Raw genomic sequence first — 64,352 nt, forward strand, 5'->3', positions numbered from 1 at the left:
TTATCAAATATAAAGAAACAACATTGGTTTTATCAAGGTACAGTGGCCCGCTCATTTCTGATAACGTGCAGGCGGTTTAATGGTAATTCTATCCATTTTAGCTATAAAGAAATATAACATGACCAGTTGATTCGTGATGAACACCATGGAGAACAAGGAAGCGTATCACACGAAGAAGTGACATTCCAGGGGAACAAATCAATGCAACAAGTCTATACAAAAATAAAACTTTTCATCATTGTAATGACATACATATGGCTGTGATATCAATAGGATATCATTAAAAAAACTTCATCCGTTCTAGTGGCTGTGGCCGTAACATTCATGCGTTACACGTTTCGCGCGTGTTTGACCGTGGCCTTGAGCCAGGAAGGTCACCTTTACACTCTCAACGAATGCTCGAGTAGAGATGACGGTAAGCTGTCGATATACAAAGAATGTTCATACAATCGGTCGTTACTCCCTTGACTATACACAAACACTGAGCATCTATATTTAGTTTAGAATAGGTTCAATGTTGAAACAGATCGAGTATATCCGAGGTGGCGGATCGATATAAGTGAATACCGTTGGGTGTAACATCGCTTTGAAGAGTATTTCAGATATGTCACGGCGTGCCAGCTTAATTAGGGAGGAAAGCCTAGAGTGATCCAGGCTACAGACTCTGGTTTAAACACGGTTATGCTGACAAATTAACGATCATATTCGGGAATTCGAACAATCGGATCCTGACACATCTAAGGGACGTAACTTTGCACAGCGAAATGTCACGCTGACCAGTAACCCATTCACACTCTCTAAAATATTTCTACCTAAAATTATTGTGTCACTAGGAATAAGCCATTGTCTGGTGAAAACATGTCATTCAAATGAACAAGGTATAAACAATTTATATTCGAAAACATACAAAGGTAGGAACGCCTGTGGCTATTGACTAGTCATAGTCAAAGCAAACTTCAGAGTATTTCATTTTCATTATCTGCATGGACTGAACAGTGGAATGGGACGTTGAGCGGCAACACCCACTGGGGTCATTAGTTCCGAACTCAGCTTTAGGAACCGTATAGTTCCAATAGATTTCTCAATAATGTAATACGCTACAACAGAAATCTTGAAAGACGCATTTAGTATCACAAGACACAAATGTTTAACCAAAGTTTTCGTGATCTGAACTCACACAGGTTATATCATTTCAGTGACTCAACGATGGTTGTTTTCTATCTTAATCTGTGGTGATGTCTGGTGTTGTGAGGATTGGTATGCCTGGTGTTTCTGATAAGTTCTTCGGACGAATGTACGTCATCCACCATGGAACAAGGACGACACATACAGCCCGTCGGGAATAACATCCGAACTGGGCGGCTGACAAGTCTTCTGTTGGGTGTTGGGCATCGCAGTATCACGGGCCTGGCTACACGGCGTATCTCTTGGCAACAGCGGCATGACCTTTGCACTTCGCCAGGATTGGTAGGTGAAGGTTGAACAAATGACGTACACGTGCCGTTGCAAGCAAGTGCTGGGAACCTTTTCGGTTGACAATTTCGGTATCTGACACGGATGCCTATTGTGCGGACTACACACGTTTCCTCTGTAGATTGTCCGTAGTAGAAGAGTGATGTGACGACGACTGCGGTGACACACGAGTGATACAAGCGGGGGAGGTTGAACATGTTCATCATCAGTGTCTGCAAGCAGAGGATACATGAATCAGCATTTGACACAATAATAAACTGAAGAGCAAAACTAGAACTCTCAGTTGATTTTATCACGTGTTTGATTTTAAAAATATATTAGTAAGCGATACCCGTGAAGATCCGGGATAGAATAGGTCTTAAGCAACCAATACTTGCCGTAAGAGGCGACTATGCTTGTTGTAAGTGGCGACTCACGGGATCGGGTGATCAGAATCGCTGACTTGGTTGATGCTTGTCATCGTATCCCAATTGCGTGGGATATGATATGATTGATACCCCTACCAAATACATCACCGTCGAATAACTATTTCTTGTTTGTTTCATTTTTAGCCACCATCAAAAAAATTTCTTTTTCCCGGCATTTTACGAGTATCTCACTGTGTCGTTACATAAGCAATAAGCATGTACCTATCTACCTTAATCATCCATCAGTCCCATTAGAAATATTGAATATAGAAAAGTGTTCAGCTGCTTTTGGGACGCTATGGTAGGTCTAAATAATCGAGTCTGGTCCAGAAGATCCGGGGTAGAATAGGTCTTCAGCAACCCATGCTTGCCGTAAAAGGTGACTAAAGGGATCGGGGGGTCAGGCTCGCTGAATTGCGTGGATCGACACTCATGATGTCAATCACTGAATTGCCAGACTCGATCATTTACAAACCGCCGTCATACAGCTGGTACATTGCTGAATGCGGCGTTAAACAACAAACAAACCTAACAATCGAGCGGTCATTTCTCAAACAGCTTGAGTTACAAAAGCACAGGGCAGGATACATCTAAATTCAGTTGATTAATTTTGTGAGTAACCAACTACAACAGAAGCAGTAACGGCGAACAATCACTGCCGGGTCCCGTTTATGAAGACTGGAATTCATACAATACATATCTCGCAGCTGGGACACTGTGTTGTCAGCAATTTCCTTAGTGTAGAAAATTATTTATTTATTTATTTATTTGTTTATTGTTTAACGCCGCACTCAGCAATATTCCAGCTATATGACGGCGGTCTGTAAAATAATCGAGTCTGGACCAGACAATCCAGCGATTGACACCATGAGCATCGATCCACGCAATTGGGATGCGATGACATGTAACAACCAAGTCAGCGAGCCTGACCACCCGATCCCGTTAGTCGCCTTTTAGGACAAGCATAGTCGCCTTTTACGGTAGTGCAGAAAAGTCATCTATTAATTGGCTTCTACATGACTTTCCATTATAAACAAGACCTTGAATTCGTCTATAAAATACTTCTATTGAAAGGTTTCTCGGTCTGAGAGGGGTATCAGCGTCAAGTAATTTGAAATCACATGGTTTAGATTACCTGATGTATGGTACACCACAGTAATGGTAATTATCGACTCGGAATGGCTCCTTTCGTATAATGACATATGATGACAATGATATATTGATCTGAACTATAGGAACTAACGGTAAAGAAGCTCTTTGTATCTCAGTAGTTACTTCCATTGGCAATGTATGTGTGTGGCTTCACAATCACAGAGATATCTGAGAGTTCACGTGATAAGAAATGGTAGAACTGCTGATAAGTGAGTGAATATGGTTTTACGCCGCTATTAGTAATATTTCAGCAATATCACGGCTGGGAACACCAGGAATGGGCTTCACACGTTGTACCCATGTCGGGAATCGAACCCGGGTTTTCGGCGTGACGAGCGAATGCTTTAACCACAAGGCTACCCGACCGCCCCTGAACTGCTGATAAAACATCAAGCTACATCATCTTGTCTTGACAAGTTGACTCACTGTGTGAAGTAGTTACAAAGGTCCACTGCATAACTGACTCGATAAAATCGTAAAAAAATGTATTGACAAGAATTTTCAACAAGACGGTCGGGACAGTTCTATGGAAGTGAGTGAGTGAGTGAGTGAGTGAGTGAGTGAGTGAGTAAGTGAGTGAGTGAGTGAGTGAGTGAGTGAGTAAGTGAGTGAGTTAAGTTTTAAGTCACATCGGCAATATTTCAGCCACATCGTGACTATCAATGGTTAAATATAATACATATATAGAAACGTATATAAAAACCTGCCAACGAGGGACAGTAAAATAACTAGACTTATCACAGAAATAAAATTAAAACTAGTAAGTGATAATAAAATCAACAGCACTATACATAACAATACATTATAAAAACGGGCTATAGATCGCCAACAACTGAAGGTAGATCACCATGCTAGGGTCCATGGGGACTTACAGTACCTTTGCTACCTGCATGGACCCCAGCCGGATTTACATCATCCCTTCAGCTGTTGGCGATTATGACAAATTGAGCCAAAGGTAAACGAACATATATACTACTATTAAAAATGTGGCCAAAATAAATATACTTTGAAAGACGTGGTCTTACTCTATGGAAGTCATACTAGCCCAATTTTAAAGTCACTGGCATTAGGCAAGCATCACATTATGTGTTTTTGTTAGTTTGTTTGTTTGTTGTTTAACGCCGCACTCAGCAATATTCAAGCTATAATACGGCGGTCTGTAAAATAATCGAGTCTGGGCCAGACAATCCAGTGATTGACATCACGAGTATCGATCCACGCAATTGGGATCGATGACATGAATCAACCAAGTGAGCAAGCCTGACCACCCGATCCCGTTAGTCGCCTTTTACGTCAAGCATAGTCGCCTTTTACGGCAAGTATTGGTTGCTGAAGACCTATTCTAGCACGGATCTTCACGGGTCTCATATTATGTGTCGGCTGTTGACTTGGAAGATGCAATGTGTTATTCTCTCGCACTGAGACTTTGTATTTAATTAAAATGTACACCATTTGAAAAGTGTACAGAAGTGAACATTCGTATTCATCTATCTTTTCCGCCTATAATTGTTCCCCAGAAGTTATTTACCATGGAATACGATAAACGTTTGAAACATTGGTTAAATTCAACAAAGTCTAATAAATATGAAACGTCAACCGCTATTATCTTGTTTGTTTGTTTGTTTTTTAACGCCACACTCAGTGCTCAATATTCCAGCTATAAGACGGCAGTCTGTTAATAATCGAGTTTGGACCAGACAATCCAGTGGTTGACATCATGAGCATCGATCCACGCAATTGGGATCGATGACATGCATCAACCGAGTCAGCGAGCCTGATCACCCGATCCCGTTAGTCGCCTCTCACGACAAACATAGTCGCCTTTTACGGCAAGTATGGGTTGCTGAAGATCTATTCTACCCTGGAATCTTCATGGGTCTATAATCATAACAGATTAACATAACATATAAACATTGTTAATAAACTTTGCAGATAAGCATTGAACATGTTCTTTGTTGTTTAACGCCGCACTCAGCAGTATTCCAGCTATATAACGTCGATCTGTAAATAATCGAGAACAATCTTGTGATTGACATCATGAGCATCGACCCACGTAATTGGGAAACGGTGACATGTATCAACCAAGTCAGCGGGCCTTACCATCCGATCCCGTTAGTCGCCTCTTACGACAAGCGTGGGTTGCTGAAGACCCATTGTACATGTAACTTTCTCCGTAAGCTTCCGGGCAAGAATATTGGTCCAGCAACTCATGCCTGTCGTAAGAATCGATTAAATGGATCGGTGACTTGGCTCATTGCATGTCATAATATCCCAATTACCACGATCGATTCCCTTGATGTAAATCACTGGATTATCCAGATTCGAGTATCTTTGTTTGGTTTGTTTGTTGTTTAACGCCGCACTCAGCAATATTCCAGCTATATGACGGCGGTCTACAATCGAGTCTGGACCAGACAATCCAGTGATTGATATCATGCGCATCGATCCACGCAATTGGGAACGATGACATGCATCAACCAAATCAGCGAACCTGACCACCCGATCCCATTAGTCGCCTTTTACGACAAGCATAGTCGCCTTTTACGGCAAGCATGGGTTGCTGAAGACCGATTCTAACCCGGAATCTTCACGGGTCTCGAGTATCTACAGACTGCCGTCATGAAGCTGTGATATTGCTGAGTGCGGCGTTAATTGATAGACCAACATTACAAATGCACGTAAAGACACAAAGGGGTAAAAATTATATCCTTCGTCTGAGTCTTTGGTAGCTATGGTGCAGCAATAAACAGTAGGTTACCATTAACAAAACATTCAACCCACACAACTATTTAATGTCTATGCACTCTTGAGATCACTGTTAGTAGACAAAGGTGCAATCGCGTCAAACGTTTTCCGTTATTGCCGTTGAGGCTTTTCAAATATTTATTGTCAATTCAGCGGTATATTAGATGGATATGTCGTGCTGAACAAAACCAGCCCATACAAGACCGTGATCGTCCATCTCCGTTAGCTACTGCGCTGTATGGAAATCTGTTTTATTCACATGTCGCAATGTTTGCTCTGCGCTTATCTATACAACACAAATATGTCTCTATACAATATGATCCGCGTTTAAATCTATTTAATTCGTTAGCACTATTACTGTAAATGTTCCACTTACACGCTGGTCATCAAATATTAGACCAGGGGACATTAATCCTAAACTAATTATGACTGTTGGACTGGTTCCAGTTTTAGAGGTCTTCAGCAACCCATGCTTGCCGTAAAAGGTGACTATGCTTGTCGTAAAAGGCGACTAACGGGATCGGGTGGTTAGGCTCGCTGACTTGGTTGATGCATGTCATCGATCCAAATTGCGTGGATCCACGCTCATGATATCAATCACGGGATTGTCTGGTTCAGACTCGATTATTTACAGACCGCCGTCATATAGCTGGTATATTGCTGAGTCACCTTTTACGGCAAACATGGGTTAATGAAGACCTTTTCTACCCCGGAATCTTCACGGGTCGGAATATTTCTGAGTGCGGCGAAAACAACTAACTGAACGGAAAAATACACCTACAGCCAGCGCAAGGATACAAGTCCAAGGCCGTCATATAGCTGGGTTATTCCTGAGTGCGGCTTTAAACAACAAACAAACAAACAAACAAAGTCCAATCTAACCACAATGGGAGCGCCAAAGGTATATAACTGCTCCCCAAATTCACCGTCAGTGACAAACCACACTCCCATTTCAACGCTAAGACCTCATTAGGATAGAAACCCTTTTGACCCACAATTGTATCATTTAAGAATTGAACAAAACGTTTTATTTGACTTCTAACAACCAAAAATATAGAGGTAAGTTTACAATCTGTTAAAGACCCGTGAAGATCCGGGGTAGGATAGTTCTTCAGCAACCCATTCTTGCCGTAAAAGTTGATTAACGGGATCGGGTGGTCAGGATCGCTGACTTGGTTGAAGCATGTCATCGATCCCAATTGAGACCCGTGAAGATTCCGGGGTAGAATAGTTCTTCAGCAACCCATTCTTGTCGTAAAAGGCGACTAACGGCGACTAACGGGATCGGGTGATCAGGCGTTGACTTGGTTGATGCGTGGATCGATGCTCATGATATCAATCACTGGATTGTCTGGTCCAGACACGATTATTAACAGACCGCCGTCATATAGCTGGAATATTGCTGAGTGCGGCGTGAAACAACAAACCAACCAACCTACCAACAACAATCTGTTGAAATGGTTTGTTTGAAAGTTTTTTTTCCTTCGGAACATCTGATTGTCTCCCTATTCAACCATACGACTGTGTGACACGTGCCTTTTTTGTTTGTTGTTTAACGCCGCACTCAGCAATATTCAAGCTATGTGACGGCGGTCTGTAAATAATCGAGTCTGGAACAGATAACCCAGTGATTGACATCATGAGCATCGATCCACACAATTGGGATACGATGACATGCATCAACCAAGTCAGTGAGCCTGACCACCCGATCCCGTTAGTCGCTTCTTACGACAAGCATAGTCGCCTAGTGTACAGTACCATATGAGGTGAGGTGAGGTGAGGTGAAATGGGGTTTAACGTCGCGTCCAAGATTATTGCACTTATATAGCGACGTGCATGTACGTGTGTGTGTTTGTGTGGCTGCTTGTACTAGTCCGGACTGATGCCGATTTATAGTGCTAGCTCACTGAGATACCCCACTCAGACACAGTATACTGACTCCGAGCCGACCAGTCCTTGTTTTAGCCCCTTAATGCCGAGCGCCAGACAGGACCTTCCGCTCTCCGGGCGGACGCTCTACCACTTGACCACGGAGGCGGTCACAGTACCATGTAACAAGGGCAGTGCTTCAATGTGCAAAAGAGGATCAAATGCTACAGGTAACATAATTCTAACATCAATATTTCAAAGTTTTACAGTTTATACAATTGTGATGAATTATTTAGATTTCTGGTAAACAACTACACAAAAAGTATATTATAGCTGCAAAAAATCATAAAATAAAACCATATGATGCAAAGAAAAGATATCAATAATATTCAGCGATAAACACTGAATAATTAAGTATCTTCAGTTGCCTAGCAATACACACTTTGTACTTAAGTTAACCTATAGTTTCACACCTACTGGTCGCGTATCTAAGCACCCAAGGATATAGTCTATGCAGTTACCATGCAACACAAATGATCTGTTACCCAGATTCTAACACCTGGTTTGCGTACCGAAGCACCAAAGATGACACACATACACTGCCAACATACATTGTAGATATTTGGAAGACATTTCCAAATTTGATGCATCAGTGACAAAAATTGATGTCTGCAATTGCCGTAAAAGGCGACTAACGGGATCGGGTGGTCAGGCTCGCTGACTTGGTTGATACATGTCATCGTATCCAAATTGCGTGGATCGATGCTCATGATGTCAATCACTGGATTATATGGTCCAGAATCCATTATTTACAGACCGCCGTCATACAGCTGGAATATTGCATAGTTAGCGTTAAACATCAAACAAACAAATTAAAAATAATAATTTTACTAATAATAATCATAAAAATAATTTAATAATAATAACAAGCCTGACTGTGCAAGGATCACACAAACCCTCTTTGCTGCATTTGTTAAATTTAAATCTGTAAATAATAATTATGAATAATTATAATAACAATAACAATAACAATAATAATAATAATTGTGGTGCATTAGTTTGAAACGCTTTTATAAAGATCGTCTACGGTACCAAACAACATGCACCGGTCCAAATTATCCTCCATGAGCTTTGATGTACTTAAGATCCGTGAATATTCCGGGGTAGAATAGGTCTTCAGCAACCCATGCTTGCCGTCAAAGGTGACAATGCTTGTCGTAATCTTCACGGGTCCCACGGTATCGATGACATGTATCAACCAAGTCAGCGAGTCTGACCACCCGATCCCGTTAGTCGCCTTTTACGACAAGCATAGTCACATTCTACGGCAAGCATTGGTTGCTGAAGACCTATTCTACCCCGGATCTTTACGGGTCCCACGGGATCGATGACATGCATCAACCAAGTCAGCGAGCCTCACCACCCGATCCCGTTAGTCGCCTTTTACGACAAGCATGGGTTGGTGAAGACCTATTCTACCCCGGATCTTCACTGGTCGATGCTGGGTGGACAGACAGCAAAGTAGTTTACTATGTGCTCTGACATTCATACGTGTAAAAAATGTCGAACAGTCCCCTATTATATACCAGTATACACATTGAAGAAACAAAATACTTTAAACGTAAGTTTGATTTATTTTTGTGTGTAAAATGTACTGTCAACAGGCAGTAAACACTCACAAAGAATCATATGCAATCACAAACTGTAAATAAATATTTCTACAATACCTAAGATCGCTAACTGTATAATGTTACTTGAAAACGACACCCACTGAACTTGATCATTCTTCCCCTTGAGAATAACATCATACCAAATTGCAAAGTTCTATGAAATAACACGCAATTCTAGTTCAAACATTGTAAAGTACAACAAGTGACACGAGATTGCAAAGTTCCAAACAAGTAACAAAATAATTAAGGATAAGAATTTATGGATGAACAACTTCTTTATTACAATTAAGAGCGACGTTTCGGTGTAGGTTCTCACACCGTTATCAAGCAAGTGTGATAACGGTGTTAGAACCTACACCGAAACGTCGCTCTTAATTGTAATAAAGAAGTTGTTCATCCATAAATTCTTATCCTTACTTAGTACTCCAACTTCTAAATGCCTATCAAAGAAGTAACAAAATAACATGAATATTTTACACAGAAATGGATCAGTAAAAACTAAAGAATATATTGGCACCCATGAAATGACGATTTGGTACTAAGATGGAAGTGTGTTACCTGGAGGAGCTGGTATGACGCCACGGTTTTGAAGACTTCACTTAGAGGTGCATGAACTTATCGAAATATGTCCGCAGCTCTTAACGCCATTCTAGGTCTTTAAATAATGGTATATTGTAAAAGTGTCTCACAAAGTTTGAAAGAGTACGAGTGGCCAGTAAATATAGCACGGCTGACGTTGGTTTACCTATCTGCACTACGGCACCGCATTATGGCGTCAATAAACCGCCCACTAACATTTGTCTTCATTGCACTGGCCACTGCTGCCTTTTCACCCTGCAAGGTAGCAATAGTCATAATTGATTCTCGAATGAGAACATTGCTAGCGGACGTAAGGACACAACAGAAGCTCATGGTGAAATGTGACGTGCTATTGATCAGTCAAGTTTAGCTAGAGGCAAACTACACGTTTGATAATTTACACCTCAACTTGATACTCATGTCAGGTCGTGCTTTAAGGGTTTCTCTATTGTTGGAACATAGACATGGTCCAAACCAAGCTAATAGCATTGATCGAGGGCTGGAAAGTTAAAATGACCCGAAATTAGGTCCTAATGCGGAGCCTGTCAGAGAACTGGTTGGTTGGTTGGTTTGTTGTTTTACGCCGCACTCAGCAATATTCAAGCTATATGACAGTGGTCTGTAAATTGCGTGGATCGATGCTCATGATGTTAAAATCTGGGTTGTCTGGTCCAGACTCGATCATTTACAGACCGCAGCCATATAGCAGGAATATTGCTATATTCGTGCGCCATTAAACCAACCATGGAATTACTTTAAAGATGCATACATATTGTAAAAACAGTGTGGCTACATAATTGACTGATAAAACCCCTTTTGAAAAATATGATCAGTTCATTTAACTTGATTAGCAATGATTTAAACACATCTGTGATGCTGTATTTGTTAAACGATCCAAACCTACATGACCTTATGGTGTACGACGTATTCAACATAAAAAGACATGAGCATAACACCTTACGATGGACTAGCTTCTGGACTTAGCAGCCATATGAGTTATTTCCGTATTCATTCCCCTGAAGCACAGAACGATAATTGATATCCTCTGACGTCGATAAGGACTTAATCTGCTGCGCTTTTGCACTTATTGATATGCCAGTACATAATTCCTTGTATCATTTGCTAGAGTTTCATTTGCCTTATACCCTGTTAGTCGCCTTTTACGACAAGCATAGTCACCTTTTACGGCAAGCATGGGTTGCTGAAGACCTATTCTACCCCGGAATCTTCACGGGTCGCGACTAACGGGATCGGGTGGATGCATGTCATATGATATCAATAACTGGATTGCCTGGTTCAGACTCGATTATTTACAGACCGCCGTCATATTGCTGAGTGCGGCTGTAAACAACAAACAAACCAAACCATTTGCTTTATAACTTTATACGTTGGAATTATACTCATTTCTGATTATTTAATACATCGCGTGTTTCTTCGTGTGAAGGGTGGAAGGACGTAGAGAAATAAAAAAAAAGTGATGTACACTTTCCCACTGTACAGAAACTTTCTCGTATTTAGGATAAATGCCACTCCAATGTTTGAAAGGTGAATGCGAATTATTGTTGTCAGCACCATGATTCGCGACACCTGTGGGTACTTTGACATGGCAGAGAGCATATAAGTTTATTTGAAACATTCAGCTGCTAGGTCCCTTTCATTCAATTTTTGGACTAAAAGAGGAAGTTCATGTTTGTTGTACGATTCTTTGAGTATTTGTTGTTCAACGCCGCACTCAGCAAAATGTCATCTATAAGACGGCAGCATATAAATTCTACCCCGGAATCTTCACGGGTCTTAAGTACATCAAAGCTGTATTGACCTCATGGAGGATAATTTGGACCGGTGTATGTAGTTTTGGTCGACGATCTTTTTAAAAGCGTTTCAAACTAATGCACCACAATTATTATTATTATTATTATTATTTACAGATTACAATAATAAAATGCAGCAAAGAGGGTTTGTGTGATCCTTGCACAGCCAGGCTTGATATTATTATCAAATTATTTTTATGATTATTATTAATACTATCATTATTATTAATTTGTTTGTTTGATGTTTTACGCTGCACTAAGCAATATTCCAGCTGAATGACGGCGGTCTGTAAATTATTGATTCTGGACCAGATAATCCAGTGATTGACATCGTGAGCATCGATCCACGCAATTTGGATACGATGACATGCATCAACCAAGTCAGCGAGCTTGACCATCCGATCCCGTTAGTCGCCTTTTACGGCAATTGCAGACATCGTTTTTGTCACTGATGCATCAAATTTGGAAATGTCTTCCAAATATCTACAATGTATGTTGGCAATTTTAATGTATGTGTGTCATCTTTGCTGCTTCGATACGCACACCAGGTGTTAGAATGTAGGTAATAGATCATTTGTGTTGCATGGTTACTGCATAGACTATACCCTGGGGTGCTTAGATACGCGACCAGGAGGTGTGAAACTATAGGTAAATTTAATACAAAGTGTGTATTGCTAGGCAACTGAAGGTACTTAATTATTCAGTGTTTATCGCTGAATAAAATTGATATCTTTTCTTTGCATCTTATGATTTTTCGCAGCTATAATATACTTTTTATGTAGTTGTTAACCAGAAATCTAAATAATTCATCACAATTGTATAAACTCAAGTCTTTCACCCAGAAGTTTATAATACAGGTTTAAAGTTGAAATATAATAGCTGGTTATATACACATCAGGGGGCGGCTTTGATCTCATCTAAAACTTACAAAACTTTGAAATATTGATGTTAGAATTATGTTACCTGTAACATTTGTTCCTCTTTTGCACATTGAAGCACTGCTCTTGTTACATGATCCTATACACTAGGCGACTAACGGGATCGGGTGGTCAGGCTCGCTGACTTGGTTGATGCATGTTATGCTTGTAAGAACACTAGACCCGGGAAGATCCGGGGTAGAATAGGTCTTCAGCAACCCATGCTTGCCGTAAAAGGCGGCTGTGCTTGTCGTAAAAGGCGACTAACGGGATCGGGTGGTCAGACTTTGTTGATGCATGCCATCGATCCCAATTGCGTGGATCGATGCTCATGATATCAATCACTTCCAGACTCTATTATTTACATACCGCCGTCATATAGCTGGAATATTGCAGAGTGCGACGTTAAACAACAAACTAACCAACCAACCAGCACATTGAAACACTCTTGTTACATGATCACTTCTGTACACTAGGCGACTATACTTGTCGTATTCTACCCCGGAATCTTCACGGGTCGCAGTTCACAGACACCGCTATATTGTAGACATACATATGGGACTCAATCTTCTATTGACAGAACACAAGACACATTTTCCATTCAAGTTGTGGTTTTGTCGAAAGGAAACCTAATAGCATGACATTTCTGTTCAGTGTGAATTGTTCAACAATATTCCGAAGAATACGACCTCTTTAATATCACTACCCCCTTCGAGGTAAATATCAAGTCAAGTGAAACTCCAGCAAAGGAAACGAATTATGTACTGAAATAGCAATAGTGCAGCAGATTAGGTCCTTAACCACTTCTGGGGATATCAGTATCCGGTACACTTGTGTAAGACTTAAATATCTTGCTGTGCAACATGAGAAGGGATACGAATATCTCACTTTACTGTCAATCCCTGAGGCACAGCCCATCGGAAGATATTATATTCACCTTTAGTATTTAATACGCCGCATCTCTTGATGCCATGTGTCAATAATAGCGACCTTCCTGAAGACGGCGCTGTAGGCATTTGCAGCCCATGCCGCGTAGAACTAACCCAGAAGTCGAAAGATTTAATCATCATGTTATTGTAAGAATTTAAAATGTTGCATCGACTGTCAAGTGTTCAGATTCACCGTCAAGCATATATTGCTTGACTGTGTGGACTTTGCAATCGCAAGGGATTCACATTATCAAAGCGTAAATCTGAAAGATCTCTTTTCCCGTGTCAGCGGGCATCTTATCATCAGCTATTAGAAAAAGTGGTCTGTATAATAAATTTTAAATATAAATGTGAATAAATAAATGCTTGTTTTTATACTTGGTGTGATGCTCTTATCTACTGACTTTTTTGAAGGCTCTGTCCAGGATGTTAAAGTATCGTAAAATTATTGTCCCCGTGTGTGACACGTAATCCTAGCATAATCGATGTAACTAGCATCAACCAGTGTTTTAAAGCAAACTCATATATTGTTTCTAAATATATTATTCTCAAATATGTTTCACAACTTGTTTTTAAATAAAAATCTGCATTAATAACTAAATTGTAAATATATTAACTTGGTCTCGTCGCTATATGGCTGAAATAATGCCGATGCGACGTTAAATTTTAAGTAAATCGTGGGTATATAGCGTTCCGTCCGTCCGTCCGTCCGAGCTTTTATCGCTACACACATTAACCACAATGAGTACTTGTGCCTTTTGCTAGTTTGAAGACTCTGAACTATTTAATTTTTGTCGTTTCCATGGAAACATTAAGAAACTAAACTTTAAGGGTGGGTGTTTTGTACGGCCTATATCTTTTTAACTATGCACCCTAGCTTCACCAAACTTTCTACACACATTAAACACAATGAGTACTTGTGCCTTTTGCTAGTTTGAAGATTCTGAATTTTTTGGGCATGCACAATCCACAAAAGGCAGGGAATGACTCTTGACAAAATTGTCATCTCTTGTGAGGGTAGGTTCAACCCTGGCCAATGTTATGTAGCAATCAGTCGAGACAAGTCACTAGATGCACTCTTCTTGGGCCCGTGAAGATTCATACTCTCAGATATAGATGACCCGTGAAGATTCCGGGGTAGAAAAGGTCTTCAGCAACCCATGCTTGTCGTAAAAGGCAACTAACGGGATCGGGTGGTCAGGCTCGCTGACTTGGTTTATGCATGCCATCGATCCCAATTGCGTGGATCGATGTCCATGATATCAATCACAGATATCAATATTCAAGCAATATGACGGCGGTCTGTAAATAATCCAGTCTGGACTAGACAATCCAGTGATTGATATGAGCATCGATCCACGCATTTGGGATCGATGACATGCATTAACCAAGTCAGCGAGTCTGACCACCCGATCCCGTTAGTCGCCTTTTATGACAAGCATAGTCACCTGTAAAAAGTAATCTGTGGCTGGGCAATTTTGTGTAAAAGCAAATATATTGATTTTTCGAAGAGAAAATGTCTAAGATACCAAGAAGAAATTGTGTTTTATGGGAAATGATTTTTTTTCACTTTTAAACGCTGTAAATATAATATTTTCTTAAAAGTGTTAAGTATAAGTGTTTTTTTATTGCTGACTCAGCGCCAATACAGTTCTTTTTGTAAATATAATATCGCTGACTTCGAAAATAGAACATACGTTAAAATAAACTGAGAGATTTAGTTAATTTTGCTCGTCCTTTTGCTGAGTGAAAAATATTATTAGCAACCAACTGCATCAGAACTTCCGTTCTGCTAAGAACTTTTCAACCAGCCTCGTATGTAATTCCAAATGATGTGTTTTACGTAGGGTTTCAGGCGAAGAATCAATCAATCAGCATGTCCAAAACACATCCACAAGTACACGTTTACTGAGATTGTTAATGTGCAACATGCTTATTGATTTGTCTGAGATAGCGACCTTTCCGTTCTCAGTTAAGTAAATGTATATATGCACCAGTGGAGAAAAGTAGAATAGACGCCGCGGGCAACAAGTTTGGACGTCAGAGAAGCCGTGAGGGGTGCTTTCAAAATTATGTCTTGAAATGTACATGTCTGCCTCATGAAATTCCCTTTATCACCAACACGAGATACCTAATAGTCTCATGATACACCGTATGAGCGTTAGGGTAGTCCAGTGATAAAAGCATTATTTCGTCACGCCAAATATACTGGTTCGATTCCCCATATGGGTACAACGTGGAAAGACCATTATTTGTGCGCAACATGATATGACAGGAAACATGCTCTGTCACTTACATAATGAATTGGTACCCCAATTTAATTGTGTGTTAAAGATCATCGCCAGCTATTTCATAATAATGGTAAAGGAAATAGTTCTGAAAGTTATCATAAGAGACGAATTAATAGAGCAGGCGGTGGGGCTGTTTACTCCGTTCTAGTGATGGCGTATGTGCGGAAGCGTAGTAGGGTCACGGTTAATTTTTTTTGTCTAAGTATCTCCTACGTAGAAGATAGTCAATTCTAGGCCATACCACGCCCTACGTAGGAGATACTTAGACAAAAAAAGAAAATTCACCCTGGCCCCACTACGCTTCCATACGTATTGCTCCGCAGTTCACAGACACGGCTATATTGTAGACATACATATGGGACTCAATCTTCTATTGACAGAACACAAGAAAATAATTCCATTCAAGTTGTGGTTTTGTCAAAAGGAAACCTAATAGCATGACATTTCTGTTCAGTGTGAATTGTTCAAGAATATTCCGAAGAATACGACCTCTTTAATATCACTACCCCCTTCGAGGTAAATATCAAGTCAAGTGAAACTCCAGCAAAGGAAACGAATTATGTACTGAAATAGCAATAGTGCAGCAGATTAAGTCCTTAACGACTTCTGAGGATATCAGTATCCGGTATACTTGTTTTTAAAACTTATATATCTTGCTGTGCAACAGGTGAAGGGATACGAATATCTCACTTTACTGTCAATCCCTGAGGCACAGCCCATCGGAAGATATTATATTCACCTTTAGTATTTAATACGCCGCATCTCTTGATGTCATGTGTCAATAATAGCGACCTTCCTGAAGACGCCGCTGTAGGCATTTGCAGCCCATGCCGCGTAGAACTAACCCAAAAGTCGAAAAGATTTAAACATGTTATTGTGAGAATTTAAAATGTTGCATCGGCTGTCAAGTGTATCCCTTGTGGTGAAAGGTTCACCGCCAAGCATATATCGCTTGAGTGTGTGGACTTTGCAATCGCAAGGGATTCACATGATCAAAGCGTAAATCTGAAAGATCTCTTTTCCCGTGTCAGCGGGCATCTTATCATCAGCTATTAGAAAGAAATTGGTCTGTATAATAAATTTTAAATATGTATGTGAATAATTATGTGCTTGTTTTTAAATTTGGTGTGATGCTATTAGCAACTGATTTTATGGAAGGCTAGGAGGTTAACGTTGCGTAAAGATATTGTCCCCCTCCCGTAAGTCGCCTTTTACGACAAGCATAGTCACCTTTTACGGCAAGCATGGGTTGCTGAAGACCTATTCTACCCCGGAATCTTCACGGGTCCCACGCAATTTGGGATACGATGACATGCATCAACCAGTGAGTTCAGACTTATAGTCACATCGGCAATATTTCAGCCATATCGTGACTAAATGAAGTTGTACAGTAATAATACATAAATGTAGACTATAAAATCTGTCGTCAATGGACAGTAAATGAACTAGAGTATCACAGCTATAAATATAAAACTACAGTCCGTTTGACTCCAAATGAGAACGATGAATTGCAAAATAACTCGAAATCCAGAAAAGTGTATGAAACATCAATACGGTACTTGACCATGAATACCCTGTACCCAACAAAATCTGAATTTTGTTTATTTTGAGACCCATGACGGATGAAGTTCTTTAAGAAATTATCATGTAATTTTGTATAGAAATGTGTACATGACACGTAGGGGGACAAACCGTGGAAGGAACAGCGCAAGCACGGTCTGCACGTGCTACACAGTGACCGTGTTCATTCAATGACAAGATGCGCGCTACTCAGCAGATGTTAAACAGTTGATGTTGAATGTGTATGATTTCTTTAGAAGTGAAGCAGAAAGAGCAAAGCCTTTTTATGCAATTAATAAATTCTTGAAACGAGCTTCAAAAGCTCTTAGTATGTCCCCTCAGAAACTTAAAAATGTTGTTAGTCGACGAGATACAAATAGTCAGGCCAAGGAGGTAGGGAACATGTCAAAACCACGCAAGGTTGATAAATTAGACAGTTTTCAGAGGGATCAAGTCAGACGTGCAATTGTTAAACTGCACTCAGAAAATAAGTACCTGTCCCTAAGAATTTTGAAGAAACACCTTGAAACTGACCATGATTTACGTGTTACAAAGTACAAACTATGGCAGCTGTTGCATACATTTGGTTACAAATACAAAAAGATAACTGGAGAAAATAGGGCTGTGTTGTGTGAACGGTCTGACATTGTTCGTCTCCGAAATCATTACCTTCGTACCATCAAGCAGAAACGTGAAGAAGGATATGAGCCCGTCTTCTTAGACGAGACATGGGTAAATGCGTCACACACAGCCAGCAGTCAGTGGGTACCCAGTGGTGACTGTAAGGAGTCTGGTAGAAAGTTACCAATGGGAAAGGGTGAAAGACTCATAGTTCTCCATGCTGGTTCTGCTAGTCAGGGTTTTCTCCCAGACTGTGACCTCGTCTTTAGAGCCAAGGCCAAAGACAACAGGGACTACCACACAGAAATGAACGGCAATGTATTTCTGGAGTGGGTGAAAGATAAATTAGTCCCTGCTTTGCCTACCAAGTCTCTCATTGTCATGGACAATGCACCGTATCATAGTGTGCAGGATCCAGAAAGCAAGACTCCAACCCCTAATAACCGTAAAGGAGACATGGTTACTTGGCTGCAACGGAGGAACATTACCTTTCTCGAGCGACGAAACCACAGCTCTATGAAATCATCAAAACTCTGAAACCTGAGCCCGTGTATAAAGTTGACAGTTACATCAAGGGTCAGGGTCACGCTGTCTTACGACTACCACCTTATCACTGCGACCTGAATCCAATCGAGTTGGTATGGGGCATCGTCAAGGGTGACGTTGGACGATCGAACACAACGTTCAAATTACGAGACGTTGAACAACTCGTAAAGGAATCCCTTGGTCGCGTAACATTAGAAACATGGAGGCGTTGTGTGGCCAGAGTCGTTGAAGAGATAGAGCTATTTTATTGGTCACGAGATGGCCAGCAACAATCCAACCTATAATGGTGGCAGTCGGTTCAGGCACCAGCAGTTCCGACGACGAGATCTATGGCATGAGCGAGTCAGATGGCGACTGAAATTATCATGAGACGGCCTTTCCAACGCTCTGTCATTTCCCCTACCAAAGAACGTGCAATACATGCGTGCTTGCGCTGTGCCTTCCACAGTTTGTCCCCCCTACGTGTCATGCCTCTTAAGTTTGATAGCGTCCCGCAATTTCCGCAGCAGTGAAGCATAATAGCTCCTGTAATTGTGGTACCCTTTGCCAAGAAATCCATCATTACTACTCAGTGATGGTCCTAAAACACCGTGAGCATGACCTTGCCTGCAGAGGGTTGAACACGTGCCTTCTTTGGGGGTGGTGACTCCACATGCTTCCATTGCATCAACTGAACTTTTAGTCTCAGGATCATAGTGATGGACCCATGTTTCATTCTGTGTGATAAGTCTGTCAAAAATGTGTGCCTGTTTTTTTGGGCACATGTCCAAAATATCCTTTGAGCAATTGACTCGTTCCTGCTTTTGGAAAGGTGTGAGCAGCCTGGGAATCCATCGCGCAGACACCTTATGCATGTTCAAATTGTCATGGATGATTTTTTCCACAGACCCTACACTGATCTTGACATCTTGTGCTAACTGGTGAACAGTTATACGTCGGTCTGCCAAAATGGCGGTCTCCACTTGATGGATAGAGTCCTCATCAATGGCTGAATGGGGGCGACCAGGAATGGCAGCTGTTCCAAAGATAACCACACTTGAACTGGCGATGCCAGTGTTTAACAACGTCATATGATGGGGCATCTTCCCCATAAGATGCTTTCTATTCATCGAAAGTTTCTTTTGGTGTGTGACCTTTCAAATATAAAAACCTAATCACTGCTCGGTATTCTACTGGCTCCATTGTCACACCCTACTCGATCATAACACCTGTAAAAGTGGTAAGATTAATAGTTCGGTGCTGCAAATTCAGACATAACCCATAGATACATGTATCATTACACATGTGAACTTTCAACCAAATATGATAACCCTAAGTGGTTGAGGGGAAATCTTTAATGAAGACCCCTCGTATTCGCACCTAAAGGCGCGTTTGAATGTTGTCATATGACCCATTCAGTGTATATAAATTGTATGTATATCATGTTATATTTACTGAATCATATTCTATTTCGTATGTTTCCATCCCATGTAATTGGAAACATTTGCGATGGTAGGTACATCTAGATACTAATTTATAAAACGTCACGCACGCTGTAGGTTATTTATATGCGTATATCGTTCAAACAAGGAAACGAAACTACAATAACGAATATATGCAGAATGTTTGGATGTTGTTTAACGTCGCACTCAGCAATGTTCCTGCTACATGATGGCGGCCTGAAAAAATCGAATCTGAAACACAAACTATTGAGTAATATTATATTTGTCTGCTGTTTAACGGCGCATTCAGGAATGTTCCAGCTATATGACGGCGGTCAGTAAATAATCGAGTCATGACCAGACATTCCAGTGATTAATATCATGAGCATCGATCCACGCAATTGGGATACGATGACATGCATCAACCAAGTCAGCGAGCCTGTCCACCCGATCCCGTTAGTCGCCTTTTACGACAAGCATAGTCGCCACCAGACTCAGAACATAAGATCTAGGGTTTTAGGGTTTCAGGTGTAGTTGAATCAATCAATCAGCATGTCCAAAACACATCCACAAGTACACGTTTACTGAGATTGTTAATGTGCAACATGCTTATTGATTTGTCTGAGATAGCGACCTTTCCGTTCTCAGTTAAGTAAATGTATATATGCACCAGTGGAGAAAAGTAGAATAGACGCCGCGGGCAACAAGTGTGGGCGTCAGAGAAGCCGTGAGGGGTGCTTTCAAAATTATGCCTTGAAATGTACATGTCTGCCTCATGAAATTTCCTTTTTCACCAACACGAAAACCCTAGATCTGATGTTCTGAGTCTGGTGGCGCCTATGCTTGTCGTAAAAGGCGACTAACGGGATCGGGTGGTCAGGCTCGCTGACTTGGTTGATGTATGTCATCGATCCCAATTGCGTGGATCGATGCTCATGACATCAATCACTGGATTGTCTGGTCCAGACTCGATTATTTACAGACCGCCGTCTAGTAGCTGGAATATTGCTGAGAGCGGCGTTATACAACAAACAAAGAAAAAACAAATGATGCAGACCGCCGTCACATAGCTGGAATATTGCTGAGTGCGGTGTTAAACAACAAACCAACCAACCAAATCACGCCAAATATACAGGTGTGATTCCCAATATGGGTACAACGTGGAAAGACCATTATTGGTGTGCCAACATGATGTGACTGGAAACATCCTCAGTCACTTAGAAAATCTATATCATGGTTTGGGTTGCTTACATTTTGTGGCCTGGCTGATTCTGTGTAATTGTGCATTGAACAGTTGTCAGCCACTACTTTCGAATTGTTCGTCCCAGCGGAAAACTGCTGACTGCAGTGTAAAATAACGCCACACACAGCTATATGACGGCGGTCTGTAAATAATCGAGGACCAGACAATCCAGTGATTGACATCACGTCTCAACCAGTCACCGATCCCGTCAGTCGCTTTTAACGACAAGCAACGTCGCCTGTTGCGGCAAGCATGGGTTACTGAAGACCTATTCTAACCCTGATCTTGCATAGGAAACATATCTAGATCTGTCGGATATCTTTTCTGAATTTTAATTGTTTTTCTTGTAGCGATATTCTACTGAAATAGAATGATGATTCAGATGATAAAATCACCGTTTGAAATTGTAAAGTTGGACATATTCGCCCCTAAAGGCCCGTTTGAATGTTGTCAAATGACCCATTCAGTGTATATAAATTGTATGTATATCATGTTATATTCCCCGAATCATATTCTATTTCGTATGTCTCCATCACATGTAATTGGAAACAATTGCGATGGTAGGTACATCTAGATACTTAGTCATAAAACGTCACGCACGCTGTGGGGTATTTATATGCGTATATCGTGCAAATAGGACAAACAAGATAACGAAACTACAATAACGAATATATGCAGAATGTTTGGATATTGTTTAACGTCGCACTCAGCAATGTTCCTGCTACATGATGGCGGCCTGAAAAAATCGAATCTGAAACACACAATCCATGGAGTAATATTATAATAATATATATTATATTGAAACAATGGATGAGGGCAACTGATGAGAAATAAATACTGAGATAATGGCTTGGAAATAACAGCTGAGAACAATGAATGGGAAATAATGGGTAAGTAAAGTTGATGGGAAATAATGGATGAGAAAAAACAATGGATATTGAAAAAGAAATAATGGATGAAAAATAGCAGATGCGAATATTGATGTATTGATGGATGAGAATCATGAATAAGAAAAGATGGATGTGAGTGAGTGAGTGAGTTGGGTTTAACGCCGCTTTTAACAGTGATCCAGTTATATGACGGCGTGTCAGCTTAATGTGGGAGGAAAGCCCGAAGTGATGCAGGTCTCAGATGTTTACCACTTCGGTGAAACCCACGAGTACGGGTAGGGTGCTGACAAACCTAGAAACATAATCGGGGCGAACCGGGATTCGAGCCCACAGTCATAGGTTTCTGGCGTGCCCAAGGGACGCAACTCTGCACAGCGAATCTCGGAATCTGGATGAGAATAATGGATAAGATGTAATGGATGTAAAACATGAATTAGAAATAACCGGTGAGAACAATGGATGGGAAATACTGGATGTGAACAGTCGGCGGAAAATAACATATGTAAACAATGAATTTAAAAATATTGGATGAGAATTCATGGATGAATTACAAATGATGGGTGAGAACAATCAATAAGATATTACGGATGCAATCAAATAAGTCTTCAGCAACCGATGCTTGCCGTATATGCAATGGCGACTATGCTTGTCGTAAGAGGCGACTAACGGGATCGGGTGGTCAAGCTCGCTGACTTAGTTGATGCATGTCATCGTATCCCAATTGTGTGGATCGATGGTCATGATGTCAATCTCTTGATTGTCGATTATTTACTGCCGTTACTTAGCTGGAATGTTGCGGATTTCGGCGTTAAACAAACAAACAAACAAACAAACAAACAAACATTCTTCCTTTAACTGCGACGTAATTACAACCTGTAACCCTCACGAACCCCGCTTTTCTAGTTGAACCATACCAAGGACGTATGGACGAAGGAATATTGCTGAGTGCAGCGTTAAGCAACAAACAAACTATTTAAAACACAATTAAAGACGAGACTCAAACATTATTACTCCTCCGATAACGTGAATCCAAATTGTAATGGTATAACTGATGCTATTGAGCCAGGTCATCTTCATTACATGCCCTGTGGGGGTGAAATGCCAACCTACGCAAACGATTAGTGTAAATAACACTACTGTAGATTTCCAGACAAGCTTTTTTTGAAAATGCATCAAACTTGTCAGAAAAGATCCATTTTAATTTAAAAAATACATCGTATGATAGTTTCCCGTGCATCAGAAAGAATTTAAGAATAGTTTTAAACTTCAGTACAAGAAAGGCAGAGGATATCTTAAATACCAAGACTGATTCGATACTATTCTGAATAAAAATATAGGTTTGACGCATGGTGAATAACTTTAGGGAGAGACTATTTGGCGCGATATATTAAAAATATTTATATTTGCTAGTTTGTTGTTTAACGCTGCACGCAGCAATACACACGCTATATAACGATGGACTCTATATAATCAATATAATCCAGTGATTGATGTTATGAGCACCGATCCTCGTTGACACTCTATACCCGGGGAGAGCCTAGGAATGATGCAGGGTCTTAGACATTTACCAATTTAGTGATATGGTGCTGACAAGAATCATAATCATGTGGTTGTGGCATGCATAAGGGACGCCATGTTTCTGCCATGACTACCGTGCCACCTGGGACCTCTTGAAAGAGAAACCTAAAAAAATCTTTGATGCGCGGCACCAACACGGCTGCAAACACTTTGGTCGTAAATTAAATTTACAATAAATTTATTTTTCCCAAATTTGTAATCAAAACGGTCATGTTTAAAAAATATGAACAATATTGACTATTTTACATCTTATGCCATATTTATGACTACTATACGATTACCTCCCCTACATTTCGCAATTTTATAAGCAATGCATTGTTTGACAGGCATTTCTTAGGATTTCAAAGGATTTGCTTGACTTTTTGCAATCTCAGAAAAGAATCAAGTTCCATTTTTCAACTTTGTACACCATTATCCCACATGACAAACTTAAGGAACAACTTCATTCCTTTATCCATAACGTGGTAGTTACAGACAGTTTAGATCTGGACTTTTTAATTTGTAGTGCCATTTAATTTAAGCAGTCGTCAGGACGTTACTATGTTTGGAAACTAGTGTGGTGTTTAAACTCGGGGTATACCGTGGACAGGTACGGAATATTCTGTGCTGTTCTTGAAACAAATTGGACTGTATGTAAGGGGACATTAACTCACACCTTCTCTCACACACACATGCATTTTCATCACATCAAGACCAGCTTTTGTGTGAGGATCGCTCATCATCCCTGATTCCCTGCCTAGTCAATCACGGAAGCTTGACCACTGTCGCCCCTGGATGAATATATATAATTGTCACTGACTTTTGCTATCACCACTGTATTTTTGTATTTGATACTGACCACTGCCATATTATTTATTGCCATTGAATATTGCACTATCACTCTATTGCTTACTGCCATTGTTATTGCTGTGCAGTAATTTGTATTTGTTTGTAAACTTAGTGGATTGTGTAATACATTTGTTGGTTGTATACCAATTGTTGATTGTTTGTTGGTTAATTTCCGGATTAACATTTTGTTTCCATTTGGGAATCGACACGTAACAGTGTTGAAATGCCTGTGATTTCATTTTCGGATGAAATGTACATTGTTTGCTGATCAACCAAACAGTATGCAAACAACGGTACCAAACTTTCAAGACATATCAATTGATTTAAGTCTTATGTTGTTCTGCAATGAAGATCTTCTTCAGCAAAAATAACGAAGCTACATTTCAAGCAGTTAATCTTGATATAGTTAAAACAAGAAGATTGTAATGATCTGATCTTCCACTATTAAATACTAGTATTTCTTATACTGCTTCCTCAATTTACTCATTTTTTCAGTAACATACGATGTAAGCTGATTAATTTAAATACCTGGTAGAGGGTTTCTAAGTTAAATAAGTTCTATGTAAAGAATAAATTCAATATGTCAGTTGATATGTGTCACAAAAGGGCATACCCACCTACGGATTTTAGTGAGTGAGTCTGGTTTTACGCCTCTTTTAGCAATATTCCAGCAATATCACGGCGGGGGACACCAGAAATGGGCTTCACACATTGTACCCATGTCGGGAATCGAACACGGGTCTTCGGCTACCCGACCGATCCCCTACGGATTTTAACTGACATAAATGACTATTATATAAGATGCAGACTCTGAATGTCAGAACCATGTTCACATGTAATACTGTTTGTTCTATGCAATGAACATGTTCAAAAACAAGAACGTGTAAAAACATTAAAGACTCGATTGGGAATAACATAACAGCAAATCACCAAAAGAAGTTGTAAGACAGTACACTGCCGCAGTCTTGTCTTCTATCTACACGACCCGTGAAGATCCGGGGTGGAATAGGTCTTCAGCAATCCATGCTTGCCGTAAGAGGTGACTATGCTTGTCGTAAAAGGCGACTAATGGGATCGGATGGTCAGGCTCGCTGACCTGGTTGGTGCAGGTCATCGATCCCAATTGCGTGGATCGATGTTCATGATATCAATCACTGGATTGTCTGGTCCAGACTCGATTACTTACAGACCGCCGTCATATAGCTGGAATATTGCTGAGTGCGGCGTTAAACAACAAACAAACAAACAAACAAACAGTCAATTCTATCTACACCAAGCTTGGCGTGCCTGATGGTGACGTGGAAGCAAATCAGCGTGTATTCCTGGGCGTCCGAGGGCCGGATGTTGTGCTCCCTCAACCGGTTGCCTACGGTTCTGCCCCTAACTGGTCTCAACCCGGGAATTGTCCGATCTGTTTATGTCAGTCTGGTATCGATTCTGTAGATGCACCAAACGAATGTGAGTTGTCTCGTTGCCGTGACGTCACGCGTGGACAACCGGCCCTTAGCAAGTCCTCAGTGTTGCGGCCCGTGAAGATAATGGGTAGAATAGGTCTTCAGCAACTCATGCTTGCCGTAAAAGGTGACTATGCTTGTCGTAAAAGGCGACAAACTGGATCGGGTGGTCAGGCTCGCTGACTTGGTTGGTGCAGGTCATCGATCCCAATTGCGTGAATAGATGTTCATGATATCGATCACTGGATTGTCTGGTCCAGACTCGATTATTTACAGACCACCGTCATATAGCTGGAATATTGCTGAGTGCGGCGTTAAACAACAAACCAACAAACCAACCAACCAACCAACCAACCAACCTGAGTGTTGCCCTGCTGTAGATAACGACACCAAAGAGATGATATTGTGTTTCAATGAACATTACAATGTCTGGCAACTTCGTTTTGCGCCATTCCTGTTTGCAGCATATCCACGTCACGTAGAAGTTGATTTTCATCAAACCGTGTCATTGCGTAAACCTTTTTTCGTACATTTAAACAAAAGTCTTTTTTATTAGCATCCGATAGTTAAACAATCATGTGTGTTCTTCACATTAAAAAAACACGTGTGTGAGTATCATGCTCCCAACAAACACGCAACGATCCAACTTGTGCCCGTGCATGAACATGCACGTGCACTTGTGAATTACGATCTTAAAGTCGATGAGGCCTCTTCATCAATATGTATTGACAGATGCATTATTTAATTTCAGAAATAAATTATTCTTTTTTAACTTTTCATGAAGAACAGTTACTTGTTTCTGTTAGTAAACTGGGCGGCAAAAGAAAGTATAGGTCCAGTTCCATGATCGATAAAAAAATAACAAGAAGAGGTTTTGTTGTGAATTATAATATATAATCTAGGCAGGGGTAACAAATGATTGATCACAGTTTGAATGAAATTGTGCAATCACAGGTAATGTAAGCTCAAGGTAAACAATGGTGGGGTAAGAAATTTCATTTTCAAAAGTTTTCTGAAATGTCACCAAAATATTGTCTGACACACTACAAGTTCATTGTCGACACAGTTGCCTTCAATAGCGTGCATGACCTCCAGCTGTCTCAATGCATGCTGTGATACGCCGCCTCATCGTTGACGTCAGTCTTCTGATGACGTGGACTGGAATCCGTTGCCACTCGTCTGTTGACAGGAGGCTGATAGCGTGCTCTGTATGATGTATAATCACCAAATCAGTCTTCTGATCACCATAAATACCGCCCCACACCATGACACCTCCCCCGCCGAATGGATGGACCTCTCGAATACACGCCGGAGCCAAACGTTCCCCTCTGCGTCGATAAACTCGTTCTCTGCTGTCATTTCTGAACAAGTTAAACCGACTTTCATCAGTAAACAGCACTCGACGCCAATTTCTCACTTGCCAGCGTCGAACCTGCCTCGCTCATCGCAGTCTCAGGCGTTGATATTGAGCAGTCAGTACCATTCCTCGGAAAGGATGATGCGCTCGGATTCCAGCAGCACGAAGTCGTCGTAGTACAGTACGTTGGCTAATGGGATGTCCCAACGCTGTTGCTGCCATCGCCGTCGCCGTTACGAATCTGTTTCGCAGGTGAATGAGCCGTTTCTGACCGTCTTACAGTGGTGTTGTCACTCGGGGTTCTAGGCCTGCCCTGTGTCCTCGCTCTCTGCCTGTACCGTTGAATTAGCCTGGCTACAGTCAATGGTGTACTACCAAACCTTCTAGCAATTTGGACCTGTGTTGCCCCCATTTCGGCCATACCGATGGCTCTCTCTCTCTCTCTGCTCCTGTGTCAGTCGTGGCATTTCTTTTGTGCGCTTTCATCACGTGTGGTTATACCCTGCAGGCGAACGCATTTATACAGCTAACATGCACGTGCAGTTTATGCCATAGGCGAGAAACCTGTTTCACCATTTTTTGTCACCGCACGAGCGCCGTCAAAGGTGGCGCGTTCGGGTGAGGTGTTTTTTGGTACCTGTTCCTGGGCAGTCATATTCCCAATATCCACTTTCCACTAGTTATCGGTGTTTTTACAAAAATTACAAATTGCCAACCCATACTTTCTTTTGCCGCTTAGTTTATACGGGTGGACGAATGTACCCGTTTGGTCCCTTTTAGTCTCCCTATTGTTGCACCAACACCATTGCATCTGCTTGCGGCTGATCTGTTTGTTACACTTCAGCTGTCAAGTGAGATTTCTTCAGTTGGGTTTACCTGTAGAAGCTGCATCCATCCACGTGAAACAAGCAGCGTCTGCCGCTATCAGAAATCTGACACTGAGAGCTTCATCCACCAACAGACAGTTTTACTGTACCACGTGCGTTTTTAAGACAAGTCGCCATGTGATTGGACGTTCAGTTATGCGTGGGCGTCGAAAAAGCGTCGATTTTACGCTGGTAATTAACGACGAATTTTCGACGCTTTGTGGACGCGCACCAGGTATTGAATTTTCCTTCGATGCTTCGTCCAATGGCGATATATGTGTTTGCAGTGCATGAGTGAGTGAGTTACTGGAAACAGTTATCTGTAAATGGTTGGTGTTTGCCACTTTGGCAAAACAACAGGGCACGAGAGTGGTGCTGATATAACAAGGATCATATGGAATCATTAATTAACAAAAAATAAATGTGTTTGGTAAACTCCGCACTCAGCTATAGTCAAGGTATATGGTTGCGGTCTGTAAATAATCGAATCTGAACCAGACAACCCAGTGATTGACATTATGCGCATCGATCAACGCAGTTGGGAAACGATGACATGCAGTCAACCAAGTCGCCGAGCCTTGACCACCCAATTGATTTAGGCGCCTCTTACAACAAGGATAAGTTGCCGGGGACGTATATACTTACCTCGAGTACCCACGGGTTTCTTTACTTAATACGATACCTGTATTTTACAGGTTGATTACATATAAATACAGAAACGCGACAAACACAAACAAACACATCAACAAACAACCAAGTCGATGCACTCACAGTTCTCGGCGTCAAAGGCTCCATGTACAGAATCCTTTGTTTAATACCGTACCCCTCGTAGGTTTCATCAATGTGTTTAATGTTAAAGATTAGCGTCACTTCAGAATTTCCTCCCACGTCAAGCTGAAACGCAGTAATATAAAATGTTCAAAGCTGCGTTTAACCAAACTCACTCATTCCTGTCAGCGGCGAGGCGGTTGGTTAGTAGCAGTCGACGACGAGAACCTATAACGCAGAGTTTAACGCATCTTTGAAGAATATTCCATATTTATCACGGCGTGCCAGCTTAATATGGGACGAAAGCCCGAAATGATGTCGGTCTCAGAATGTTACCACTTTGGTGAAAGCAACGAGCACGGGTATGGGCGGAAATGGAAGTGGCGTAAATTAATTAAAAAGTCCACAAACAGTAAACGGCAACTGACTAGTTTGCTTCCATGATATTTGTACAAATCCTCCTTAAGCAATACAGAAAGCTATAATAACAAAACCTACACTCATTTAAACGGTTATATTTTTCAAGTTTTCAAAATGTGACGGCATAAAGTAATTGACCTGAACTTTCTGAGGGACAAACTGAAAAAAATTGTATTTGTTTGTTTGTTTATTTGTTGTTTAACACCGCGCTCAGGAATATCCCAGCTTTATGAAGGCAATCTGTAAATAATCGAGTCTGGACCAGACAATCCAGTGATTGACATCATGAGCATCGATCCACGTAATTGGGATACGATGACATGCATCAACTAAGTCAGCGAGCCTGCCCAGCCGATCCCGTTAGTCGCCTCTTACGACAAGCATAGTCGCCTTTTACGGCAAAGAAGGGTTGCTGAATACCTTTTGAAAAGTTTGTGAGTTTGGCGATGAACACAAACCCTACCCTCAGTGGAAATTTCACGCAGTTACTTCTACCCACTTATTTCTTCAATAGTCGGGCGCGGTTATATAGCTTAATGGTTAAAGCGAATGCCCAGGTTCGATTTCCACATCGGTGCAATGTGTTAAGCCATGCTGGTGTTGCAGGAATCTTGGCAAAGAGACGTAAAACATACACTCGCTCAATAGTCATTGAAGCACACGTAAAATATCTTCAGGCACTTTCTTGTGGTGTTTTTATGTGTTACTGAAATACTGAACTTCATTCTGTCTTAAGATATATAATTCATATGTACACGTTTTACGTTAACCCAAAATAATAAAAACACATTAAGAGCAATATTGGCAATGCATGCATTTCCCATAATTCCAAAATTATCATTACAAGAGGATTTTGTGGGGAGAACAATGTTCATGGAAAATTAATACATTGCCTAAACACGTTTTTGAAGTGCGACTTCTGCAAACGATTGTAATAGATATTTAGGGATAAAACTGTATACTTGACATTTTTTGAAGACTCGATTCACTATTACATTTGAAACAAACTACATTTCGTTCACTATGCGGGTTGTAACGACACTAACAAACCGGAAATAGTCAGAAAGCGACAATCATGGCGGCAAAAACGAAAGTTGACAACATTCTACTGTCGTCTTGTACTAATTTTAATGTATGTCGACAAACTTTTCTGTTCATTTTGCATGGATGTGTTATTTGTGGAATCATGCCTTCGACATGTCTAGATATTTGTTTGTTACAGTGATAAGTAATGGTTGTCAGGACGAAATATGGCTGTTTGCTACATTTGGCAAAAGAGGATATTCAAATAATGTCAAATGAAAAATAATGTCAAATGAGTGAGAGGACTGATCGGCAAGTATATTACTTATGTAACTATAAATTACTGCATTGGTGGCCATCATGTAACAGAAATGGTGTAGTTTTCCGCCCCGTTAGTGGCGTCATCTGTTTTCGTGGTATTTTTATGTGACTCTGTCTCGCAATAAAAAAACACACACCGTGTTTACAGCCGCACCTGCCCCTAGAATATTCGAAGTTAACGCTGCCGCCGCGGTATAACCAATGTCAATATGTTAGTTTCTCTGTTCTCATATGACTATACATAATATGACTGGCTGTTGATATAGATTATAGAGATCGATAATCACTCACTAAGTATTGATTAATTATCGATAATTATCGGAGAAGTAACTTTAACTTGAAAATGCAAGAAAGTCACGAAAGACATCAACATATTTCACTCATTGGTGAGCAGTGACACATTTATGCATAGATTACTTTGTGGACATTTGAGATATAAGAAAAACAATTGCTTTCCGTCTTCAACAGTTGACATTATTGACAATGACAAGACTGTTTCAGTTAATCTAAACATTGATCTCATCACAATATTTTATGTAAGTTATCAATGACAACAATTTCATATTGATAATCGTTAATATTTCTTCCCACCGACGATAATTGCAATTATCTATTGTTTTAGCCATCCCTTCTACATAATCATGATAAGATATATTCATAGCCGATTGCTGCTATGCTGGATGTAGACTCATGTCTTGACTGTTGTGACTCTTGGCTAGATAATTCACTGTCATGGCATTGCGCACCTTTCAGCTATTTCAAAAAGTTTTTCAAGCTTGGGTGTCTGACTGTAAACATGGTAAAGCCAACATTATGTCGATTTATGAAAATTTATAGATAAAAGTTTTGGGGTCATCTCTGATATGGTTTTTGCTATTTTACTTAATTGCTCCTTAAGCCTGATCTGTTGGTGAAACTTTGTAGTGGTGTTATTGTGGTTTTTGGTCTTTGAATATCGAAAATTTGGTGAACCAAACGTTGGTGTTGTTCTTATTATTCCAAAAGGAAATCCACTTTTTTTTGTCACAGAGTTTGAGTTATCACAGATTCTACCACCTGCATTGTCATAGTTGGTTGGTTTCTTGTTTTACGCTGCACTTCGCAATATTCCAGCTATATGACGACCGTCTGTAAATAATCGAGTCTGGACCAGACAATCCAGTAATTGATATCATGAGCATCGATCCACGCAATTGGGATTGATGACATGCATCAACCAAGTCAGTGAGCCTGCTTATGATATCAATCACTGGATTGTCTGATCCAGACTCGATTATTTACAGACCGCCGTCATATAGCTGAAATATTGCCGAGTGCGGCGTTAAACAACAAACAAACATCATCTAGGAGGGTTCATAGAACACAATTTTCACCTTGAGATGATTTCTTGCCATTGAAAGGTAAATCTTGCCTGTTAAAGACAATTGTATTCTATAAGGTGAACATACAGTTTTGAATTTGTCCTTAGACATATCCAGCTGTGCCACATTTTCTCTCAAAAGGGAGGTAACTCTCCCAAGTACTCAAGTACGAGTTTACTTCTTGAGTAGTGCTTCCACTCGAGTACCCATTTCACTTCTAGTTTTAGTTCTGTTTTGTAAACTGAAACCTTGTTCAACCATTTTACTATTTGTCATGCAAATGAAACAAAACTAACCAATGAGTTTTCAATTGAGTTTTCTTTATTGATGTTATATTTAGAATATTAACTTGCAGATATTGATGTAAGACACTGTATTTAGAACTTGTGTCGTCATCCTTAAGTTACACCCGATTATGTTTCTTGGTTTGTCAGCACCATACCCTTGCTCATGTGTTTCACCGAAGTGGTAAAGGTCTGTGAGAGAAGCATCACATCAGGCTTTCCTCCCACATTTAGCTGACCCATCGTAATGTAACTGGAATACTGTTTAAAGTGGCTCGCTCGCTCACTCACTCACTCACCCACCCACCCACCCACCCACTCACTCACTCACTCACTCACTCACTCACTCACTCACTCACTCAAAGGTTATCATCTCTGGTTGGTATTAAGTTTTGAACTTTATTTCCAGTATTGTCACTACTAGATGCATCAATGGAGAAAGGTGGTCTCACAGATGAACAGAGGAGGAAAATAGAAGAAAACCGCAAACGAGCCTTGGAACGACGTCAACAAAAGAGTCCACAGAAAGCATCTCTTCCTGTTCAAACTGTCACAACAAATAAAATCATTAATCCACCATCTCAATTTCCAGGAAACAAAGGACAAATAAACAGTTTTGGGTTGACAACTGTTGGAAGCATTGGTACAAACTCACATCAGCACAGTTCCAAACCACCTTCTTCATCTTTGGGATCAATAGGCTCAGAGAAATCATTTCAGAATAACCGGTTCCAACAGTACAGCTATTCACATGCTTCTGGTCAGAACAAATCTAGTGGTTGGAAAAACACAAGGACTAACTCCTCCGGCAAGACAAGTAGTCTATATACATCTGGACATAAGCAAGATCCTGTGTCGGCAAAAGTTTTCTATTCCCAAAATACTGTAAAAGGACAGTGTGTGTTGGAGTCCAGGGAAAGATTCCGTGTGGACATCGGGTATCATGCAGGGCTGGTGGAGATCTTCAAATCTCTCAACTCAAAATTATATGGTAAGGGTTTGATGACAGTTTGTAGTATAGAATGTCTTAATAGTATAGATTATGCAAACTGGATTTACTGTAATGAGGGGTGAGGTAGCCTAGTGGTTAAAGTGTTTGCTCGTCACATCGAACACCCAGGTTTGAGTCCCCACATGGGTACAATGTGTGAAGCCCATTTTTGGTGTCCCCCGCCGTGATATTGCTGAAATATTGGGAAAAGCTGCGTAAAACCATACTCACTACTGTAATGAAGCCATAGGAAGAGACCATCAGGAATATTACTGGTTCTTGTGTGGGGTCTTTATTTATGTCCACATGTACGTAACAGGTAATTAATGTTTAATATACAGTACGCCTCATCTACAGCTTTCTTGGTATGCTTCTGGTAACCTCCACACCATTTTGTTCAGTAGGTTTTTAATATTCTATTGACTGCAACATATCAATCATAATGTAAGAAATTATCCCATTAAGATCCAAATTTAAATGTTTTAGAGGTTTTACTGTAATACATGTTTCAAGTTGACTGACTGACTGACTGACTGATGTCATGTTAGATTGAAGTAACGTGGACCATGAGTGTATTTCTCACCAGGACTCACTTCTTTGTGCCTACATGATTTATACTAATACTATATATGGATGGTACACTGACAGATATTGTTCTTTTCCAGATGCTGTCAGTCGAAAGTGGAGCTTTAAGCTGGAAGATTATGATAGCCTGTGTGAGTATCAGCTAGACCCCTCGGAACATACTTAGCATGTCACTTCCAGCTGTGATCCGGGTGGGATTCTGGGTTAGAATAGATTCACAGCAACCTACTATCTATGCTGGGTGTACATGTTGTACAAGGTGAAACATTGGTTTGATGGGTCAGTATGACCTGCCTCACTATATACACTACCGGTATATACACCATACACTATTATCACTCCATATGCTATATATCATGACATATACTGTGTACACCATATCCAGTATGAGCACTACAGACACTACATGCACTATACATACTGTGTACACTATGACCGCTGGTGTTCTAGCTGATAGAGTCTCTGTCTGGAGAGTGGAGGTCAGAGGTTCTATCGCCATCACCTTGCCATACCAGAAAACAGCAAAAAGTGGTACTTTTTTTTTTCTGCCTGGCATTCTGAAACATAGCCTCACACACCTCGAGATCCATTGACAATTTCCTATATACACTTTACATTTACAAAATTATTGTCCGCGTGTGACACGTAATCCTATCATAATCGATGTAACTATCATCAACCAGTGTTTTTAAGCCAACTCATTGCTGAGAATTTTTTAATATTGGCTAGTATTGTGCACAACCACCAGTAGCTAAAGTGATGACGTAAATCCTGCTGGGGTATCATGCAGGTAAAAAGAGGTACTGTAAGTCCCCATGAACCCCAGCGAGGTGGCCTAGCTTTGGTTACTGGTGGCCTATAGCCCGTATTTTAAAACTGTATATATAATATTGTTATGTTCAAATATGTTTCATAAATTGTTTCCAAATATATTATTCTCAAATATGTTTCACAACTTGTTTTTAATTAAAAATTTGCATTAATAACTAAATTGTAAATATATTAACTTGGTCTCGTCGCTATATGGCTGAAATAATGCCGATGCGACGTTAAATTTTAACTCACTCACTCACTTTACATTCTATACACTGTACAATATGTACACCATGTACACTATACACTGTACGCACACAACACTGTCTATACACTGTAGACCCGTGAAGATTCGGGGTAGAATAGGTCGTCAGCAACCCATGCTTGCCGTAAAAGGCGACTCTGCTTGTAAGAGGCGACTAACGGCATCGGGTGGTCAGGCTCGCTGACTTGGTTGATGCAAGTCATTGTATCCCAATTGCATGGATCGATGCTCATGATGTCAATCCCTGGATTGTCTTCTGCAGACTCGATTATTTACAGACCGCTGGAATATTGTTGGGTGCAGCATTAAACAACAAGCAAACAAACAAACAAACTATACACTGTATGTTGCAGTGAAGGCTGTGACCCCTCTGAAACCCCAGGTCCACCTTGAGCCCCTCCCCAGGGGTATACTACAAACGTTTGCCAAGCAGCTCCGGGGCACCTATGAGTCCAATGACATCCCTGATGCTGACCTCTCCAAGGTCGATGCCGTACTGGTCGACGCCCTCATGCCGTTCCAGCGACTCGGTGTCAGGTAATTATTGGGGTTGATAGCGTGAGTGAGTGAGTGAGTGAGTGAGTGAGTGAGTGAGTGAGTGAGTGCATAGGTGAAGAGTTGTCTGTTAGTGCCACAGTGTTTCAGTTATGTCATGGCATGTCCCCTGCTTGTGTCAACTTTGTAGAATTCAGGGTGTAGTCATATACCTCATCAGTGAAAGGAAGGAACGGGTACCCGGGCCAAGTTGTCAAATGTGCCACCATTCTCTGTGCAGAGTTGCACCCCTTAGACACGCCAGAAACCGATGATCATGTATGTGAATGCTGGTTCACACCGATTATGTTTCTGTTTTGTGGGTTTCACCAAAGTTGAAAACATCTGAGACCTGCATCACATCAGGCTTTCCTCCCACATTAAGCTCACACAACGTGATATGACTGGATTATTGTTCAAAGCAGCATTAGAAGCCAACTCACTCCCTTAGTAGCAAAAGGCAGCCCATGATCATTACATCCGGCTCCTTGACCTTTGAAACCAGACACTCACTGCAATATTCACTCCAACATACACTGCAACACCCCATATCTGCACAGACTGTCCGTAACTGTTCACCAGCTGCTGGAAGAGGCTGAGCACGATGGCCTGATTTTGGTCTTATTTTACTTCAAAGCAATCAACTTTAGCTCATGTAGCGTCGATAACATCATCAGAGGCTTCCCCATAATCATGATAATGGCGTAGTGTTTGGTTTAGTGGCAGATCCTGTTTCCTTCTTCCAAGAAATCTGTATGTGTCGGCAATAGAGAGCAATACTTTGATTTAAGGCTATATCAGTGTTTCCTTGATTCACCTTGACAGCTCACCCAAACATTAGACTCAACCCATGTCCCTTCACTTAGTATCTGGGGGTAGGGGGCGGTCGGGTAGCCTAGTGGTTAAAGCGTTCGCTTGTCACGCCAAAGACCCGGGTTCGATTCCTGACATGGGTACAGTGTGTGAAGCCCATTTCTGGTGTCCCCTGCCGTGATATTGCTGGAATATTGCTTAAAGGGGCGTAAAACCGTACTCGATCACTCACTAGTATCTTGGGTAGAATGTGTGAAGCTCATTTCTGGTATACCCCTCTGAAATATTGCTGGAATATTGCTATAGAGGCATAAAACCATACTCAGTAACTCACTTAATATCTTCACAAACAGTTTGTGTTTAATTTTGTCATGGCAGAATTGAGATAAACATACTTATCTTCAATGTTGAGCAAGTTTACCTGTAAACTTAACTGAGCTGAGATGAGTTTTGAACTGAATGTGTTTTGTACGACAGATGTTTAAGCTTACTTTTGCTTTCAGTTTTGCCATCCATAAGCAAGGCCGGGTGCTGCTAGCTGATGACATGGGCCTGGGAAAGACGATACAAGCCATCTGTGTTGCTGCCTACTACCGGCATCTCTGGCCGTTGTTGGTTGTCTCGCCTTCTTCTGTTAGGTTCGACTGGGCTCAGGTAGGTCTGTATTTAAACTGTACTACATGGTGAATTGTACTGGTTCTGTTTATCTGAATGGGTACATTGTGTGAAGCCCATTTCTGGTGTCCCCCACCGTGATATTGCTGGAATATTGCTAAAAGCGGCGTAAAACCATACTCACTCACTCACTGTTTATCTGAGAGAAGACTTGGTGAGTATATGAGCAGTGCTAGGAAGTGGATCAAGTGGATGGTGGGACACAACACTGTCAATCTCACTGAAAACTGATCCGGGATAAATCACATTACAGACAAGGCTATCTCTCAACCTCATTAAAATCAGATCTTAGTTCCTGCTACGGCTAAACAAAGGTCTGAGGACATTGTCACGTTCTGACGTGACTCGGAATGGGATGTCCTCATATCTTTGTTTAGCGGTAGTGAGAACTGAGAATGAGATTGGGCTATCTCTAGGATATTCAACTGTGGCAATCAAATTTCGAAAAAGTCCTTATTTGTCCCAAAATGGAAGTCTCTTTTAGTCCTTTTTTTTAATTTTAGAGGAATTTAGCATTACATTTGCAGTGGTGTTAAACTAAGAAGTAAATCTCTCTGTATTGACAAATTGACCGTATCCTCTGTGAAATAAATCCCAGCCCAGGCCGATGTACCTCTTACATGTCCAATTGTTCATGCACTCCCTCACTATGTACTTATCGAGTTGACCGCCTCCGTGGTCTAGTGGTAGAGCGTCCGCCCAGAGAGTGGAAGGTCCGGGGTTCGATCCCTGGCCACGTCATACCAAAAGACGTTAAAAGATGGTACTTGTTGTTACCCTGTCTGGCGCTTGGCATCATGGGGCTAAAACAAGGACTGGTCGGCTGGAGTCAGTATACTGAGTTGTATGATGCAGCAAATCCGGCGGTGGATCCCGAGTTTGGACCCCCAGGAGATCAACGTGGTGGTGTCGGGCAAGTCTAGCTGTACTTCGGGGCAGGTGAACATTGTCAGTTATGACATTCTGGCGAGGAAAGCTGAAGACGTCAAGAAGAAGCACTTCCAGGTGGTCATCATGGTGAGGCAGAGTTTATGCTCATATGTGTCCAACTGCTTTCTTATATCATGTATATATATGTCCGCCAGGAGAGTGGAAGGTTTTGGGTTCGATCTCAGGCTGCCTTGTACCAAAAGACGGTAAAAGATGGTACTTGTTTATACCCTGTCTGGCGTTCGGCGATAAGGGGCTAAAACAAGGACTGGTTGACTCTGAGTCAGTATACTGTGTCTGAGTGGGGTATTCATGAAACTGTGGCATGGTATCTCGGTGGGCTAGTACTATAAAATCGGCATTAGTTCGGACTAGTACAAACTCCACACATTTTTTTCGATTCATGTCACAACCTTACCATGAATAGACATAATATATCTAAATAACTTTAGTTTATTTTTTGGTCATCGGCTGAAATATTTTTGAAGCATTTGATATATTACAAATACATAAAGATATAAGGCCACACCAGTTTAATTGTTCCACAGGTCTGACTGGGACTTTGTAGCCATACGGATCAAATGCATGTATTGGCCTAATCTCACTGAAATCAGGGACTGCCTCCGTGGTCTAGTGGTAGAGCATCCTCCCAGGGAGCTGAAAGGTCCGGGGTTCGATCCCTGGCTGCGTTATACCAAAAGACGTTAAATGATGGTACTTGTCGTTACCCTGAAATCTTTTACACCAATGTGATACATCTTGGCATTAAGTGAGCGAAATGTTCAGACAGTATATCTGATTTCTTGAAAACAATTATAGTTGGGATTTTCTGACTGCCATTAGATAAAGCCTTGCTGTCATATTGAAATTCATCTGATTGTTTCTGAGCAGCATGGCATCTACCCTCAAAAGGGAGAACGATGGAAGGAATATTTGTGTTTTTTTAATGGGTTTTCATTTGTAAATATTGAACTTAATGAATCGAGTTGGTAAGGAAGTAAGACAAATCTTTTAAGAAAGCTGGCCCCTGATTGGCTCAAGAACCCGTGTATCCTTTATTTGGATTGGGTGGTCAAAGTTCGCTCAGGGTTCACCTGACGTGACCTTCTATAGAGGTGTCCTCAGATCTTGAAACTGGGAGGAATCTTCTCGGAGTAAAAGACCTGATTGTAATGAGATTGGTGTTGTCTCTGGCAAGCAGAAACTGTGAATGTCAACACGGTTAATGGACTTAACATCCATCACCACAGACTTGTCACCTGTGTATCATTACTGAACCAAAGAACCTGGAAATATTATGCTGATACATTAATCAGGTACACAAACACAGAGGTTAACTTCAAGTGCTATTTTGAATAAAAAACATAAAAATAATAGCCATTGGCCACATATTTTTTATTTTTCGCAGCAGGAAAAGAAAAAAAAATTAAACAGAAAAGGGATAAATTTTTATTATGTCTCCCGCTAGTAATATAGACCTAGATAAAAAATGTTATATATAAATTCCATGTCTAAACTATCAGTTTTAATTCCACAGGAGAATGATTTTCAAATAAATGAATAAATAAAAAAAAAAAATAAATAAAAAAAAATAAAAAAAAAAAATAAATAGTAAAAAAATAAAATAAATGGTTGAAATAGCTATTTATTTTAATATTTATTTTAAAAGAACCTTGTGTGGAAAAGCTGGAATAAATCCTTCAAACATTAAATTTAAGAAGTTTGGCCTAACTTCTCATCATGCTCATGTACATTTGTCAGACGTGTTGACATGAATTTTGTTTTATTCAAGGACGAGTGCCACTTCCTGAAAAACTTCAAGACTGTTCGGACAAAAGCAGCTCTGCCAATACTCCAGGTCAGTTCATCGGATCTGTTCGGGTGTGTTCCGATATTCTTGGTCATGGGAATGTATTACATTACATCACACTGACCCCCTGAGGTGAATAATTGGATCAGGTTGTCAGGCTTGTTTACTTTGTTGATTGTGGTAAATAGAATCTCACCCTCATGTCTTTTGATATCAAATATATAAGCACTTGTCGATAAAAGAATAAAACTCATCAACTCGTGGTGATATTGTTTTATCTCGGAAGACATGAGGGTGAGATTCTCTATGCATTTACTGCTGGTACTGTACTGGTCATGCTGTACGTCATCACATGATCTGTTGTCAGAATGCAAGGAAGGTGTTGTTGCTGTCGGGCACGCCGGCCCTGTCTCGTCCTTCGGAGCTGTACACGCAGATTGTTGCTGTTGTTCCATCTCTCTTCAAGTTCCATGACTTCGGTGTCCGCTACTGTGATGGGAAACAGGTAGATGCAAGAAGCCCATTGTTCCTAGGTGCCACAGTTTGCTGTGCAGAGTTGCACCCCTTAGCCTTGCCAGGATTTACTGTTTGTGTGTTCAAATCACAGTTGCATTGTCAGTTGGTGTGTGTTTGTGTGTCAGCAACATTTGCATTGGCTGTTGGTGTGTGTCAGCAACATTTCCACTGGCTGTTGGTGTGTGTCAGCGACATTTGCATTGGCAGTTGGTGTGTGTTTGTGTGTCAACAGCATTTGAACTTCAAGTTGGTGTGTCAGCAACATTTGCATTGGCAATAACTGTGTGTCAGCAACATTTGCATTGGCAGTTGGCGTGTGTTTGTGTATCAGCAAAATTTGCATTGGCAGTTGGTGTGTGTTTGTGTATCAGCAGCATTTACACTGGCAGTTAGTATGTTTCAGCAACATTTGCATTGGCAGTTGGTGTGTGTTTGTGTATCAGCAGCATTTACACTGGCAGTTGGTGTGTGTTTGTGTTTCAGCAACATATGCATTGGCAGTTGGTGTGTGTCAGCATCATTTACACTTACTGTTTGTGTTTCAGCAACATTTGCACTGGCTGTTGGTATAATTCAGCAGCATTTGTACTGACTGTTGGTATATTTCAGCAACATTAATTCAGCAACATTTGCACTGGCTATTTATGTGTTTCAGCAACCGTGGGGCTGGGACTTCTCCGGGGCATCCAACATGGCGGAGCTGCAGCTACTGCTGGAGGAGCGGATCATGATCAGGTGAGGAGACAACACAGCAGCACCGCCACCAGGGCATTCTCCATCTAGGTTCCAAATTACATGCCCTTGGCACATACAACTTGGGAAAATGTTTGTGAAGGGCAAACTATTTGGAAGATAGGGGAGCTGAATGTTTTGAGAAATAATTTGGCTCCTGAAGGAGAAAAATAATTGTGTTCCATTAAGTGGTGAAATTCAAAGCTCAGCTCTTAAACAAAAATATCCTCTTAACAACCTTACTTTTAACTAAACAACATATTGTTATACAAAGTAGAAATATCTGTAAAGATCTGGGGAGAATAGGTCTTCACCAACCCATGCTTGCCGTAAAAGGCAACTATGCTTGTCGTAAGAGGTGACTAACCGGATCGGGTGGTCAGACTTGGTGACTTGGTTGATGCATGTCATCGTATCCCAATTGCGTGGATCGATGCTCATGATGTCAATCACTGGATTGGCTGGTCCAGACTCGATTATTGTACAGACTGCTGTCATATAGCTGGAATATTGCATCGTGCGGCGTAAAACAAGAAACACACACACACACTTAGACAGTTTAAACTTTCATCGGTGTTTGGTTTGATTAGGTGTCATCCTACCCTTACAGCATGGATCTTTCACCTATAAAATTGGGTCCATACTCAGTTATTTACAGGCTGTAGGCCATAGCTGGAATTTGTGAAGAGCAGCATTAGGTAACAAACAGACACAGTGAAACTCAATAGCCTTTGAAAGTCCAATAGTCCTGACTGAAGTTCCTGCTTGTAGACGACAGAAGAAGGACGTATTGTCCCAGTTACCTGCCAAGGTCCGTCAGATGGTTTTGCTAGATCCCCAGTCCATCAAGTCGAACAAGGACCTGAAGAACTCCTCCAAGCTCCTGGATCACAAGAACCTCAAGGTGAACAGCAGTAACTCACAGAGTTGTGTCCCTTTGATATGCCAGGATTTTATGAGCATGGGTTCAAAGATTTAGATTACGACTCTTGGTTTGTCAGCACCATACTTGTGATCGTGGGTTTCACCAAAGTGGTAAATGTCTGACTGTATCACTTCAGGCTTTCCTCCCACAATGCATGCACACCATGTTAGCCATTGTTAGGGTTTCACCAAGTTTTAAATACTGTAAATCTTGATATTAACGCGAGGGTGAATTAAATGCGAAAAATGCGAGTGGTCTTAGCTCGCATTATTAAACATAGCATTTATATCAACAATAAGACATTTTGGATAGCAGAAATACCAACTTAGACATACACTGAAAACAAACAACTATGTATTCCACATCACTGTTTATTGAGCAGCACTTGTTACAAGTATATAAACAATGTCATTCAAACACTAATTACATCCTATGAATTGTCACTGCTGGGGTCTTTGCTCTTTGCGACTGCATCAAAGGCCGACATGAGCCAGCTCGCACGTATTGTTTTAGCTGAAGTACTCTACTCAGCGCTTAGAAGCGGTGCTATTTAAACCTGTAAACCTGACAGAGGACATTTTGTTTAGATATAAATCCACTGATGCTTGAAAGGAGGGGGGTGTCGCATTCATATTGGGTCACATTTATGGCTAGAGGCCAGCGGACGCATTCTTTTGGAGACGCATTAATTTCACATTTTACAGTATCTATAATGATCTGCATCACATTGGATTCCCCTTTCACACAAAGCCAACACTGTGATATAACTGAATTATTGTTCAAAATCGGGTTAACCCAAAAAATGTTAAAGCTCTTTTTCTCGCTTTTCAACAGTTTTGAGATGGCAGGGAGATTTGAGTCAAAGTGGTGAGATTATTATTCAGAAGCAGGGGTCGATTTTGCTTTATCCCAGCTGCACCAGTGCAGGTAACTTTTATTGCCAGCTTGCACCCAGTGCAGATAACATTTCCCACCACAAGTGCACTGCAGCAGTTATATTTGATAACAGTGGAAAACTGAATTCTTTTAGAACTTGCTGCAAATCTTTTAGAATCCAGGAAACAAAAGTTGCTTATAACTGTGAAATAAACAGGTCTGAAGCGAACCTGCGGAACTAATTCTTCACAAATACCACTTGAACAGTCACTCATGAGGTTACAATTACAACAAACAGACACTTTGAAACTTCTGTTTAAGGTTGTTTAGTGGATATCAAGATGTGAAAAGCCATATACAGATTTTCTCAAAATAAAATACTGGAGCTCATATGATCTCAAGTTTATTTTCTTTGAATTTATTTAATATTCAAAATCACTGAAAATACAGTGTTTCAATTTATGATAAAATGGTGCAGCCAATATTTTGGTGGTGCAACCTGATTAATTCACTTGGTTACACCTGGTTCAGGTGATAAAACAGAATGAAATTGTATTCTGAGACGATTTATGAAAGCATTTCTCCAGACAACGAGAGTCACCGGCACTGTACAAGATATATAGTGACATTAAGAACTGTCGTATAAGTGACATCAGTATTGACTAATGAATTAATACTGTCATGTTTAAAGAAATAAGATGTCATAATTCATAATTTAATCCTGTCTTAAATAGCAGCATAATCTGCATGATATCTGTTGTTTCAGGGGATGGAGAGACGAGGAGCCCTGTTAGAGTACTTCCACCACACCTGCACTGCCAAGACGAAGGCTGTCAGGTGGGAAACTCACCACAAAAGCTCATAAGTTCATGCTCTGTTAGTCTAGAAACATCTGTTAGTCGAGGCATGTTAGACATAATAGTTACTATGTAATTTCTAAGAAAATTCAGCTTCAAGGACGGCCATCAAAGGTGAAAAAGACGTTCAAATAAGTTCTAAAACTTCCTAGAAATCTTGTCACAAGCTGAACCATATCATTATATAACACAGACTTTATGGCCAAAGGGCTATGGTTTTGAATACTTGGTTTCAAGATAGAAATGTGACAAACCGTTTTCATTTGCCACCTTTTTGTAATTGGAGCCACCTTTATGACTGTCAAATCAGAAAATGGGACAAGTGTGGCCCAGTCATCTAAGGTGCCGTAATTTGCTATTCAGAGTTGTGTCCCTCCTTGAACATGCCAGAAACTTTTGATTGTGATTTGATTTCCGGTTCGCCCGATTATGTTTCTAGGTTTGTCAGCACCATGTGGGTTTCACTGAAGTGGTAAACGTCTGAGACCTGCATCACTTGTCTTTCCCTCCTCTTTAAGCTGACATGCCATGATATGATTGGATACTTTTCAAAGCGGCGTTAAACCCAAATCACTCACTCACTCAAATCAGAAATTGTCCCTTCCTCACCCTGCCCTATGACCTGTAAATGCTCACTCAAATACTATTGATAGCTTCACTGGTATGCCAAGAAAAGAAAATTTTGACATACTTCCCATTATATTTTACACTTCACCCCCAAAATAACCAAAGATTCAAATATTTTCCTTATTTCGTTCACAGACAATAGGTTTTATGAATGAATATCTGTAAAGATATTAATGAAACAGAGCCCTGAACTGTGACTGGTTACTTGATTTTTGTGTGTAATGTTTTAGAATCGACAACATTGCAAACATTGTTCAGCTGTTGTCTTCATCGGCCTGTCTAATTATGAAGCTTCTGCAGGACAATGATCTCCTTGTCAAGGGGACATAATTCAAAGTAAATGTTTCAGGGGACATAACTCTGTGTAAGTCGAGCCAAGTACTGCTTTGATAAGTATATCGGTTGTGTCATAGTGTACCAGATGGACAAAGGCCTGCATTGATATGGCTCTTGCAGATTATGGATCTTAGGGTAAACTTTGGGATCCAAACCACAAGCAAGTTCTGGCATCTTCCACCACAGGGCCACCCTTCCTATTGTCGCAAGAGGATATAAGAATCGGTGCTGTCTGTCCGTCCATCCGTCCGTCCATCCGTCACATTTTGCTTCCCGGCAGCAGAAATAGAAAACATGAGAGTTATCTTAAACAAACTTCGCACATAGATAGGTCAAATGGTGAACTGGTGCCTTTTGATAGTTGGGGATTTTTGAAATTTATTTTTCGAGTTTCCATGGCAACAACTTTGATTTAGACTGAAAATGGCGGTAGTCCTCCTTTCCAAAGGGCTATTGCCTTGCACACAACCAGACCTGTCATATTGGCGGGGGATATGGTTATTTCATGCTTGTTTTGTTAGAGACGTTTCAGGATGATCTACCCTGGTAGTTTCATGTGATGGGTTGAGGTTGGGTGGGCTCATGGATTTCAAGCAACCCTTTTTGAAATTCACTTATGGATCCCAGTCACTTGAATCAAAACAATTATCATTGTATTATTGAAATAGGTACATTCAACATTTATATTAGATGCCCCACCCTCATTTCCTTTACTTGCCAAGATCGTTACTGGTTTTAATCACAGATATCATGACCATTCCTTTGACCAAAGTGGTCAAAATCTTTGACCTGCATCACTGAGCTGATTGTGTGATACTATTGATATTTTCCAAAGCAGTATTTCAATCATCTATCCTGCCTGGAGTGTGAAAGGTCGCTGGTTCGTTCCCAAAGATGTAGGAGATGATACTGTTGTTACCTGTCACACATTACTAAGGGGATATAGCAAGGAGTTGGTATACAGTGTCTGATCAGGTATCCACATTAAACTGAGGGATGGTATCTCATTGGGGTAGCACCTCCAAGCAGGACTAGTAAACGTAGTGGGAACTAGTAAAAGCAGCTACACACACATGTGCATGCACATATCACATAGCTGTACAGGTGAAATAACCTCTCCTCAACCACCTCATGCTCTCCATCTTATAGAGACTACATACTGGACATGTTGGAGTCAGACAAGAAGTTCATCGTGTTCGCACATCATCAAGAGATGCTGGATGCTGTAGAGGATGCCATCGTGTCATGTAAGGTAAGCAACATTCAGAGGATGTCATTGTGTCTTGTCAGTAAGAAACATTCTAAGGATGCTATTGTGTCTTGTAAGGTAAGCAACATTCAGAGGATGCCATCATTACTGGTAATGTAAGCAACATTCAGAGGATGCCATCATGTCTTGTAAGGTAAGCAACATTCAGAGGATGCCATCATGTCTTGTAAGGTTAGCAACATTCAGAAGATGCCATCATGTCTTGTAAGGTAAGCAACATTCAGAGGATGCCATCATGTCTTGTAAGGTACGCAACATTCAGAGGATGCCATCATGTCTTGTAAGGTAAGCAACATTCAGAAAATGCGATCATTACTGGTAATGTAAGCAACATTCAGAGGATGCCAATGTGTCTTGTAAGGTAAGCAACATTCAGAGGATGCCATCATGTCTTGTAAGGTTAGCAACATTCAGAAGATGCCATCACGTCTTGTAAGGAAAGCAACATTCAGAGGATGCCATCATGTCTTGTAAGGTACGCAAAATTCAGAGGATGCCATCATGTCTTGTAAGGAAAGCAACATTCAGAGGATGCCATCATGTCTTGTAAGGTTAGCAACATTCAGAGGATGCCATCATGTCTTGTAAGGAAAGCAACATTCAGAGGATGCCATCATGTCTTGTAAGGTACGCAACATTCAGAGGATGCCATCATGTCTTGTAAGGTTAGCAACATTCAGAAAATGCGATCATTACTGGTAATGTAAGCAACATTCAGAGGATGCCAATGTGTCTTGTAAGGTAAGCAACATTCAGAGGATGCCATTGTGTCTTGTGAAATGAACATTCAGATTTTGCCATCATGTCTTGTAAGGAAAGCAACATTCAGAGGATGCCATCATGTCTTGTAAGGTTAGCAACATTCAGAGGATGCCATCATGTCTTGTAAGGAAAGCAACATTCAGAGGATGCCATCATGTCTTGTAAGGTTAGCAACATTCAGAGGATGCCATCATGTCTTGTAAGGAAAGCAACATTCAGAGGATGCCATTGTGTCTTGTAAGGTTAGCAACATTCAGAGGATGCCATCATGTCTTGTAAGGTAAGCAACATTCAGAGGATGCCATTGTGTCTTGTAAGGTTAGCAACATTCAGAAAATGCCATCATTACTGGTAAGGCAAGCAACATTCAGAGGATGCCATTGTGTCTTGTAAGGTAAGCAACATTCAGAGGATGCCATCATGTCTTGTAAGGTAAGCAACATTCAGAGGATGCCATCATGTCTTTTAAGGTTGGCAACATTCAGAAAATGCGATCATTACTGGTAATGTAAGTAACATTCAGAGGATGCCATTGTGTCTTGTAAGGTTAGCAACATTCAGAAAATGCCATCATTACTGGTAAGGTAAGCAACATTCAGAGGATGCCATTGTGTCTTGTAAGGTTAGCAACATTCAGAGGATGCCATCATGTCTTGTAAGGTAAGCAACATTCAGAGGATGCCATCATGTCTTGTAAGGTTAGCAACATTCAGAAAATGTGATCATTACTGGTAATGTAAGCAACATTCAGAGGATGCCAATGTGTCTTGTAAGGTTAGCAACACTCAGAAAATGCCATCATTACTGGTAAGGTAAGCAACATTCAGAGGATGCCATTGTGTCTTGTAAAATAAACATTCAGATTTTGCCATTGTGTCTTGTGAGGTAAGTGTCATTCAGAGGAAAACAGATTTGTGGGTGTTGGGCTAGCTTGGTGGTTAAAACTCAACTTGTCAAAGGCCCAGGTTTTGTTATGGGCATAATATTCCATGTTTACCTCCTGTCCAAGTTTGTTTTGATGCCTCTTGTTTTGAATACTTTGTTTTCATCAAATTCAGAATGGGCCCGAGTTTATTCGGATCGATGGCAAAACTTCCTCCGAGGAGCGTAACATTCGCTGTCAGAGGTTTCAGAACAGTGAGTCTGTGAAGGCGGCTGTGCTGTCCATCACTGCAGCCAACGCAGGACTCAACATGGCCGCCGCAACCGTCGTTGTATTTGCTGAGCTGTTTTGGAACCCAGGGGTAACTATATGATAACTATTTGAGAATGTTCAGAATGTGTATTTAGTTGTATTCTGATACAAGGGGATCAGAAAATAAAATGTTTTTCAAGTTTACCATTTGCCATTGGCAATATTTTGAACTTTGATACTTTTTTTAATTGTAGCTTTATGTGTGGGTGAGTATAGAATAAGCTGATCTCTGTCAGTGTTACATCTGGCAAAAATCTGGTTAAGGTATGTGATGACCTGGTAGAAAATCCCAGATGTGGAAGGTTTTCCTATCTTCCATTTGCTAATATGCTTGAGTATTTACTGCTAATAGGTTTCTGTGGGACATTACTTTTTTGCATCACTTTATAGGATTATAAATCAGTTCGAACATGTTTTCAGCATACATATACAGGTGAAAATCAAATTTACTGTATGACTAGAACGTTCTCCTCGATTATCCAGTGTATTGTATCTCCATCCTATTATGATGAATACCCTGACTCATTCGTCTTACCACGGGTTTGTTTCCAGAGTTGAGAGTTGAGAGAATACTGGCATTATCGCTGCGTCTTTAACTCATGAAAGAAGAGTGTATGTCGATTTGATGTCTATTTTTAGTATCTTGGGTGTCTATTTTTAGTATCTTGTCATTAAACCGTCCTCAAAACGAAGCTTAGGTGGCAAATTGGCCCAGTGTAAATATCATAACAGAATCGCGACGTGAGTCACTGGATCAACAATGTTTGTCAGCATCATACAAGAGTTCATGGTTTATCAAAGTGGTAACACTTAGGTAACATTTTTTCAATGTGGTAACATTTTGGGATAAGTGCCATGATGCATCTGAAATATTGCAGTGCGGTTAAACCCAACTCTCTTATATGGAAGTGTATTAGTGCCACAGTCTAATCTTTTTTATCATCTACGTAGAGGATGCTTACAATTATGTAGATGATACCATAATCTACATAGATGATGCTTAATTTTTTTATCATTGTAGTATTATTTACGTAAATGTAAGTATCATCTACATAGATGATAAAAAATAGTTAAACTGTGGCACTAATACGCTTCCATACTCTTACTGTTATCATTGTTATTGTGTTTACTTGTTAACAACTGTACATGTTACCATAGTGATTGGACTCTATTCCATCTGTAATATATCCAGGGGGCACAGGTGTCCCGGTTGTCTAAAGTGCCGCAATTCACTGTGCAGATTTGAGTCCCTTGGACAGACCAAAAACCCATGATTTTTGATTTGTCAGCACCGTGATATAACTGGAATGCTTTTAAAAGCGGCATGAAGCCCAACTCACTCAATCTTATATTTCCTGTCTCTGCAAGAAGATTTTGAATCTTATTACCCACAGGTTATCTTTCAGTGTCATTTTCAGTTTTTAGAAAAACTATACTGTTAGGCCACAATGATTGAATGAATAAGGTATTTATCCAAATGTCACATGGAGTATAAACCACTATTGGGATTTTACTCATTTGGTTTGTTTGTTTGGTGTTTAACACTGCACTCACAATATTCCAGCTATATAATGGCAGTCTGTAACTTCTTAAGTCTGGACCAGACAATCCAGTGATTGATATCATCGATCTACGCAAGTCAGCGATCCTGACATCCCGATTCCCGTTAGTCGCCTCTTACGACAAACATGGGTTGCTGAAGACAAATTTTACCCGGATCTTCATGAGTATCTTCATTTGGTAGATAGGTGGGCAGGGATGAGATTGTAATAAGTAATACAAAATAATCTAGTATAAGGACTTTTCATTGCTGACTGACCCCATGGGGATTCTTGGTTAGAATTGGTCCCAAGCAGCCTATGTTGGTCTCAAGAGGTGACCAAATGGATTGGGCTGTCAGACTTAGTGAATTGGTTGATAGCATTTCATCGTACCCCGATGGCAGGGATCATTACTGACAATATCAATTATCTGGTGCAGACTTGATTATTTACAGGCCACCGTCAAAAAGCTGGAATAGTGCTGAGTGCGACGCGAAACAGCAAACAAACTTTGCTGTCAGAAAGATATTTTACTGGCACTTCAGAGAATTAAAGTCCGTGTAGCACTGAACTGTCAGCCTTGTCCTTCACTGTTTGACAGGGATTGTCTGTGACATGTTTTCCGCAGATCCTGGTTCAAGCAGAAGACCGAGCTCACCGGATTGGGCAGATGGACTGTGTCAATGTCCACTACCTGGTTGCCCAGGCAACTGCTGATGACTATATATGGTATGAAGCTGATGTGTAAATATTGACTCCCAATTCCATGAGACCACATTACGAGACATTTTATAATAGTGTCATGAATAAATTGCTCCCGGTGTCATCTCAATTATCATGTTTATTACATCTTCAAGCTATATTGATAAATACTCTGGGTCATTTCATTAGTGTGACTTCATGCAGATTTGGATGCCACTTCCCAAACAATGCTATGGTGGCAAATTGGCCCAGGTTATTCTAGAGGATGACTGTGAAATGAGTGTGAAATGGCCAGTACATGTTGTTGCTTTGTGCTATCTCAGAGCTCAAAGGAGCTGTCAAGAATGAACCATTTGTGTTTATTCCCACATGCAGAGGAAAGTTATGACGCACTTAATCCTGTGGAGAGATATATCTAGACCTGCTCAGAGGCCAATATTTGGCCCCCTAAGTCTGCAGAAAATGTCACTAAAATTCCCTAATTGAATTTCAGAATGTCCTTGTTCACAGGTTCATGTTAAAATGTTCAATGAACCTCCAAGAAAGAAAATTGAAAAATCCCTATTTTGAGCAAAATAATCATTTTTGGATATTTGATGGCAATGGCACTTTGTTTGTAACCCTACTTCTACTGCTTTTGAGGCAAGTAAGCATTTATTTACCTGTACATTTTTTGTGATGGTTACATGTCCACCAGCTGTCAAAAGTGTTAGTTTCTGACCCAAACACTAACCTTTCCTGGTGTTAGTTTCTGACCCAAACACTAACCTTTTCCAGTGTTAGTTGTTTCTGACCCAAACACTAACATTTCTCAGTGTTTGTTTCTACCCAAACACTAACCTTTCCCAGTGTTTGTTTCTAACCCAAACACTAACCTTTTCCAGTGCTTGATGTTTCTAACCCAAACACTAACCTTTTCCAGTGCTTGATGTTTCTAACCCAAACACTAACCTTTTCCAGTGCTTGATGTTTCTAACCCAAACACTAACATTTCTCAGTGTTTGTTTCTACCCAAACACTAACCTTTCCCAGTGTTTGTTTCTAACCCAAACACTAACCTTTTCCAGTGCTTGATGTTTCTAACCCAAACACTAACCTTTTCCAGTGCTTGATGTTTCTAACCCAAACACTAACCTTTTCCAGTGCTTGATGTTTCTAACCCAAACACTAACCTTTTCCAGTGCTTGATGTTTCTAACCCAAACACTAACCTTTCCCAGTGCTTGATGTTTCTAACCCAAACACTAACCTTTTCCAGTGCTTGATGTTTCTAACCCAAACACTAACCTTTCCCAGTGTTTGATGTTTCTACCCTAACACTAGCCTTTCCCAGTGTTTGATGTTTCTAACCCTAACACTAACCTTTCCCAGTGTTTGATGTTTCTACCCTAACACTAACCTTTCCCAGTGTTTGATGTTTCTACCCTAACACTAGCCTTTCCCAGTGTTTGATGTTTCTAACCCTAACACTAGCCTTTCCCAGTGTTTGATGTTTCTACCCTAACACTAGCCTTTCCCAGTGTTTGTTGTTTCTAACCCTAACACACACCTTTCCCAGTGTTTGATGTTTCTAACCCTAACACTAGCCTTTCCCAGTGTTTGATGTTTCTACCCTAACACTAACCTTTCCCAGTGTTTGATGTTTCTACCCTAACACTAGCCTTTCCCAGTGTTTGATGTTTCTACCCTAACACTAGCCTTTCCCAGTGTTTGATGTTTCTAACCCTAACACTAGCCTTTCCCAGTGTTTGATGTTTCTACCCTAACACTTACCTTTCCCAGTGTTTGATGTTTCTACCCTAACACTAGCCTTTCCCAGTGTTTGATGTTTCTAACCCTAACACTAGCCTTTCCCAGTGTTTGATGTTTCTACCCTAACACTAACCTTTCCCAGTGTTTGATGTTTCTACCCTAACACTAGCCTTTCCCAGTGTTTGATGTTTCTAACCCTAACACTTACCTTTCCCAGTGTTTGATGTTTCTAACCCTAACACTTACCTTTCCCAGTGTTTGATGTTTCTACCCTAACACTAACCTTTCCCAGTGTTTGATGTTTCTACCCTAACACTAACCTTTCCCAGTGTTTGATGTTTCTACCCTAACACTAACCTTTCCCAGTGTTTGATGTTTCTACCCTAACACTAACCTTTCCCAGTGTTTGATGTTTCTACCCTAACACTAGCCTTTCCCAGTGTTTGATGTTTCTAACCCTAACACTAACCTTTCCCAGTGTTTGATGTTTCTACCCTAACACTAGCCTTTCCCAGTGTTTGTTGTTTCTAACCCTAACACTAGCCTTTCCCAGTGTTTGATGTTTCTAACCCTAACACTAGCCTTTCCCAGTGTATGATGTTTCTACCCTAACACTAACCTTTCCCAGTGTATGATGTTTCTAACCCTAACACACACCTTTCCCAGTGTTTGATGTTTCTAACCCTAACACTAGCCTTTCCCAGTGTATGATGTTTCTACCCTAACACTAACCTTTCCCAGTGTTTGATGTTTCTAACCCTAACACTTACCTTTCCCAGTGTTTGATGTTTCTTTCCTAACACTTACCTTTCCCAGTGTTTGATGTTTCTACCCTAACACTAACCTTTCCCAGTGTTTGATGTTTCTACCCTAACACTAGCCTTTCCCAGTGTTTGATGTTTCTAACCCTAACACTAACCTTTCCCAGTGTTTGATGTTTCTACCGTAACACTTACCTTTCCCAGTGTTTGATGTTTCTTCCCTAACACTTACCTTTCCCAGTGTTTGATGTTTCTTCCCTAACCCTTACCTTTCCCAGTGTTTGATGTTTCTAACCCTAACACTTACCTTTCCCAGTGTTTGATGTTTCTTCCCTAACCCTTACCTTTCCCAGTGTTTGATGTTTCTACTCTAACACTAACCTTTCCCAGTGTTTGATGTTTCCTCCCTAACACTAACCTTTCCCAGTGTTTGATGTTTCTACCCTAACACTAACCTTTCCCAGTGTTTGATGTTTCTAACCCTAACACTAGCCTTTCCCAGTGTTTGTTGTTTCTAACCCTAACACTAACCTTTCCCAGTGTTTGATGTTTCTACCCTAACACTAGCCTTTCCCAGTGTTTGATGTTTCTAACCCTAACACTAACCTTTCCCAGTGTTTGTTGTTTCTAACCCTAACACTTACCTTTCCCAGTGTTTGATGTTTCTAACCCTAACACTTACCTTTCCCAGTGTTTGATGTTTCTTCCCTAACACTTACCTTTCCCAGTGTTTGATGTTTCTACCCTAACACTAGCCTTTCCCAGTGTTTGATGTTTCTAACCCTAACACTAACCTTTCCCAGTGTTTGTTGTTTCTAACCCTAACACTTACCTTTCCCAGTGTTTGTTGTTTCTAACCCTAACACTAACCTCTCCCAGTGTTTGTTGTATCTACCCTAACACTAACCTTTCCCAGTGTTTGATGTTTCTAACCCTAACACTTACCTTTCCCAGTGTTTGATGTTTCTTCCCTAACACTAACCTTTCCCAGTGTTTGATGTTTCTACCCTAACACTAACCTTTCCCAGTGTTTGATGTTTCTACCGTAACACTTACCTTTCCCAGTGTTTGATGTTTCTTCCCTAACACTTACCTTTCCCAGTGTTTGATGTTTCTAACCCTAACACTAGCCTTTCCCAGTGTTTGATGTTTCTAACCCAAACACACACCTTTCCCAGTGTTTGATGTTTCTTCCCTAACACTAACCTTTCCCAGTGTTTGATGTTTCTTCCCTAACACTAACCTTTCCCAGTGTTTGATGTTTCTACCCTAACACTAGCCTTTCCCAGTGTTTGATGTTTCTACCCTAACACTAACCTTTCCCAGTGTTTGATGTTTCTAACCCTAACACTTACCTTTCCCAGTGTTTGATGTTTCTACCCAAACACTTACCTTTCCAAGTGTTTGATGTTTCTAACCCTAACACTAGCCTTTCCCAGTGTTTGATGTTTCTTCCCTAACACTTACCTTTCCCAGTGTTTGATGTTTCTAACCCAAACACTTACCTTTCCCAGTGTTTGATGTTTCTAACCCTAACACTTACCTTTCCCAGTGTTTGATGTTTCTAACCCAAACACTAACCTTTCCCAGTGTTTGATGTTTCTACCCTAACACTAGCCTTTCCCAGTGTTTGATGTTTCTAACCCAAACACTTACCTTTCCCAGTGTTTGATGTTTCTACCCGAACACTAGCCTTTCCCAGTGTTTGATGTTTCTAACCCTAACACTAGCCTTTCCCAGTGTTTGATGTTTCTAACCCTAACACTAACCTTTCCCAGTGTTTGATGTTTCCACCCTAACACTAACCTTTCCCAGTGTTTGATGTTTCCTCCCTAACACTAACCTTTCCCAGTGTATGATGTTTCTACCCTAACACACACCTTTCCCAGCGTTTGATGTTTCTTCCCTAACACTTACCTTTCCCAGTGTTTGATGTTTCTACCCTAACACTAACCTTTCCCAGTGTTTGTTTCCAGGCCTCTCATTCAGAGTAAGCTGGAAGTGCTGAGTAAAGCTGGGCTCACCAAGGACAACTTCTCAGAGGCAGACACTACACACATGAAGGTGAGCTCACTACTCGCCCATCACCAAGTGGGGCATGGGTGGTACAGAATTGCACCCCTTAGATGTTCCAGAAACCTATGCCCGGGGTTCAAATGCCAGATTAACCCAGATCAAGTTTATTTGTTTCTCAGCATGGTCAAGGGTAAGCGGTAATTATCTGGGACCTGCATCAGTTCGGGCTTTCCTTTCACCTCAAGCTGACATGAAAAATGTTCAAATCGGCATGAAACATAACTCACTAGCTGATCACCTAGCTGTTATTGCTTACCTTGACATTGCTGGTGTGAACTTATGTTATGTATCTTTGTCCGTCAGTCCATCAGTTAACACATTTAGTTTATGGTTTACCATTCTGTTGCTCCAAATGAAAATTTGATAAAAATGCTTATTCTGTGTGATATGACGGTAGCCAAAGTAACTGGTCATTAAAAAGGTGAGGTGTTGCTGTAATACTCACAAGATCATCCATAACAAAATATTTTGTTGAATAACTATATTTACTATTTTTTTAAAGATTCTCCTGTTCGTACTAAGTCCCCATATTACTTCATGATATGTAGATGTTGTTTTGTTTGCAGCATTCTTGAGCTAAGGATACATACATGTCATATTGTTTGTAGGATTTTTGACCTGAGGATAAATACACGTCATATTGTTTGTAGGATTCTTGATCTGAGGATAATACATGTCATATTGTTTGTAGAGCTCTAGCTATAAGGATAAATACACATCATATTAGTTGTAGGATTCTTTATCTGAGGATAAATACATGTCATATTGTTTGTAGGATTCTAGCTATAAGGATACTTACAGATATTGTTTGTAGGATTCTTGATCTGAGGATAAATACATGTCATATTGTTTGTAGGATTCTTGATCTGAGGATAAATACATGTCATGTTGTTTGTAGAACTCTTGGTATTCTGATGAATACATGTCAAATTGTTTGTAGAATTCTAGGTATAAGGAAAATACATGTCATATTGGTTGTAGGATTCTTGACTGAGGATATATACATGTCATATTGTTTGTAGTATTCTAGCTATAAGGATAAATACATGTCATATTGTTTGTAGGATTCTTGATCTGAGGATAAATACATGTCATATTGTTTTTAGGATTCTAGCTATAAGGATAAATACACATCATATTGTTTGTAGGATTCTTGATCTGAAGATAAATACATGTCATATTGTTTGTAGGAAACTTGATCTGAGGATAAATGCATGTCATATTGTTTGTAGAGCTCTAGCTACAAGGATAAATACATGTCATATTGTTTGTAGGATTCTTGATCTGAGGATAAATACATGTCATATTGTTTGTTGGATTCTAGCTATAAGGATAAATACACATCATATTGTTTGTAGGATTCTTGATCTGAAGATAAATACATGTCATATTGTTTGTAGGAAACTTGATCTGAGGATAAATGCATGTCATATTGTTTGTAGAGCTCTAGCTATAAGGATAAATACATGTCATATTGTTTGTAGGATTCTTGATCTGAGGATAAATACATGTCATATTGTTTGTAGGATTCTAGCTATAAGGATAAATACACATCATATTGTTTGTAGGATTCTTTATCTGAGGATAAATACATGTCATATTGTTTGTAGGATTCTAGCTATAAGGATGAATGCACATCATATTGTTTTTACGATTCTTTATCTGAGGATAAATACATGTCATATTGTTTGTAGAGCGCTAGGTTTAAGGATAGATACATGTCATATTGTTTGTAGGATTCTTGATCTGAAGATAAATACATGTCATATTGTTTGTAGAATTCTGGCTTTAAGGATAAATACACATCATATTGTTTGTAGGATTCTTGATCTGAGGATAAATATGTGTCATATTGTTTGTAGGATTCTAGCTATAAGGATAAATACATGTCATTGTTTGTAGGATTTTTGATCTGAGGATAAATAGGATATGCAGGATTCTAGGTCTGAGGATAAATCATGTCATATTGTTTTTTGTATTCTTGATCTGAGGATACGTACATGTCATATTGTTTGTAGGATTCTTTATCTAAGGATATATACATGTCATATTGTTTGTAGGATTCTTGATCTGAGGATAAATACATGTCATTGTTTGTAGGATACGAGATCTAAGTATAAATACATGTCATATTATTTGTAGAACTCTAGGTCTAAGGATGCATACACATCATATTGTTTGTAGGATTCTAGATCTAAGGACATCATGGACTATTTTGAGGATTCTTTCATTGAGGAAGGGGAGGTGGAAGGTGATAAGCCTGATGAAGAACCCACTAAACCATCAACGTCCATCTCTCCTGCCATATCTCCAGACAAGCAGGAAAAAAGAGCAGGTTGAATGTCTTGAATTGGATGTTGACCAGATATTTACAAGATGTTTATTGTTCTGATTTGTTCCTTTACTCAGAAATATCTTTGGGGGCATGGGTTATCCAGTTGTCTCAGGAGCTGCAATTTAGGGGGAGAGTTGCCTCCTTTGGGAATACCAGAAAGCTTAGATGGTGGGTTTCTATCCCCGATTCACCTGATGATAATTCTTGGTTTGTCTGTGCCATACACAAGCCTGGCCATACACAAGCCTGGCTCCCACATCAAGCTGACACTCTCTAAAATAACTGAAATATGTGTACTGTTCAAAGAGGCGCTGAACCACTCACTGTCATTCATTTATTTATTCTGGTTCCTAAGTGTAAAATTTCTAAGACCTGCAACATTTCAAGCTTTCCTCCCACATCAAGCTGACACACACTTATATGACTGAAATTCACATTCCCCAACGAAATGTTCAGTATAGTGTAAATCAAAAAGGGGAATGTGAGCCCCTGCATGACTCTCATCTAATCTCCCCCTCTCTCACTCTCTCTGGCTCTAAGAAATGAGACCTTATTAAAATCATTCTTTCAGCACACACTGCTCGTCAGTCCAATATTGATAAATTCTTTGTGACAAAGAGTGAAGACAAGGCATCACAGGACTCCAAGACCCAGGACGAAGACTTTGATTCAGATGACTTCTTTGACACCCTGACCAGTGAAGACATGCTGGCTCTCACAGACGACGTCAACTGGGATGAGGAGATACACGAACCTGATCTCAAAAAGAGAAAACTGTAAAAGGATGAATGTTGTCACAGTGTCCATCCTTGGTCTAGTCTAAATCAGTCATTGCCAGACTTGTGTTCATCTTCAGCCACATTGTTAATGTAGGAGATGAAGCCATCTTTAAACACTGTAGGATGAGTAGGAATGTATGGCTAACAGAGGTCAATAAGGCATGCCTGGCAATATTGTTGCAGATTAAGCCATCTTCGCACAGTCAGATGAGTAGGAATAAATGGAAAACTGGGGTCAAAAAGCATCCCTAGCCATATTGTTGGAGATGACGCCATCTTTGAACACTGTCAGATGAGTAGGAATGTATGGATAACTGAGGTCTGTCTGCTTGCTTCTCTGCAAGGTCCGGTTCTCATTCAGAACACTTTATCATGGCATGTGTAATATAGATGTGGTAAAATAGCATGTATATTAGTTATCATATGTCATGACAAGAACACTGATATTTAAAAAAGTACCTTGTGATAAATTACATTTATCTAAAAGGGATACAGTTAGCATCACAAGGACATATTGCGATTATTGTTATGAGAATATTTTGTATATGTAAGTGCTATGTTTTCTGCTGTAAATTTGTACAATTTTGTCAAACAAATAAAACTGTGATATGTTCCAGTGGAGTTGTGGAATTAAAAAATACATTAATAGTTGGACCCTATCTGTTTGTAGTTTCTGTACATATGATTCTCATGGTATTACTAGATGGAGACTTTCAAATTCACCCTCGTCTGCTACCACTAAACTGTGAACATTTAAAGTCCAATGATGGTAGTACTCATGGACTCGTAGCATTTGAAGCCTATAATCTTGAACCAGTTCATATACCTACATTTTGCTACATGTTCGTATTGCACTCCCTCATTGAATACCTCAGGGCACACAAAAAGAAACTATATTGTACATTTATAGATTTCTCTAAGGCCTTCGATAACGTTTGGCGCTTTGGACTCTGGCAAAAATTAATAAAAACAAATGTACAAGGTAAATGTTTCCAGATCATCAAGGCATAAAGTCGTGTATTGTTGCTAATGGTGAAAATTCATCGTTTTTCGCTAGTGATATAGGAGTTAGACAGGGTGAAAATCTATCGCCAATTCTCTTTGCCCTGTGCTTATTATTTTTCCATATGCAGATGATACTCTCTTATACTTGTCGATAACGCCTATGACCTTAAAAATAACATGAGGGGCGGTCGGGTAGCCTAGTGGTTAAAGCGTTCGCTCGTCATGCCGAAGATCCGGGTTCGAATCCCGACATGGGTACAATGTGTGAAGCCCATTTCTGGTGTCCCCCGCCGTGATATTGCTGGAATATTGCTAAAAGCGGCGTAAAACCAAACTCACTCACTCACTCAAAATAACATGAATGTTTTTTATGAATATGGTAAACAGTGGAAGTTGAATATTAATATTGATAAAACTAAGGTGGTTGTATTTGGATCAAGAAAGAATAATAATGTGTATAGGATAGGCGATAATGTTGTTGAAGTAATAGATCACTATAAGTACTTGGGTCCGGTTTTTAAACGAACTGGAAACTTCCTAGCACACCCCACTATTTTTTATATGGAGAGCGTGGAAGAACCTCTATTACGGATTTAATTAAACAAAGAATTTTGACATACTGGTCTAAGATAATTTATAATAAACCAACGAAATTGTGTACTGTTATGTATAATATATTATTTGCAGACTCTGGTAACCATAAATACGACTGGCTCGAATATATTAAAGGACTATTTGATGGATTAGGCCATAGTTTTATATGGACCCAACAATTCATGCCAAATATAAACGTATTTAAATGTGTTATTAAACAACGTATGTTTGATCAGTTCAGCCAGACTTGGACAAGTTGGATAAACAACTCTCCCAAGGCAGTATTTTACCGAATATTTAAACATAAAATCCAGTTAAAAAATTATCTGCTGTCGCTACCCTTAAGACTCAGTATCCCGATTACTAAAATAAGATCCACAAACCATAGATTACCAATAGAAAAGGGGCGATGGGAAAATATACCACGAGAAGACAGAATTTGTAGTCACTGTAATAAACATGACGAATATCACTATCTACTAATATGTCCTTTTCTGCATAACTTGCGTAAGCAATATATTCAAAAGAAGTACTTTACAAGACCTAGTACGATAACACTTGATATGCTACTAAATACTGAAAGTTTATTAGAACAAAGAAAACAAGCACAGTTTGTAAAAGAAATCCTCAAGATGTTTAATTAAATTTAAGAGTCTGTTGCAGTTAAATGTATAGTTGACAAACGTCTGTCTCATGCCTCGTGTCACCATAAATCTCCATTTGTACCTTCAATATGTCATAGGTATGACCTTGAAGCGAAATAAACGTTTGTTGCTGTTGATAAACATGCACTGATTGGCCAGGACAAGGGATGGTCAAACCATCAAACACTGATTGGCAAAGTCAAACGGTTCTCTGATAAACATGCACTGATTGGCCAGAACTAGGGATGCTCACACCATCAAGCACTGATTGGCCAGTTCATATACCTACATTTTGCTATGAGTTTGAACGGAATAAATCTGACAGAAAGTGTAGACCTGATTAACATTTTTGTCTCGCAGGACTAGCTACAGAGTGACAATCAGCCACTGATTGGCGAGGTCCATTGGTGCTCTGATAAACATGCACTGATTGGCCAGGACTAGGGATGGTCAAACCACCAAGCACTGATTGGCCAGGTCCAACGGTGCTCTGATAAACATACACTGATTGGCCAGGACTAGGGATGGTCACACTATCAAGCACTGATTGCCCAGGTCACAAGGAGGATTTCGATACGGATATTCTACTTTTGATAACATGTTCGTATTGCACTCCCTCATTGAATACCTCAGGGCACACAAAAAGAAACTATATTGTACATTTACAGATTTCTCTAAGGCCTTCGATAACGTTTGGCGCTTTGGACTCTGGCAAAAATTAATAAAAACAAATGTACAAGGTAAATGTTTCCAGATCATCAAGGCATAAAGTCGTGTATTGTTGCTAATGGTGAAAATTCATCACTTTTCGCTAGTGATATAGGAGTTAGACAGGGTGAAAATCTATCGCCAATTCTCTTTGCCCTGTACTTAAATGACCTTGAAGAATATCTGCAACAGAAAATATGTAAAGGTATTGATGTTATATCGGAAGTTGAAGTAGATAGAATCTGTAAAAACATTATTGTTTTTCCATATGCAGATGATACTCTCTTATACTTGTCGATAACGCCTATGACCTTCAAAATAACATGAATGTTTTTTTATGAATATTGTAAACAGTGGAAGTTGAATATTAATATTGATAAAACTAAGGTGGTTGTATTTGGATCAAGAAAGAACAATAATGTATAGGATAGGCGATAATGTTGTTGAAGTAATAGATCACTATAAGTACTTGGGTCCGGTTTCAAACGAACTGGAAACTTCCTAGCACACCCCACTATTTTTTATATGGAGAGCGTGGAAGAACCCCTATTACGGATTTAATTAAACAAAGAATTTTGACATACTGGTCTAAGATAATTTATAATAAACCAATGAAATTGTGTACTGTTATGTATAATATATTATTTGCAGACTCTGGTAACCATAAATACGACTGGCTCGAATATATTAAAGGACTATTTGATGGATTAGGCCATAGTTTTATATGGACCCAACAATTCATGCCAAATATAAACGTATTTAAATGTGTTATTAAACAACGTATGTTTGATCAGTTCAGCCAGACTTGGACAAGTTGGATAAACAACTCTCCCAAGGCAGTATTTTACCGAATATTTAAACATAAAATCCAGTTAAAAAATTATCTGCTGTCGCTACCCTTAAGACTCAGTATCCCGATTACTAAAATAAGATCCACAAACCATAGATTACCAATAGAAAAGGGGCGATGGGAAAATATACCACGAGAAGACAGAATTTGTAGTCACTGTAATAAACATGACGAATATCACTATCTACTAATATGTCCTTTTCTGCATAACTTGCGTAAGCAATATATTCAAAAGAAGTACTTTACAAGACCTAGTACGATAACACTTGATATGCTACTAAATACTGAAAGTTTATTAGAACAAAGAAAACAAGCACAGTTTGTAAAAAAATCCTCAAGATGTTTAATTAAATTTAAGAGTCTGTTGCAGTTAAATGTATAGTTGACGCACGTCTGTCTCATGCCTCGTGTCACCATAAATCTCCATTTGTACCTTCAATATGTCATAGGTATGACCTTGAAGCGAAATAAACGTTTGTTGTTGTTGTTGATAAACATGCACTGATTGGCCAGGACTAGGGATGGTCAAACCATCAAGCACTGATTGGCCAAGTCAAACGATTCTCTGATAAACATGCACTGATTGGCCAGAACTAGGGATACTCACACCATCAAGCACTGATTGGCCAGGTCCAACAGTGCTCTGATAAACATGCACTGTTTGGCCAGGACTAGGGATGGTCAAACCATCAAGCGCTGATTGGCCAAGTCAAACGATTCTCTGATAAACATGCACTGTTTGGCCAGAACTAGGGACACTCTCACAATCAATCACTAGCTGACCTTGTCCTTTTGCATTCTAGCAAGGACACAGTGTCACCACCAATGTGCTCAAACCATCAACCACAGGTGTGTCTTGTCTAAGGGTGCTACACAAAACTTTAAACTTAATCCCAGATACAGTGGTCATCATATGCCACCATTGTTATCACAGGAATTAAGAATATTCATGAAAATACGTACATCTTTAAAATATCCTCCGATACCAAAGCTATAAAGACATAAGTAGTATGTTACTTAATGTGTCTGCCGATATTTACATATACTGCAATCATAGGCGGCACATTATCAGTGTCACTGTGTCATTATCACTGCAGGACATTGCCTTATCCAATTACCCAGACATAATGAGACAATTATAAACTGCTGGCATGGTGATTTTCAGTGCCGGGTATAACAATCTTTTATCACGCACCAGCGATTATAAAACACGTAAATTAAGCCGACTCCGACATGGTTCTATCTCAACACACAGGTTCAAACCTCTTGGCGATTCCGGGTCAGAACTGACCTCCAGCGAGCTGAGTTTGTTGTACGACTAAGTGAATCGGGTGGTCAGACTCTTTTTCTTGACACGGTCGAGTTTTATTCACGTAGGGAACCCCGGTAAGCGGAAAGGTATGCTTGTCGAGTGAGGCGAATAAGGGAATCGGATGGTCACGTTCGGTGACTTGGTTGATTGCATGTAGCCTGTGCGCACATGCGCGCCTTCGCATGACTGTGTGTGTGCGCGCGTGCCTGCATGCATCAGTGTAATTTGTCCATTGTATATTATTACAAGACATTCATTCAAACTGCCTCCTCAAAATAAATAGTACCACTTGCAGGCTCGCTGACTTTGTTGATGCATCGCAACCCTGTCGTCTGCCTGACTCTCTTGAAGTATGACTGTCTCTGGTCAGTCTTCTGCCGTTAGTTTGTCTCGTTGTCTGTCGTATCTCTGCCTGTCATTTGGTTGTCTCAATGGCCGTGTATCTGTGTCGCCTGCCTGACTCTCGATTTGGTCGTATGCCTGTGTCCAATCGTCTGTCTGTCGCTCTGGTCGTATATCTGTCTCTCGTCTGTCTGTCTGTTAGTTGCCGTAAGTCTGTCTAGCGTTCGGTTCATATCTCTGGTCAAATTTGAAACAAACTTGTTCCGAAAAAAATTAGTTTTTTTGCAAATCCATTTTGTTGTCCTGTCACGTGCAGCTTGACTCCTGAGAGTTTCTAGGTCTTCGGCCCTTCCCTACACTGAATCACATGTAAAACGTGGTATCTCCTGACACAAGTGATTTTGTTCGAATCATGCTCCTGTTCACCAAGCAGTGAGATGGTGATGTGAATGTTAACATTTAAGCGCAGTCTGCCTGGGTTGAATATTGCCAAGGCAGTCCAAAATTTACAATCGAGTAGACAATGATCCAACATTTGGGGTTTAATAAGACCTATCATGATGTGGGCGCATTTGAGCAGATATGAACTGAAAAGTGCGATACACAAATTCATATTCTACCATGAACTTGGAAATTACTCGAATCTGATTGGCCAACCACAGGCTATTAAATCACTATAAACCCCTCTGATTGAAACTGCTTGTTTGACGGCTGCATCACCGCGGAAGCTAATATTCCTAGAATAGTACTTTTTTCAGTCATTGTCGGTAGGCGTATGCAATTGTTCGCGTTATATTTAGTCATGGTTGAATGGAGATAAACAGTTTTAGTGCGGTTAAATCAATAGGTGACCCGGTTGTACATTGAAAACAGTATGTCTATCTCCTAAATGTATTATGATATATATTTTAAGACGGATGTGTCAGGTGTTGAGCCATAAAACTATCCACATTATGCATCCTTGATTTCTGCTGTTGTATCGTTGTGACTAAAATCCCGGACACCCGATCCACAAAACTTTCTTTAGTGAACTGGGGTGGTAGTTAACAATTTAAC

General features: G+C 40.2%; 1 protein-coding gene across 1 annotated transcript; it reads left to right on the forward strand.

Annotated features, from left to right (window-relative positions):
• The first annotated feature begins 30,466 nt into the window (after window positions 1–30,466).
• Window positions 30,467–58,457, forward strand: LOC139464437 (SWI/SNF-related matrix-associated actin-dependent regulator of chromatin subfamily A-like protein 1). The gene is made up of 17 exons (XM_071245972.1): window positions 30,467–30,527; window positions 32,794–33,375; window positions 34,041–34,091; window positions 35,392–35,575; window positions 36,889–37,039; window positions 37,916–38,077; window positions 39,783–39,848; window positions 40,168–40,305; window positions 40,972–41,051; window positions 41,820–41,952; window positions 43,616–43,686; window positions 45,819–45,921; window positions 47,760–47,945; window positions 50,066–50,166; window positions 54,628–54,715; window positions 56,912–57,062; window positions 57,634–58,457. The coding sequence occupies exons 2-17, from the start codon at window positions 32,817–32,819 to the stop codon at window positions 57,840–57,842; spliced, it is 2,433 nt and encodes an 810-aa protein (XP_071102073.1). The 5' UTR covers window positions 30,467–30,527; window positions 32,794–32,816; the 3' UTR covers window positions 57,843–58,457.
• Window positions 58,458–64,352: the final 5,895 nt, after the last annotated feature.

Source organism: Haliotis cracherodii, unplaced genomic scaffold (genome assembly GCF_022045235.1).
Source record: "Haliotis cracherodii isolate W230 unplaced genomic scaffold, xgHalCrac1.p SCAF_17, whole genome shotgun sequence".
Classification (NCBI taxonomy): Eukaryota; Metazoa; Mollusca; class Gastropoda; order Lepetellida; family Haliotidae; genus Haliotis; species Haliotis cracherodii.

Excerpts from the sequence above, each read along its gene's own strand:
- LOC139464437 (XM_071245972.1), top strand. The coding sequence starts at position 32,817 with ATGGAGAAAGGTGGTCTCACAGATGAACAGAGGAGGAAAATAGAAGAA. Across the intron at positions 34,092-35,391 it reads GGAAGATTATGATAGCCTGT|TGAAGGCTGTGACCCCTCTG; the intron begins GTGAGTATCAGC and ends TGTATGTTGCAG. Across the intron at positions 40,306-40,971 it reads GCTACTGTGATGGGAAACAG|CAACCGTGGGGCTGGGACTT; the intron begins GTAGATGCAAGA and ends TATGTGTTTCAG.